The sequence below is a fragment of the Chelonia mydas genome, chromosome 14, assembly GCF_015237465.2.
Source record: "Chelonia mydas isolate rCheMyd1 chromosome 14, rCheMyd1.pri.v2, whole genome shotgun sequence".
NCBI lineage: Eukaryota > Metazoa > Chordata > Testudines > Cheloniidae > Chelonia > Chelonia mydas.
The window spans coordinates 33761649-33832920 of NC_051254.2; the positions used below are offsets into that span (position 1 = coordinate 33761649).

Here is a 71272-nt window from a genome sequence, read left to right on the forward strand (position 1 = left end):
GGAATAAAGACAAAAGACTGATTCCGTACATGACAGGAGAAAGAGCCTGCACTCGTTCACTGAGGAGGTACCTGGCCGAGCAGGGGTGCTTTATGAAAGACCAGGTCCTAGCTCCGTGGGGCCAGCAATCCCTGTGACAGACTGAACTTTGGGGTGAGAATCTACTTTATTAGATAGGAAAGGTGACCATGAGTAAGCTTAGGCCCTAGTTTGTGCTTTATGATTTTGTTTTGTATGTAGCCGTTTGCTTCTGTCACTCACTCTTGTTTCTGTGTGAATCTCTGTTCTTTCTTAAATAAATTCCCTTTTGTTTTACTGTGACTGAACTCAAGTGCTGTGTGACAGAGGACCGGGGGCGGAAAGGTGAAACTAAGGAATCCAGCGATTGGGGTGGATGCCAGAAGGGGACACTTTGAAGGGACTCAGGAGCTGGGGCGCATCGACTGTGAGGCTGCAGGGCCGGTGGAGACCAAAGGAGAGCGTCTGAGCGGCCAGTTGTGTCCGGAGCTCTCACTCAGCCAGCACAGGCAGGACTCCCTCGTGCTGGAGGCAGGGGGTGACAAGGTGACTCCCAGCCCTGGGCACCCCGAGAAGCATCATAGTTGTAAAAGTCTGGTTACATTTTACAGGGCCTGGCTCAGCACTGAGGGCCAGGCAGCTGTAGATCATAGAATCATAGAATCATAGAATATCAGGGTTGGAAGGGACCTCAGAAGGTCATCTAGTCCAACCCCCTGCTCGAAGCAGGACCAATTCCCAGTTAAATCATCCCAGCCAGGGCTTTGTCAAGCCTGACCTTAAAAACCTCTAAGGAAGGAGATTCTACCACCTCCCTAGGTAACGCATTCCAGTGTTTCACCACCCTCTTAGTGAAAAAGTTTTTCCTAATATCCAATCTAAACCTCCCCCATTGCAACTTGAGACCATTACTCCTCGTTCTGTCATCTGCTACCATTGAGAACAGTCTAGAGCCATCCTCTTTGGAATCCCCTTTCAGGTAGTTGAAAGCAGCTATCAAATCCCCCCTCATTCTTCTCTTCTGCAGACTAAACAATCCCAGCTCCCTCAGCCTCTCCTCATAACTCATGTGCTCTAGACCCCTAATCATTTTTGTTGCCCTTCGCTGGACTCTCTCCAATTTATCCACATCCTTCTTGTAGTGTGGGGCCCAAAACTGGACACAGTACTCCAGATGAGGCCTCACCAGTGTCGAATAGAGGGGAACGATCACGTCCCTCGATCTGCTCGCTATGCCCCTACTTATACATCCCAAAATGCCATTGGCCTTCTTGGCAACAAGGGCACACTGCTGACTCATATCCAGCTTCTCGTCCACTGTCACCCCTAGGTCCTTTTCCGCAGAACTGCTGCCTAGCCATTCGGTCCCTAGTCTGTAGCAGTGCATTGGATTCTTCCATCCTAAGTGTAGGACCCTGCACTTATCCTTATTGAACCTCATCAGATTTCTTTTGGCCCAATCCTCCAATTTGTCTAGGTCCTTCTGTATCCTATCCCTCCCCTCCAGCGTATCTACCACTCCTCCCAGTTTAGTATCATCCGCAAATTTGCTGAGAGTGCAATCCACACCATCCTCCAGATCATTTATGAAGATATTGAACAAAACCGGCCCCAGGACCGACCCCTGGGGCACTCCACTTGACACCGGCTGCCAACTAGACATGGAGCCATTGATCACTACCCGTTGAGCCCGACAATCTAGCCAACTTTCTACCCACCTTATAGTGCATTCATCCAGCCCATACTTCCTTAACTTGCTGACAAGAATGCTGTGGGAGACCGTGTCAAAAGCTTTGCTAAAGTCAAGAAACAATACATCCACTGCTTTCCCTTCATCCACAGAACCAGTAATCTCATCATAAAAGGCGATTAGATTAGTCAGGCATGACCTTCCCTTGGTGAATCCATGCTGACTGTTCCTGGTCACTTTCCTCTCCTCTAAGTGCTTCAGAATTGATTCCTTGAGGACCTGCTCCATGATTCTTCCAGGGACTGAGGTGAGGCTGACTGGCCTGTAGTTCCCAGGATCCTCCTTCTTCCCTTTTTTAAAGATTGGCACTACATTAGCCTTTTTCCAGTCATCCGGGACTTCCCCCGTTCGCCATGAGTTTTCAAAGATAATGGCCAAGGGCTCTGCAATCACAGCCGCCAATTCCTTCAGCACTCTCGGATGCAACTCGTCCGGCCCCATGGACTTGTGCACGTCCAGCTTTTCTAAATAGTCCCTAACCACCTCTATCTCCACAGAGGGCTGGCCATCTCTTCCCCATTCTGTGATGCCCAGCGCAGCAGTCTGGGAGCTGACCTTGTTAGTGAAGACAGAGGCAAAAAAAGCATTGAGTACATTAGCTTTTTCCACATCCTCTGTCACTAGGTTGCCTCTCTCATTCAGTAAGGGGCCCACACTTTCCTTGGCTTTCTTCTTGTTGCCAACATACCTGAAGAAACCCTTCTTGTTACTCTTGACATCTCTTGCTAGCTGCAGCTCCAGGTGCGATTTGGCCCTCCTGATATCTTTCCTACATGCCCGAGCAATATTTTTATACTCTTCCCTGGTCATATGTCCAACCTTCCACTTCTTGTAAGCTTCTTTTTTATGTTTAAGATCCGCTAGGATTTCACCGTTAAGCCAAGCTGGTCGCCTGCCATATTTACTATTCTTTCGACTCATCGGGATGGTTTGTCCCTGTAACCTCAACAGGGATTCCTTGAAATACAGCCAGCTCTCCTGGACTCCCTTCCCCTTCATGTTAGTCCCCCAGGGGATCCTGGCCATCTGTTCCCTGAGGGAGTCGAAGTCTGCTTTCCTGAAGTCCAGGGTCCGTATCCTGCTGCTTACCTTTCTTCCCTGCGTCAGGATCCTGAACTCAACCAACTCATGGTCACTGCCTCCCAGATTCCCATCCACTTTTGTTTCCCCCACTAATTCTACCCGGTTTGTGAGCAGCAGGTCAAGAAAAGCGCCCCCCCTAGTTGGCTCCCCTAGCACTTGCGCCAGGAAATTGGCCCCTACGCTTTCCAAAAACTTCCTTGATTGTCTATGCACCGCTGTATTGCTCTCCCAGCAGATATCAGGAAAATTAAAGTCACCCATGAGAATCAGGGCATGCGATCTAGTAGCTTCCGTGAGTTGCCGGAAGAAAGCCTCATCCACCTCATCCCCCTGGTCCGGTGGTCTATAGCAGACTCCCACCATGACATCACCCTTGTTGCACACACTTCTAAACTTAATCCAGAGACACTCAGGTTTTTCCACAGTTTCGTACCGGAGCTCTGAGCAGTCATACTGCTCCCTTACATACAGTGCTACTCCCCCACCTTTTCTGCCCTGCCTGTCCTTCCTGAACGGTTTATAACCATCCATGACTGTACTCCAGTCATGTGAGTTATCCCACCAAGTCTCTGTTATTCCAATCACGTCATAGTTCCTTGACATCACCAGGACCTCCAGTTCTTCCTGCTTGTTTCCAAGGCTTTTGTGCATTTGTATATAAGCACTTGAGATAACCTGTTGATCGCCCCTCATTCCCAGTATGAGGCAGGAGCCCTCCCCTCACAGACATTCCTGCATGTGCTTCCTCCTGGTATCCCGCTTTCTCACTTACCTCAGGGCTTTGGTCTCCTTCCCCCGGTGAACCTAGTTTAAAGCCCTCCTCACTAGGTTAGCCAGCCTGCTGGCAAAGATGCTCTTCCCTCTCTTCGTAAGATGGAGCCCGTCTCTGCCCAGCACTCCTCCTTCATGGAACACCATCCCATGGTCAAAGAATCCAAAGCCTTCTCTCCGACACCACCTGCATAGCCATTCGTTGACTTCCACGATTCGACGGTCCCTACCCAGGCCTTTTCCTTCCACGGGGAGGATGGACGAGAACACCACTTGCGCCTCCAACTCCTTTATCCTTCTTCCCAGAGCCACGTAGTCCGCAGTGATCCGCTCAAGGTCATTCTTGGCAGTATCATTGGTGCCCACGTGAAGAAGCAGGAAGGGGTAGCGATCCGAGGGCTTGATGAGTCTCGGCAGTCTCTCCGTCACATCGCGAATCTTAGCCCCTGGCAAGCAGCAGACTTCTCGGTTTTCCCGGTCAGGGCGGCAGATAGATGACTCAGTCCCCCGGAGGAGAGAGTCCCCGACCACCACCACCCGCCTTCTCCTCTTGGGAGTGGTGGTTGTGGAACCCCCAACCTCAGGACATCGCATCTCATGCCTTCCAACCAGCGGAGTCTCCTTCTGCTTTCTCCCCCCAGACATATCATCTGGTCCACTCTCCGCAATGGTACCTGTGGAGAGAACATGAAAGCGGTTAGTTACCTGTGTCTATGTTACTGGAACCCGGACATTCCGCTTACCTCTTCTGGAGGTCACGTGTTGCCAAGCTTCTTCACTGGCCTCTTGGCTCCTCTGTGCAACCTGCTCTATATCTTTAGAGCTTTGTGCCCCTAGAAGCCTATCCTGAGTTTTGTCCAGAAAATCCTCAGTTTCTCGTATACAACGCAGGGTCGTTATCTGTTGCTCCAGACCTTCAATCTTCTCTTCCAATATGGAGACCAGCTTGCACTTTGTACAGACAAAGTCGCTTCTGTCCTGTGGAAGAAAGACAAACATGGCACATCCAGTGCAGGTCACAACAGCTGAACCCCCCCCTTCCATATCACCTACCTACTATGAGCTTCCTCAGAGACGTTTGCAAGATGTAAGCCTCACTGGGCTCACTCCAGGCGAACTCCCAGGCAAACTCCTGCTGTGAGCTGCTCTGCTGTCCTCGCTGCTCAGCTGGTTCGCTGCCGCTCAGCTGGTTCGCGAGGCTCTGGCTATTTTAAAATGGATATACCCGTCCATTGCCCTGACAAGGCAGAGAGGCAGTGTGTGTATTATGGTCATGGGGGCAGGGAAGCACGCACTGAGGGCAGAGTTAAGGTGACTCGGGCTTTTACCTTACCCGAAGTTTGAGTTTTGCTGAAAGCAATGGAAAGGAAGGGCACGAACTTTCCCTTCAGCCACACGGTTGCTCTGTGATTCCACAGTGTTCCTCCCCATACTTTGGTTATAGTGAAGTGGCTTTCAACCTTTATTCATTGCAGACCCCTAAAAAATTTCCAAGGAAGGTATGCACCCTGTGGAAATCTTAGGCAGACTACGGACCCCAAAGGGGTCTGTGGGCCACAGGCTGAAAACCACTGGTTTAGTGCAATAGCAGTGCCTCGCAATGTTTGCAGTTGCTACCAGGACTGCTATGGCAAGTTTTAAGACAATCTGCATAAGTATGTGAATTTTAGAGCACTTGGAGTCATCCACTTAACAAGAAGGGCTTCCAACCTTGGCTAGGGCGGAGCTGCCCTGGCTCTCCATTACTGTATGAAGCAGAAGGAGAATGAAGGGAGGGGATCCACCCAACTATCTGCAGCAGATTGGGCTCAGAGAGGTGGGAAGTGGCCCACTCATCTCCCTGAGAGGTTCTCAGCTGAAAGAGAACACCCAGGAGGGCTCAATACAGCCTGAAAGCACAGCTCTGAGGCACGTGAACTGCCCCCGTTCACTTTCGTGGGGGTTCCCTTCCCCAGGGCTGGAGGGTTTCTGGTGTGTCAAACACCCCCCCTTCTCAGCAGTGTGTCCTTTGTGCATGCTCCAGGCCTGCCTGTTCTCCGCTTCCCCATCCAGAGGGGCAAGGGCTCCCCAGATCCTGGCCCACAGAAAGGCAAGCTCCACCTGAACCTGATTCAGGTAAGAGGAGACTAGAAGAAGGGATCAGACCCCCATAGGCAGGCAGGCAGGCAGGCAGGCAGGCAGGGCCCCCCTCCCCCCCCCCCAAAAAAAAAAAAAAACTACCGCAGAGCTGTGTGGGGACCATTAATTGGAGTGACCAGGACATCTCTGTAAATGCGCATGAGCTAGCCCTGACCTTAGTACAGACACACACAGACTTTCACTGCCATTCAGCTGGTTGTGGACATCCAAATCCCCTCAGCACTTTTGAAGTCTCAGCCTGATCTCCCTGGGAAGGGAGTGACTCACCCCAGGCACACCTCCTCTTAGCTGGGTCTGGGAATCAGTTCTCACCCCATCTGGTGTCCTCTTCCATTAGTTGCTCACATTGTTACCCCTCCCTATAACTCAGGGTGCTCCCTTCTTGTGACTCAGCCCTCCAGCCAAATCACTATGTGGCACCCCAGGGTAACGCAGTCCCAGCCGACAAGCTGTCCATTTGCCTTCTCAGGCAGTTTCTGTCCCAACACCAGGTCCTGGGCCACTTTGCCGGTGGGGGGACCCAGGTACCATCTGACTAGCACGCGAGGCCTGCTCAGTCTCAGACCCGGTTGTTGCAGCCCAGCGCTCTATCTCCTTGCCTTCCTCTGGGTTCACCCCTGGAGCTTCCTCCACGCCCCTTCGCTACTTCACTCCTCTAGATCTCTCATCAGACTCCCTGGCTCAGCACACAAGTCCGGGGCTTCTTTATCCCCCTGGATCTCCTCCTTATCCCAGACCAACTCCCTTTCTCTTCAAGGAACAACTGCAGACATCCTGCCTCCCAGCAGCTCATTCCTGCATGGGCTTCCTGGCTTGATAATGCTCGCCCAGCTCCTCCCACAGCTGGGCTTCACCTGCCATTAGGCCCTATCAAGCCCTGGTTTCCCTCCAGGTGGAGCATCGAAGGTTAATTGGCCCCTCCCAGCCCACATTAACCCACTCAGGGCTTATGTGGGGTGGACATCCCATCACACCCACATACCCAGTGCAATTTTCTTGAGCTCAAAGTCCTTACAAAGAAAGAGAAGCCTGGCTAACCCCCTTTTGCAGATGGGGAAACCGAGGCATGGAGGAGTCATGTGATTTGCTCAGGGTCACCCAGTTGGTCAGTGGTAGGCATGGAAATAGACAGCAGTCTCCCAGCTCCCCAGCCACTGCCTCCCATGATATAAACACCAATTTAGTGAAGAAAATGATAGAGCCCAGGATTGTCAAAGAGGCTCACGAGGGCCAGCTGAAATTCCAGGGGAGCTGGGCCTCTAAATCCCTCTCAAAGCCCTTTGAAAATTCAACCCTAATAGAGGGGATATTATGTCAATGTTTTTTTTTTTTTGCATGTGTTTATTCTCCTTGGCATGAGACAGGAGAGATTCTCTTGCCGTGAGCACCCTGACAGTGCTATGAACTAAGGTGAATGGAGCGTTAACTCACAGAGATACATGACTCCTATCTGGCTATTTGCTACCCATTGCACTATAGCACCATCATGAACAGCACCTCTTGTCTGCTCAGCTGGCCCTTGGCTCCTGGGTGTGTAGTTTCCTGGCTATTTCTATCCCAGAATCTCTGATAGTTAGGTTGTCCTGTGGCACTAATGTCATTACTCGTTTCTTCTGCAGCATAGATTCCTTAATCATTCTCTCCTGCCCAGACACCTATGTGATTGAGATGGCAGCTTTTATCATCTCGATCATCGTCATCCTGGGATTATGTTCAATAACTCTGGTCTCCTACATTTACACCCTCTCCACCATACTGAGCACCCCGTCAGCCCAAGGCCGGCAAAAGGCCTTTTCCACTTGCTCGCCCATCTCACTCTTGTGATTATATGGTACAGCTCCACCATCTTCCTGTATGTCAGGCCTTCCAAACAGAATGCCTTGGACATGAACAAGACTGTCAACACTTTGAATACTATTATAACTCCGCTGTTAAACCTCTTCATTGACAGTCTGAGAAACAAAGAGGTGAAGGTGGCTTTACAGAAGGTATTCAGTGGGACGTGAAGTTGTTTTTGAATGGCTTAGATGTTACTGGGTCTGATTCTCAGCCTGTGCTCATGTTCCCTTTGGTAGTAACCGTCCTTGTTGTTGTTCTTTTAATCCTGGTTCCAGTTTTACATTTACAACTTTTGTATTTGGGTAAAATGTTCAGAAGTGCCTAAGGGCCAGATTTGCAAAGGAATTTAGGCACCTAAAGATTCAGATAGGCCCCTAAATACAATTAATTCAATTAATACCATTTTTATTGAAAATCTACTGGACGTGAGCTCCTAAGGGGCATATTATCGAAGATATTTAGGTGTCTAAAGATGCAGATAGTTGTTTAGTGGGCTTTTCCAAAGCACTTCAGCAGATGTGGCACCAAAATCCCATTGATTTCAGTGGTAGCTACAAATACTTTTGAAAATCTGTCCCTTAAAATCTCTCGAGAGGTCTCATCAACAGCCCATTGGCATCAATGAACATCTTTCAACTGAATTAAATGGCCTTTAGATCAGGCCCTATGTGGACATTACTTTTAGCAATTCACATTTCGGCCCCCATCCTGAGATCCTTACTCAAGTGCTAAATTATATTATTTTGAATCGTCCACTTGACTCTAATGGGACTACTCACACTAGGAAAGAAAGCTTGTGCATAAAGCGTGTGCAGGATCAAGACCTTAGTGACTCAGAAGTTTGTTCTAAGTTTAAATTTGTAGCAACTCCAGAGTTTTCATTATCTGTGATGTATGACTGGTTGGCCAACTCACACGACATTGTGTCTGTTCCCTGATTCAATAGCTGAAAAATTACTAAACAGCAGACTAAAGAACAACATGCAGGAAATACAGAATGATGAACAATGATGGTGGATTTTTTTTTTTTTAATTAGTGAAGAATTTCAAAAAATCAAACTTTTTTCCCTTTTTAAGGGTTCTAAGTTTGGGGGTCCTACATGTTGGTAAATGGAAACAAGTCAATAATGTTTTTTATAAAGTTTTCCATTTAAATGTTGCCAAAAATTGAAATGAAAAATTTAATTAAAAAAAGAAAACAAAAATTCACTAAATCAACAGTTCTTTACAAAAATGTTCATTTTTGAAAATGGTCATTTTTCAACAAAAAGGAATTACAAGGGAGAAAGAAGTTCAATTAATGGTGATCAATATGTTTTCACAGAAAGCATATTTATCAAATGAACTTGATTTAACTGTGACATTTCTGATTGATAAAGGCAATGGTGTTGATGTAATAGACTTGGATTTTTCTAAAGGTTTGATTCAGGGTAACATCACACTATTTGAAAAAAATAACACTACACAAAAACAACAGTAAATTGATTAAAAACTGGCTAACTGAAAGTTCTCAAAACATAACTCTTGATGGGAACTGTTGATTTTAATGGGTAATAGACACCTAGATGCTTTTGAGAATCCCACCAGGTTCCTAAATACCTTTACATATCTTGCCCTTGATGCCTGACTTATTTGTATTTTTGTATATTTGTATCTAGACTAGTCTTATCATCAAAGTGTAAATAAACTTTAACTTTTACGTTTGTATCCCCCTACCTTTTGGAAAGCGTTTTACTTATTAAGGCTGGGGATTTCAAAGGAGTGTAAAGACATAGGCTGGGTTTACCAAAGGAACCTGAGAGAGTTTCAGTAGAATTTTTGCACCTATGTCCCTTTGGCATCTTTGGAAGTCCCAGCCCTAATTAGAGCTGGTTGGAATTTTCATTGTAGAGGAAATTCCAATACTTTGAAATTGGTTTTTATCCCAAATCTGGATGAAAATTTAAAACGTGCTTATACAGACTAACACGGCTACCACTCTGAAACTTGTATTTAGCTGTGACACCTTCCCCAGACCCGAAGAAGAGCTCTGTGTAAGCTTGGAAATTTGAGTCTTTTAACAACAGAAATTGGGCCAATGCAAGATGTTACTTCACCCATTGCTCGGAAAACCCCATCAAGGAGATGACATACGGGCACGCCCAATAAATGAGAAAACACTGACAACACTGTCTATCCAAACACTCAGCATCTCCCCAGGCAGGGGCACCAGAACGGAGGTGGGGGGGCAGGGGGCCATGGCCCCATCACTTTTAAAAGTGGGAGGGCTGTGTGCTCTCACTTTTTACTGGCCTTAAGGGTGAGAGATGGTGGGGAGGGGGCAGAGAGGAGCAAGCATGGGGAAGGGCCGTGGGGGGAAGAGGCGGCACTAGGGCGGGGCCTCGGGGGAAGAGGCCGTGTGGGGTGGGGCCTTGGTTCAGGTGTTGGTGGCCCCCTCACTTCTAGGGAGCTTCCGGTGCTCCTGTGCCCAGGCACTCCCACCTCATAAAGAAACAAATCAATCCACCAGTAAAAAAAAACAAACCCTAAAATAAAATAAAAACATCTGAGAAAGAAGCAAGAACCAAACAACTGCACTGATACCACAATCATATTTTTGACCCTGAGGGGAAGAACAAAAAAAGGAATGGAGTCTCTGGCTCCTCAGGGTCTACTAGGGGCTTTGCTATGGCTCCTGATTTTAGGTGGAAGGTGCTCAGATAGCATGGTGTTGGGTACAGTGTGGAATCCTACGATAGATAGATAGATTAGATTAGATAGAACGAACTCCTGCAAGTCCTTCTTACATGGGATTATGGTTGGCACCTGTCAGAGGGTAGGACTCTGCACTTAAATAGGTCCCATCTCTTTGTCATGTGCTAAAATTAAGACTTCCAGACCCACCAGCCAGGGCCCCGCCCTCCCAAGCATCACTTCCAGACTCCCTATACAGCAAAAAATTTGTTCCATGCAGCAGGGCCTGTAGGTGAAAGGTAACAAAAGTCAAAGGCCCCAGACTTCAGTCTTGATTTCTCTGAGTGATTTCTCTTCTTTCTTCAGCAAAGTAACATGCACCTTTCTCAGGTAGGAGAGCTGCCATGAACAAAGAGCGATAGACGGCTATTGAGCAAGCCCAGGCTTCTGAAGTCACCATGTCAATATTTACCCAGATAGCAAAACACAGAGTTCATGATCTGATGCTGCCATATCCCACTCTGTCACATCAGCAAACAGAAACCCAAAAGCCATCATACCCCAAGCAAGGTTTTGACCCCAAAAAAGGAGAAGAACCAGAGACTCCATGAAGTCCACTGGGTACTTCCTAATGGCTACTGATTTTATGTGGAAGGTACTCAGATAACATGGTGAGGGATGGCGGTATAAAAGCATGAGATCGATAGATTTTCATCTTACTTATACTGGTATAAACCGAGAAGAACTCCACTGACTTAGTGGAGTTAGTGTGGATTTACCACTCTACATACAGCATTTTGCATAAAAAAATCACACACCATATTCTTATGGGGACAGTAAGGTCATCAGTTGATTGTATTTGTAAAAAAAACAGATAAAACCATGTTCATCAGAGAAATGCAGACATTTTATTCTTGTTGAATAACCTTCACCCAGTCAGTTTCCTCAGGGAAGCTTTGATTTCCTTGTTCCTCATGCTGTAGATGATCGGATTCATCACTGGCGGCAGCACGGAATAGAGAACAGCCACCACGAGATCCAGAGCTGACGGAGAGCTGGAGATGGGTTTCATGTAGGCAAAGACAGCAGTGGAAAGAAACATGGAAATTACAATGAGGTGAGGAAGGCATGTGGAGAAGGTTTTATGTCGGCCCTGCTCAGAGGGGATTCTCAATACCGTGGTCAAGATCTGAACATATGTCGCAATTATAAAAACAAAACAACTTAGGGTTAAACACACACCAAATCCAATAACCCCAACTTCATTGAAGTACGAGTTAGAGCAGGCAAGCTTGAGTAGCTGGGGGATTTCACAGAAGAACTGATCCACCATGTTGCTTCGACAGAAGGTGATCGAAAACGTGTTTCCGGTGTACAATGAAGAATAGAGAATTACACTGATCCAGGCACTGGCTGCCATTTGGACACAAGCTCTCCTGTTCATTATAGTCTCATAGTGCAGTGGTTTGCAGATGGCGACGTATCGATCGTACGCCATGATGGTGAGTAAGACAAAGTCGGTTTCAGCAAAGAAGATGAAGAAAAAGACTTGGGCGACACATCCAGAATAGGAAATGGACCTGGTGTTCATAAGGGAATTGGCCATGGATTTGGGGATGGTGACAGAGATGGAGCCGAGGTCTAGGATGGACAAACTAATCAGGAAGAAGTACATGGGGGTGTGAAGGTGGTGGTCAAGAGCTATGGCTATGATGATGAGAAGATTCTCTGTCAGGGCTGCCAGGTAAAGCACCAGAAACACCATGAAGTGCAAAATCTGCAGCTCTCGAACATCAGAGAATCCCAGGAGAAGGAACTCGGTCACGGTGGTTCGGTTGGACATTTTCATTCCTAGTTCATCGTGTGATGGCTGTGGAGGGAAGGACAAGAGCAATGGTCAGGGTTATAGTGAGAGAGGGAATGACTCTGATTCCCCTCTCCATGATGTCTCATGATGTGAATGTCAAAGGTGCACAGCACTTGTCACTTCCATTGACTGGAGTAGTGAGGGCTCCTCACCGCTCACAACCAGAGCTCTACTCTGGTGCGTTATCACAGGAGTGTAAATTGGCATCGCTCCCTTAAAGTCACTGGAGCTGGGTCAGTTTACACCATCTGAGGATGTGGCTTGATCAAATGCAGGATGAAAGATGGAACAAAGTACAACCCAAATCCAACAATTTTAGCCAAAATTATGCCCCTATTGCTACAGACAGCAGGCTCACAACTTGGCCAACTCAATTAAAATACTAAAATGCTAGCACAGTCTGATTCCCACTTAACTGAGAAATACAGCACAGAATCACCCAGCTTCCCGCATGGCAGCTTTTCTGTGATGATTCCACCCCAACATCACACATACCGCCTGATGCCTACTTACACGTTGATTTATGGCACCAGATCCCAGCTGCACTCCCACTGCTGGGTGATGATGGGCTGGTCGCATCGCTCAGTTACTGCTCGGTTGTGTGGTTCCCCTCTGTGACTTTATTTCTGTGCTGTGTGAGTCAGAAGACTTCGGTTCTAGTCTTGCCTCTGTCACTTTGAGACCATGGAGCAGTCACTGCTGCCTCTCTTTCCTCCCCTTCCCTTTGTCTGTCTCGTGTACTTTGAATGTGAACTCTTTTGGGGATAGATTGTGTCTTCCTATGTGCATGTTCTGTGCACAAGTTGACAGTATTTTTGTTTAGCAGGCAGCAGTGTGGGACAGAGGCTATGATGGTAGAAGTGGAGATCTGGGTTCTAGTTCCATCAGCCTCCTGTATGTCCTTGGGTAGGATAAACAGAGACAGGCTTTGTCTGGGAGCTTTGACTCTCAGGGCTTTAGTTTAGAGAGGTTAGTATGTTTAAAACACATTCTCTGGGCGACCAACTTTGCTACTTACTCATTTTTACCATCCTGCAGCTACCCTTTTGAAACAGACAAACACGGTTGCAATAGAGGGAATGGGGTTGGAAATTATGGTGTTATTGGACAATATTCATGTTCCCCACCCTAGCTTAAAGCTAAGTTTCCAGATAGGAGTAGTCAGACAATTTCTACTTTATTTCAAAGGAAAATTCAGTTTTCAGTTGAATATATATTCATGGAAAATTTCTGATATCCATAACAATGAAAACTTGTTTTCATTATGCCTAAAAATTTTCAGGTTCCAACAGTTTTTGGCTGAAACTGTTTGGTTCTCACAACCTCAATGAAAAGTCATTTTTTTCTGGTGGAAAAAAAATCTGATCATCTCTAGATATCTGCATAATTTGATAGTAAAAGTATTAAAGAGTTCTAATTGCAATTCATATTTCTGATATTAAATTTGCCCCATATATTAATACTCTAACATATTTAATTGAAATAGAAAACTTACTTTGTTGGTCTTTATTCCAATTTGCGATGCATTTGCTCCTACTGTGTTAGGAATCATTGGTCATTATCTATCTATCTATCTATCTATCTATCTATCTATCTATCTATTCACCCACTGCCAGGATTGTTTGGTTCTGTCTCTCTCTCTCATGCCCCCATCACTGTATTATCCACCAGCTGTTGTCGCATCCCTTTGCTGGATGTCCTGAGTTGCGGGGGTCTCTCTGCAGTTCCTAGCACAGATGGGTGCTCCCTGCTTCCCTCCTAGGGCAGGCTTGGGTGAAAGGCGATGGACTAAATGGGATCAGGAACTGAAAGACACTCCCAGCTCTCGAGCTGATCCTGGTTTGTGCCGGCTTCAAACAAGGTCACAGCCCAAGATATCCCTTCTCTGGGGCTAAATAGCTGAATCTGGTCTCCAGGGCTGTGAGCCCAGCTCTGCTCTCACCTCAGGAGCAAACCATCCTGACAACCTGCCCTAGTTGACCCTCACCCCCCAGAGGGGGAACAGCACCTGCCCTGCGTCTCACATGATGATAGCATCTCTTGAAGGACCTTTAGCTAAAAACAAGGCAGGGCTGGATCTCAAAGAGGGTCCCCACAGGATGGCAAAATAAAACATATATTTGTAGCACAGACATGGGATCTACAATAGCTAAGAGCCTCTTGGCACCAGTCTCAGTTGGCCTGGAATAGCCTGTTCCTTCATTAACTCCACATAGTCTCCTCTAGGGGAACAGAGATGTTTTTCTCCTGCATTGCACCAGCAGCTCTTGGGATGCAGCCACCAGAGGAACCCACAGCTCAGGCTGCCCTGGCTGCTTGAAGTTCCTCACTAAGAGACAAACACTAAAAACTAAGGACCAGGTCCTGAGCTGGTGTAAATTGACACACTTCCACTGACTTCAGAGTTGCGAGAGCTATTTACACCACTTGGGGATCTGACTCATTGACTTCCAGGGAGCTACATCCGTTTACACCAGCTGAGGATCTGGTCCATGACGCAGTTTCCAACCCATATCCTTTGCCTGTGAAACTGAACCAAAGAAGAGTCAAACATTCGTAATCAGTCTCCTCTTTCCTAGCTCTTTGTCCACTGGGATTAATTACAAGTATAACTTGTAAGGGTGACAGAGCGATTCATTCCCACTTGGGAGAGAACTGGGGACAGTGTTGTGGAGATTTTCTGCATCTGATCTTCAACTTTTATTGGGATGAATAGCCCAGGTCTTTTCCTTTCTTTCTTCCTTTCTTTCTTTCTTTCTTTCTTTCTTTCTTTCTTTCTTTCTTTCTTTCTTTCTTTCTTTCTTCCTTTCTTTCTTTCTTTCTTTCTTTCTCAATAGCAACATTGTTTTCCTTTCAGCAGACAACATTAAAATAAAAGGCTCCTTTGGCTGCAGATGCACTGTTTAAAAATGTGTAATTTACACAAGACATACATGTCAGAGAAACTGATGAAATACAAAGAGCCAGAGAGTAGAAATCAGCCCGAGACCTATTGGAATCAATGGTTCCGATCCTCAGCAAGTTCAAATCAGGGTAGCTCCACTGGAGTGAATGGGTCAGTGCCCCAGTTTCTGTAAATCACCTCTAGCTGCCTTGGACTCAAAGGGTCCAGATCCCCAAACAGCTGTTGTGTAAATCAGCCCAGCCCAGCCAGCCCAGCCACTGAAGTCAATTAGAGCAGTTCCTCAGCCAATGTAAATTGACAGAGTGCTATGGAACTCGGCCAGGTGACATGAGCTAAATATCTGTGCCGTGATGTCTAGTTTTTTATTTGTTCCTGTATCTGAGATTCTAATTGCTGAACATCAAAATCCCATCTCAATGCTCCTGGAATATTCCAATAGCAGGGTTCATAGAAACCTGGAAGATGGGTACCCAACCAGTAAATGGACTGATGAATGTTATTACCATCACAGCAACGCCCTTCTAGTTAAGGTTGCATCATGACTTCTGTTTAAAGGTCCTCCTTTCTTAAAAAAAAAAAAAAAGGAAAAAAAGAAGAAATGCTTAGTCAGATTCTTTTGAAATTTAATGTGTCTTAGGAGGGTGCAGGGTAGGATTAGTGACCTAAATGTGGGGTCATTTGAGCTAAGGTTGTGGAGATATGAGCCCAGTTACAAGTTTCTAGGTTTTGTTTATTTTGCTCAAAGCTAGAGATCAACCTATTGATGTGATGCAGGTCAAAATGGTCTCAATCTGTCTCATTTTACCCAAGGTAGTGCATGGCCCCCACTAAATCTTCGGGGACCCAAAATGAGAATGGAATTTAAGAAAGTCTGCATGTTTTATTGTGCGCTTGTGCCAATACAGAAGGAGGGCTAGAGGATTTCCATTTCTGCCATTTCATATGGTTTAAAGCTCAGTTTTTGTAAGTGCACTAGAAACTGAATGGTTACTCGGATAGCTTTGAAATTTGGGTGCCTCAGGCATGCCCGGGGTAGCATTAGAGTTCCAAATTTGTTGTCATGTGACCAAGGGCTTCCGGAGTTATAAGCCCCTCCATAACTTCCAGTTTCCTTCTGCTGCCTTGTATTGTTAAACTGTGAGGTACTAATGATGGGATCAATCACAGACCTCATTGAGATTGATGGCTGTGAATTCTTCCTTCAATTAACATACCTAACAATAAGTTAACCAAAAGCTCCCACCTTAAGCTTTGTCTACACTACCAATTTTGTCGGACGGGATGTGAAAAAACCACCCCGACCGACAAAAGTTTTACCGACACAAGCGGTAAAGGTAGTAAGATCCGAAGGGTAGACACAGCGGTAAAGGTAAAAGCTGTAAGGTCCAGAGTGTCGAAATGGCCTAACTCTGTTGAGTCACTCACTGGGTGAGTAAGAGGAGAAAAAGCTCCATTTCCTCGACTAGAGTTACTCTTTATTTACACCAGGCTGAGGGCGAGAAGAATGAGTCTCACTGAATCCAGTGGAATCACTCCTGGTTTGCATGGGGGGAGCATATCAGCACCAATGACCAGTGTGGGAATACACAGGGATGCCATTAACGTCTCTCTGTTTGAACTGGGGTAAGTCAGCTTGGAAGCCCCAGCCCATGTTTGTAGCTCTCTCCGTTCCTAACTGTGCAACACTGGACTAGGTCACTTCATTTCCTTCCCCACGTACATTTCCATCCATGTAAATGTCCTTTGCTTGATGTGGCCACCTCTCTATGGAATGGGGGAAAATGAAACAAAAAACTTGTGAAATGAAGAAATTTCCTTGGAGAAATTTGCTCTAATGAACACACGGCGTGCATCTCTATGATCAAACCCTGGAACTGCTGAAGTCAGTGGGAGCATGGCTAGTGACGGCAGTGGGATCAGGACCGGGGCCTTCCCTGCTATGTCAGAGCTGAGGGTTGTGTGGCTGACAGAAGAAGACTATTTCTATCAGGAAATTGCAAATTAATTAGAGATGGGCCCAGCTCAGACACTGGGCTCTTTCTTGGGATCCTCACTTCCCCAAAGTTCGGGCGAGGGGGCTTAGGATCTGAGGTTCTGGTTCCACACTAAAGCCCATCCCTACAGAACCCACCTTTACTTTGACTGGCAACAATTGGCTCCTTTGATGGCTATCGCAATCTCCATGGAGAGACCATGTAGTGTAGGGGACTGGGAGCCTGATCTACCCTCTCCCATTTTGAGATGATCTCTTCAGGTCCGCGCTGGTCCATGGTCTCTGCTGAGGCTGCTCACAGGGGATTAACGTGTCCTAGTATGGATGGATGAGATGTTTGGTGGGTGCTTTCATGACATGTCCAAGGAGATGAGGCACAAAATTCAATTCTTCACAGAGCTCAGAAGGGGAGGACACTGGGGCACTGCTCACTGGGGCTGTGTTGAATAGGTGACCTAGACATGAAAGCAGCCGCTTCATCTGTTATCTCCCAAGCCAGCATGTCCCATCCAGCGCCGAGATGGCTATAGCATTCATGTGGACATGGGGTGTGAACTGAGACCTCCTCTCCTTTCATATGTCCAGTGCTGGAAGCGAAGACCAGGGACTGTCCTGCTCTCTAAAGATGGTTTTTCGGGGAACAGAGAGACAAGGTGGGTGAGCTAATATCTTTTATTGACCCAACCAATTTCTGTTGATGAGAGAGACAAGCTTTCCAGCTACACAGAGCTCTTTCTCAGGTGTGGAAAGGAATTCAGAGTGTCACAACTAAATACCAGGTCGAACAAATAGTTTGGCATAAGTAGTTGGCACGTATTCAAGGGACCATCTGAGGTGAATTGTCCCTTTCACACCCCTGTAGTCAAAGGAAAAAATATCAGGGTAGTGAGTAGAAAACAGCTCAACAGAATGGGCACCATGTATCCTGGGTACTAATTGCTGATTTCTATGGAGAGGTCCCAGGAATGGGCTTGGCCCTCTGGCGGGGGACCTGTAACCGACTCTGCAGCATCCTGTGTAATTAGAGCAGAACCAAGGAGGTGTGGGTGCTGCGGACAGTGGACACTTGCTCCAAGGTGTGGGATATGACAGGGATTTTCAGAGTGGTTTCAGGGAAACAGGTGCCCAATGCCCATTGTCTGCACAATGGGAGTTAGATGCTTAACTCTCTCAGGGTATGTCTACACTACGAAATTAGGTCGATTTTATCGAAGTCAATTTTTAGAAACCAATTTTATACAGTTGATCGCATATGTCCACATGAAGTGCATGAATTCGGTGGAGTGCGTCCTCAGTACCGTGGCTTGCGTCGACTTACAGAGCGGTGCACTGTGAGTAGCTATCCCACAGTTCCCGCAGTTTCCGCTGCCCATTGGAATTCTGGGTTAAGCCCCCAATGCCTGATAGGGCAAAAACATTGTTACGGGTGATTTTGGGTACAAGTCATCAGGCCCCCCCTCCCTCCCTCCTTCCCTCCCTCTGTGAAAGCAACGGTAGACAATTGTTTCTTGCCTTTTTTCCTGGGTTATCTGTGCAGACGCCATACCATGGCAAGCATGGAGCCCTCTCAGCTCACCGTACGTCTCCTGGGTGCTGCTGGCAGACGTGGTACTGAATTGCTACACAGCAGCAGCTCCTTGCCTTCACGGCAGACGGTGCAGTAGGACTGATAGCCGGCATATGTCTCCTGGGTGCTCCTGGCAGACCTCAGTGAGGTCGATCGGGGCAGCTGGACAGACATGGCGCTCCTCCTCTTAGAGCACCAAATGAGAGCCAGAGACTCCAGGTCATTCTCTTCTTTAAGTTTCGTCTCATGGAGATTCAGTCCTGCCTGGAATATCATGAGAGCTGGAGGCTTCTGCCTCAGGCTTCTCTCCCAGCCGGCAGCACCGCGCGGTTGCACCTACCCAGCTATAATGATTTAGACCAACTGAGAACCTGCCCCTTCACTTTTAAGAAACCTGTGTAACCCTTCTGCCAGTTGGAGCTGGCAGCAACAAGGGCTGGGTTCAATATCTAGGGGTTCCTTTTCAATAATACAACACAAAACCGGCTTGAGCCCCCAACTAGTAACCTGGGAAAATTACACATCCCCCATTGGGCGTCTCTAGAGGTAACAATTCCCCTGTCACAAGCACAGAGTCTGAGTGTAGAAAAGAAGGCACAAACTTTGATGCTTATGCCAACATAGTCACTAGCGGCCTAGCGGGGGAATGGTCCCTGTGCACCCCTAGGAAGTGATGAAGGCAAGGCTGGATGTTGAACACTGCAAAGCTCAGGGATGGATGTTTCTGTTTGGCCAATGATGAAGAGAGGGGTCATTTGTAAAATCTGACAATAGATAATTTTCCACTTGACAAAGCCCTCAGCTGGCATTTTCAAAGAGGCCTCATTTTCAAAGATGCCCAGCTACCACTGACTGTCAGCTATCCAATGAATATCAGCCTTTCTCGTGTACCCTGCTGGGACCAGATTGTTCTGCATGATCTAGAGGTGAGGTGGTCCCTATCTCAGCTGAGATGGGAGCAGCCTTATATTTTAAAAGCTCAAACTCATGAGTCTTTGGTCCTGGGGTCTGTGTCTGGCTCATTTTAAAGGGACAGGACTATTTGTAGAACCCATGTCTGGATATGGCTGCAGTTTACAAAGCCCTTCAGTGTCAGGAAGGGCTCAAAAATATTGTTTTTGGATCTGTCTTCAGTCTTCTGGGATGATCTTGTTAAAGCCTCTTAGGGGATATCAGACATTCAGGGCTAGATTCACAGACGGAATTAGGACCTGATTTTTTAAGGTATTTAAGTGTCTAGTAGGACTTTCAAAACACCCTTTGATTTCAATTGGATTTAGGTACCTAAATGCTTTTGCAAATCCCACCAGGCACCTAAATACCTTTAAATATCTTGTCTTTAGGTATTCTAACGATGAGCTTTGCAGCACCTAACATTTAGGCACTTAGAAAATCCCCATGATTCCTAAAGCCTGTGTTCGGAGCCCAGTCTCCCTGTTCAATGAATGGGGAGAGGTAAACACCTAAATGGGATCCACAGTTGCCAGCATGCGGTGGGGAGGTTCCTACCTGACCACTGGGAGATGATGACTAGACACGGGTGTGCCAAGCTCCGCCCCTCACAGAGATAGTTGCCTATGTCGAACTATTGGGTGGTGCCTATCCCTGCTTGTGATGCACACCTGGGAACCCTCTCCTTGGGTCAGGCACCTCTGGTGTTTTGTGTGAGAAGGAGAAGGCCCTCCTGTTTAACTTTTAGCCCAGTGGTTAGGGTACTTACCTGGCCATGGGGAAACCCCCAGTTCAAGTCCCCCCTCTGCCTGAGGAGGAGAAGGGATTTGAAGGGGGATCTGCCACCTTTTGGGTGAGTGTCCTAATCACTGGGCTGTGGGATATTCCGATGTGGGGCTCCCTCAACCTCTCCTGTTCAAGCTGTTCCACTTTGGATTAAATCATTAAAGAATCATTGGTCAGAGAGGGAGAGAGAGCACATGAGAATTACCCTGTAGCCTGGAGGTCAAAGCACTCATCTGGGAGACCCCGTGTCCAGACCGCCTGCTCCAATAACCCTTTAATTATTTTTCCAGACTGGAACAGCTTCAACTGGAGTGACTGTGGGAGCCTCACATCAGAATACCCCTAACACTGATGACATGGACAGTGGCACAGCATCCTTTCTCTGTGCAAGTCCTTGTCAATGTTGCTCTCTCTCTCTCTACTCCATTCATCAGTGTGGTGCTGAAAGTCACTGACACGTCAGGTCCCAGAATCCTAATGTTTGAAAGAAGCCAGATGGGGAGAGTAATTCCAATGCACCAATTGCAGGGCTTTATTTGACTGGGAAAGGAGAGAAATGGAAAGAGTGTCAGAGTCTGGCACTGGTTTGGTGTTAGCCTTAAGCCCTATCCCTAGCCCTAACCCATATTCAACAGAGACTTTAACATGAGTTTACCTTTAAACCTTCAATGGGGCCACTCATATGAACGTGATGAAGTGGCTGCGAAATCAGGATCATTGTACAGAATATTCAAAGGACATGTGTTTTAAATTCATAATCATGAGTGTTTGGAGCAGATCCCCAGCTAGTGTAAATTCTCAGAGATCTATTGACTTCAATAAAGCTATGACAAATTTAAATCAGCTGAGTATTGGCCTAAGCCCCGGCTTGACTAAGCCTTGTCTGGGATGATTTAGTTGGTGTTGGTCCTGCTTTGAGCAGGGGATTGGACTAGATGGCCTCCTGAGGTCTCTTCTAACCCGTCTGTGATACTTCCATTTGTTCAGAGAAGCAAACCAGAGCATGTTAAAAATGTATCCGGTCAAAACAGCTCAAAGTTCAAACACTAAGTGCGTTAGGATGAGCTCTTTGTAAATGAGCGATAGAGTAAGATATCGTCATACAAACTCTTTGCTAAATAATGTGTAATAAGGAGTACTTATAAGAAAATCATGATCTGGACATAGACAATCATTAACAGGAAAAGCAGCACAATAATTTGCACAATAATTTCCATAGATTATTCATTATCTAGTGTGACAGGGTCGGGCCAGATGGCTACAGGAGAGTAGTTTTTTTGAAGCAGAAAAGAATTTTATTTGTGTAACACTAACAAAGAATCACCAATGAGGATAAAGCAAAACTATGCAACAAAACAAGAGCAAACAGAAGGTATAACACAGCAGCCTTCAGGAGGGAGAAGTGTTCAGGTTAGCCTGGGCCCAGAGCCGGGGGGCTTCCTCAACACTCGTGGTCTTCCACCCTCCTGAGTTACCTGGTGGCCTAGAATGGGGGGGCTTCCTCGACACTCGTGGTCTTCCACCCCGTCGTGTTACCTAGTGCCATGCCCAGTGTCACCGATTATTCCTCTCCTGAGAGTGCCCGACAAGATGGGCACGGCTGCGGGGTGGGCAGTTTGGGGTGGGGGGGGTTACACCCACATATTATAGGACCCCTCCTAGGTGACAATGATGATGGTATCCACAGCGGCAACGGCTGGGGCTGGGGTCTCTCTCTCTTCCCCTCAATCAAAGGGTCAGACGGAGGGAACCGGACGGGGTCACAGAGCAGAGAACCTCGGACAGCGCCCACCGCTCCTCGAAGGTGTCAAGGGAGTCGGTGGACGCCGCCCAGAGGAACTCTGCCCAGATACGTGAATGTACTGAGGATCGGAAAAAGGCCCTACAATCGCAGGACGCTTCATTAGCCAACCTCCCCTCTCTGGTTTTATAAATGGCTGTTTTAGCTAGGGCCAGGAGGAGGTTAACCAGGAGATCTCGCGATTTTGTGGGGCCACGGATGGGGAGTGTATAGATAAAAAGGTGAGGGGAAAAGTGTAGCCAAAAGCGTAATAAAATATTCATGAGGAGCCGGAAAAGGGGCTGCAATCTGGCACACTCTAAATATACGTGCGCCAGGGTTTCCCTCACGTTGCAAAAAGGGCAAGTATCCGGGATGGGGGTAAACCGTGTCAAAAACACGCCCGTGCTCACAGCTCCGTGAAGGAGCCGCCAACTAATGTCCCCGACGGGCCTCGGGATCAAGGTGGAATACAGGCTGGTCCACCGAGGTTGCTCACCCTCCAAAGGTGGCAGGAGGTCCCCCCACTTTGTATCGGTGCTCGACACCAGGGTGTGGGGGTGAATGGTGTGAAGCGTGAGTGTGTATAAATATTTCCGTGGCACGATTTGGAAGCTGATCATGCAGTTCATGCAGCCGGCTCGCAGTGAAAGGGTGAGGGGTTTGTTGGGATCTACGGGGTAGGGGCCCAATTGAAAGGTCCGGCAGGCCTGGGGTAGAGGGTGGGCGGGGTGCGCCCTCACGCAGGGCTCGAGTAAGATAAGCCTGAGCAGCGGGCGTCAAGGCGGCCTTCACCTCCTGAAGTACACTCGGGGGGTACGAGGTCTGGAGAGCCCCATGCGCCGGGCGAGCGTCAGGGGATCCAGCCAGTCTCCCCGGTCGTAGTCCAGGAGGTCTCCGACTCTCATGACTTCCGCCAGAACCAAACTCTGGCGCGCCGAGCGGGACTCCGCCACCTGCACACGGAGCTGGGGGTTGTGTAGCAGGGGCTCCATGAGGAGATCTGCTCCCACGGTGGCCGCCACGGACCTGGTCGTTAAAAACAGTTTCCAGGTCCGGAGGAGGTCCTGGTAGAAGACCGGCAGCCCGGAGAGGTCTCGCGGAAAACCTCTCGGACAAAGATAAAAGAGCTGCCGGAACTCCAGAATCGATGTCAAGGCAAGGGAGGGGGCTCCGAGTGATGCTAGGTGCCGGCTCCGGGGTGGTCGTGGCAGCCATGGCATCAGGTGGTAAACCACTTTCTGCAGGGTGCTCACCCAGGAAGGCAGTCATGGGGAGAGAGCATGGGGAAAGGGGGCCTGGGGTGAGGTTGCCCAAATCGAGGCCAGCCGGCAGTAGATCATCCCCTCCCTGGGTGACCAGGAGTAAATCTAGGGCCTCAATCTCTGCATACACAGAGGAGAGGCCGACTCCTACTACCCCGGGGGCCTCTCCTCTCAGGCCCGCCTCAACGGTCACTTCGGGGTTTGCGGGGGGTTCAGGTGGTATACGGTCAAAAGGGGATTCCTCAGGGGTCTCAGAGGGGAGGGTCTCCCACGGAGGGGGGATTCTGCCCTCCAATGCCAGTCTATCCTCCCCTCCCGACACCAGCGGATGGATCTCACTCGTGGCCAAAGCGGGAGGCTCAAAGTCAGTGCCTCCCTTCCTGGTCTTCCGGGGGGCTTCCGCGTCGGATGAATGCAGCGGAGCTCGAGCCTTCCGCTTTCCTCGCTTCCCCTGGACTAGAGTCCAGCCCTCCATAGCGTCGTCTGGGGGTTGGTGAGCAGGGGTCGTATCGGGGGGCGGAGGCGATGGTTCAGGGGTTCGGGGGGGGGGCGGTGAGGCAGCATGAGGGGCGGGGGGTTCTCCTTGGGGCGGGCCCTCTCCTGTACCCGGTAATATCTTTGCCACACCCTCCTCCATAGGCTCTGCAGAGTTGGCTATAGCAAGGGCGGGACTCCCTTGCTCGCCCGTGCGTTTTAGGGAAGGTGCCTCTTGGGCCCAGACGGGGGCAGAGTTGGGTCGATTAGGAGGAGGGGTGGTTTCAGGTGCCGGGTGGCCAGGGGCGTCAGCAACGACGGGGCCGATGTCCTGCCGGGTCTCGGGGGTCTCGGGTGCCCCTCCCCCCCGGGCCAAATGGCAGTCTCTGCGGACATGCCCCGCCGAGTGGCAGAGGTAGCACCGGGCCTCTCCGGTGGAGTAAAAAACCAGAGAGCGGGCTCCCTGGTAGGGAACTAGGAAGGACCCCTCGAGCGCCTCTCCGTCACGTGCCCCCACCGGGGGTGAAATCTGCACTTGCTGGCGGAAAGAAAGGACGTGACGGAGGGTGGGGTCCTTGCAGCCCAACGGGAGAGGGCTGATGACAGAAACAAGTTTCCCCAGGGCAGAGAGAGCGGGTAACAGGGCAGCGTTGGGTAAAAAGGGAGGAACGGAGGTGAGGACGAGGTGAACGCCCAGGTCTTCTAGCGGCTCTAGGGGGACAAAAACCCCGCCCACCGCCAGGCCCTTCTCCACCGCCTCCTGGGCGGCATCCTCCGAAGCTAAGAAAAAAACGACCTTCCCATACATCTTGGAGGCCACCACGATAGCCGTGGGTCCTACCACCTTCGCCAATGCCTGCACGTACGTCTCCACGTTGGGCGAGGTGGGCACCAGGAGGCAACGGACACCGTGCTTCCTGGTCAGGGTGGGGAAAGGGTCCCGGCCACTGGTGATGGTAGCGGAGGCAGTGGGTGGGTGAGATGACGAGGCGGCAGGCAGGGGGGAGCCTGCCGCCGCCATGGCATACGTCCTGGGGGCCGGGGGAGGGACATTCGCAGAGCTGGTGGAGGGAACAGCTGGGAGGGATGCCATGGTCAAGGACGAGGCCACAGCGGTGGGGGCAGCCTCTGCCATGGAGGGCCTAGCGGCATTAGCGGGGCCCTTCCCTTTCCTCCCGCCCTGACCTTTCCGTCTAACTGGGGGGGGGGGGGTTCCTAGAATCTAATGGGGTAGCAGTAATTACCCCGGTTCCTCATCTAAAGTAATCTAATGGTAGCAGTAGCAGTAATTGCCCCGGTTCCTCCCACTGCCGGTGCCCCAGCGGGGGCGGTGGCAGGGGTTCTAACAGTAGAGGTGGTGGGGAGGTCTTGGGGGATGGGCAGGGGGGTAGATGGGGAAGGGACAACTGATTCCATTAGAGGGGCCTTGTGTCTCTCATTCCCTGCCATTGTGAGCAGGGAGAGACAGGGAGACACCAGAAGGAGGAGGGGGGAGGGGGAATGGGGGGGAGGGGGAAAAACAAAAATCGGGGTCCGTTAATAGGGGTAGGCTGTGGGGTAAACAATCCGGGGGGGGGGGACCCACGCATGTTTGTCCAAAGAATCTCGTTTGGTCGGCTGTTATGCCCGGTCCGAAAGGCAAAGTTCAAAGCAAACAGATGGATCCGAAGACAGATGGCGGGTTGCCAGCAGGGACGGATGGCGGGGGGGCCGTGACAGTTGTAGTAGTATTGGGGGGGGGTTGGGGGCACCGATGGATCTGGGGGTAGCTCCCTGCTACACCCCTGTGCTGCCACAAATGCAGTTAAAACACAGTCAACTCCCCCCCACGAGAGTATAATTCAGAAAATTACTCAGTCTCACGGCCCCCGTCACGATGATTGGTAGCTTCCCTGGCTGGAATCTTCTTCTCCGGCTTGTTGGCTGTGTACCAAGGCTTCCGGAGGGCCGAGATAAGATTGGAATGTCCAAATAAACAGCGAAACGGCTGGGTCTGGGGGCTTCCACTCCCCCCTCTGGGTGGCGGGTCGGCAATCTTCCCCCCTCTCCTCCGGGGGTTGCAGCTGAGGCAAATAGCTGGGCCCGAAAACAGGCGAGGGGGAGGGGTGGTGCTGGCAACAAGCTGGCAGCCGACCAGCATTCAAAAAAAAGCAAGAAGCGGCAAAAGATCAAAACGAAACTAAAAAATGTCTGGCCCGGTTCCGGGGGGGAACTAAGGCAAATTCAAAAAGTAAGAAAAATCCAGGCCAGGGGGCTTTAGGAAAGAAAAGAAAGCAGATAGCTCAGGAGTGAGCGAAGGACGATTCCGTCTCCCAACAGGGGAGGTTTTTTTTGTTTGTTTTTTGAAACAGAAAGGAATTTTATTTGTAACAGTTACAGAGGTTACCAAAGAAAATAAACAAACTTGCAACAAAACAACGCAATCAGAAGGTATAACACAACAGCTTTCAGGAGGGAGAAGTGTTCAGGTTAGCCCAGGCCCAGAGCGGGGGGGCTTCCTCGACACTCGTGGTCTTCCACCCTCCTGAGTTACCTGGTGGCCTAGAGCGGGGGCGCTTCCTCGACACTCATGGTCTTCCACCCCCTCGAGTTACCTAGTGCCGCGCCCAGGGTCACCGACCCTCCCTCTCCTGAGAGTGCCCGACAAGATGGGCACGGCTGCGGGGTGGGTGGTTGGGGGGGAGGGGGGTACACCCATGTATTATAAGACCCCTCCTAGATGACAATAATGATGGTATTCACAGCAGCTAACGGCTGTGGCTGGCGTCTCCCGCTCTTTCCCTCAATCAGAGGGTCAGACGGAGGGAACCGGACGGGGTCACCGAGCAGAGAACCCCGGACAGCGCCCACCGCTCCTCGAAGGTGTCAAGGGAGTCGGTGGACGCCGCCCAGAAGAACTCCGCCCGTATGCGTGAATGTACTGAGGATCGGAAAATGGCCCTAGAATTGCAGGACGCCTCATGAGCCAACCTCCGCTCTCTGGTCTTATGAATGGCTGTTTTAGCCAAGGCTAGGAGGAGGTTAACCAGGAGATCCCGCGATTTGGTGGGGCCACAGATGGGGAGTGTATAGATAAAGAGGTGAGGGGAGAAATGAAGCCAAAAGCGCAAAAGAATATTTGTGAGGAGCCGAAAAAGAGGCTGCAATCTGGCACCCTCTAAATAGACGTGTGCCAGGGTTTCCCTCACATTACAAAAAGGGCAAGTCTCCGGGATGGAGGTAAAACGTGTCAAAAACACGCCCGTGCTCACAGCCCCGTGAAGGAGCCGCCAACTGATGTCCCCGACGGGCCTCGGGACCAAGGTGGAGTACAGGCTGGCCCACCGAGGTTGCTCACCCTCCAAAGGTGGTAGGAGATCTCGCCACTTTGTATCGGGGCGGGACACCAGGGTGCGGGCGTGAAGGGTATGAAGCGTGAGTGCATATAAATGTTGCCGTGGTGCAACTTGAAAACTGACGGGCTGCAGTACATGCAGCCGGCTTGCAGTGAAAGGATGAGGGGTGTGTTGGGATCGGCAGGGTAGGGGCCCGATGGAAAGGTCCGGCGGGCCTGGGGTAGAGGATGGGCGGGGTGCGCCCTCGCGCAAGGCTCGGCTAACATAAGCCCGAGCGGCGGGGGTCAAAGCGGCCTCCACCTCCTGAAGCACGCGCCGGGGGGTGCGAAGGCTGGAGAGCCCCATGCGTCGAGCGAGCGTCGGGGGATCCAGCCAGTCTCCCCGGTCGTAGTCCAGGAGGTCCCCGACCCTCGTAACTCCCGCCAGGACCAACCTCTGGCGCACCGTGCGGGACTCCGCCGCCTGCACACGGAGTTGGGGGTTGTGTAGCAGGGGCTCCGTGAGGAGATCTGCCCCCACGATGGCCGCCACGGACCTGGTCGTTGAAAACAGTTTCCAGGTCCGGAGGAGGTCCTGGTAGAAATCCGGCAGCCCGGAGAGGTCTCGCGGAAAACCTCTCGGACAAAGATAAAAGAGCTGCCGGTCATATCGGAGCCCATGGAAGCGGCGTAGGAAGGCACGCGCCAATATGCTCCACGTCGAACTACCTGCACTATAAAGGAGCCTCTGCAGGGCCTGGAGGCGGAAAACACGGACCTGAGTGTACAGACACTTCAGGCCCTGCCCTCCTTCCTTCAGGGGCAAATGAAGAACTCCAACAGGGGTCCAGTGCAATCCTGACCAAAAGAACTCCAGAATCAATCTCCGGAGGTGGGACAGGAAACCCGGGGCCGGGGCTAGGGTGTTGAGCCGGTACCAGAGCGTGGACAGGACTAGTTGGTTAAGCACCAGTGCTCTCCCCCGAAGGGAGAGACATCGGAGTAGCCTCGTCCATTTCCTGATCCGCTCTATCACCCCGCCCTCCAAATTTTGCCAGTTCTCCGGCGGAGAAGGGTGCGTGGCAGAAAGGTAAACGCCGAGATAGAGCAGAGGGCCGGCACTCCACCGGATGGTCTGAAGCGCGAGTGGGAGGGAGCTTACCTGCCGCCAGCCCCCCACTGCCAAGCCAGAGCTCTTGACCCAGTTGACTCGGGCGGAGGAGGCTGCTGAATAGATGGCTTGGCATGCCTCCACTCGCGCCAAGTCGCCCGGGTCCTGGACCATGAGGAGTACGTCATCGGGGTACGCCGACAGGACCAGCCGCAGCTCCGGCTCCCGCAGCACCAACCCCGTCAACCTCCTGCGGAGGAGACAGAGGAAAGGCTCGATCGCAAGACCGTACAGCTGGCCCGAGAGGGGGCACCCCTGCCGCACCCCTCGCCCGAAGCTGACCGGTTCGGTCAGGGTCCAGTTGAGCCTAACCAAATACTCCGCGGAGGCGTACAGCACCCGGAGAAAACTCACAAACTGAGGTCCGAATCCAAACGCTCGCAGGGTGCTCAGGAGGTACCCATGATCTACTCTATCGAAAGCTTTCTCCTGATCGAGAGACAGGAGGGCGAACGACAGACCGTCTCTCCGCCCGAGTTCCAAAAGGTCTCGGACTAGAAAGAGGTTGTCAAAAATGCTGCGACCAGGGACAGTATAGGTCTGGTCTGGGTGAATCACGTCCGCCATCACGGACCCTAGCCGCAGCGAGATTGCTTTCGCTACGATTTTGTAATCCGTGCTAAGGAGTGAGAGGGGACGCCAGTTTCGTAGATCGCGGAGGTCCCCCTTCTTCGGCAGCAAGGCGAGCACCGCTCGTCTGCACGAGAGAGGGAGGACCCCGCCCTGCAAGGACTCAGCCCAGACAGTGACTAGGTCTGGGCCGAGGATGTCCCAGAACGCGCGGTAAAACTCCACGGTCAGCCCGTCCATGCCCGGAGATTTATTGGTGGGCATGCGACGGAGGGCTTCCGAGAACTCGGCCTGGGTGAGAGGCAGCTCTAGCCGGTCTCGGTTGCCCACGCTGACCGTGGGGAGTTCCTCCCAGAGCACCCCGCAAGCGCCAGGATCGGTCGGATCCGGGGAGAAAAGGCTTGCGTAGAAGTCACGGGCCCTCCCACACATCTCCTCCGGATCCGTGAGGGGGGTGCCGTCTTCCGCTAGAAGGCAGGTGACGTGTTTTTTGCCCCCCTCGTTTTCTCCAGGGCATAGAAGAAGCGGGAGCCGCGATCCATCTCCCGAAGGAGGCGGATGCGGGACCGGACAAAGGCACCTCGGGCCCGGTGGTCCTCGAGGGCTCGAAGTTCCTCCCGCCTCTCCCGGCACGCTCCGCAGAGGGACGGGTCCCTGGGGCTGGCGGCCAGGCGCCTCTCCAGCTCTAAACCTCCCGTTCCAACTGCTCTATCGCCGCATTTCTCCGTCGGCTGGTGCCCCGAGTGTAGTTGCGGCAGAAGAGCTTGGCGCGTACCTTCCCTCGATCCCACCAGCGCCGCACCGAGGGAAAGGCACGCCACTGCTCCCGCCAGGCCAGCCAAAATTCCCGGAAGGACATCACAAAGCTCTCGTCCTCCAACAGGCTGTTATTAAAGTGCCAATAAGCCGGCCCCGGTCCCTCTGCACGGAGGGAGACCGTGACGGTAACTAAATGATGGTCGGAAAAGGGGGCCGGCCGAACGGTGGAGGAGTGGGCCTGTGAAAGATGGAAACGGGATAGGTAAATACGGTCCAACCGAGAGCGGTGTGACCGATGGGCCTCCACCCGGACAAAGGTAAACGTGGAAGTGTCATCTGGGTGATGGTCACGCCAGATGTCCACTAGGGAGTGATAATCAACTATGCCTCGGAGAATGGTCGCGGCAGCCGGGCTCGGCTCGGCCCCCGAGCGGTCCCGTTCCTCGAGGGTGGTGTTAAAGTCCCCTCCCAGGATCAGGCACTCGTGCGAATCCAGGGTGCCGAGAAAATCGGACACCTGCTGGTAGAATTGTGGCCGCTGTGAACTCACTTGCGGGGCATAAATATTAACAAGATTGACCACGAGCCCCTCCAGACGAACTCGGAGGTGCAGCAGGTGGCCCGGCACGACCTCAGTGACTGCTAGCACCTCGGGCCGCAGGGTGGGGGAGAACAGGGTCGCCACTCCAGCTTGCAAGAGTCGAGCAGTGGCTGAAGTATACCCCGTCCCCCCCGTCCAGCCGCCACCTATCCTCGGCGGTTGGGTCCGTGTGGGTCTCCTGCAGGAAAACCACAGAGTACCCCCCCACCCGAAGGTAGGAGAGCACCTGGGACCTGCGGAGAGCCATCCTACAGCCCCTGGTATTCAGGGTTACAATAATAAGAGGTGTCATGCGAAGGGCTGGGGGGGTGGGGAGTTCTCATTGGTGGGGGTACTCATGGCCCCCGGCGGGTTCCGTAGCAACCCGTGTCCCATCCTGTAAGTAAGTAGATCTCTCCGGAAGCTGCGGGCCCGCTCGTAGGCCGCAGCACCGCGCTTCCCTTGCCCTCTGCCCTCCTTCATAAGGGCCCTTGTGGCCTGAAAAAGTTGATCAAAGTCCCCCCATAGCTGGAGAGCCAGCTGTGCCCTATCGCGGGCTCCACGGGTTTGTTCTAAGAACTCCCGTAGTGCATGCTGCAGCTCATGGGGGGTGGGGTTACGATTCCCAGAGTATTCCCTGGTGGGGCTCTTAATACAGCCTTGTGGTCCGCTAAGGCGGGTAGGCAGGGTGCGGACCACCGACGGGGCGTCTGACAGGCTGGGGTTATTAAATCCATCTCATGCCTTGGGGTGGACGGGGATGGCAGGGGGAAAAGTGCAACTCCTGATGAGTCGCAGCTAGAAAACGTAAAGACTGCTCCCTGGGGGGAATCTGCAAAAGGCGGAAAAGAAATAACCCCAGGGGCGGCAGTAGCCTTGCAGGAGGAGGGAGATTGAACAGGGACAGGGGTGGGGGCAGGGGCAGAGGTAGGGCTCTGGGCTTCAGGAGGCGAGCAGCGAAGAGAAGGTGCCTCCTGAGCAGGGTCGGGGGTTAAGGGGCAAGGGAGGGGGCTCCGAGTGATGCTAGGTGCCGGCTCCGGGGTGGTCGTGGCAGCCATGGCAGCAGGTGGTAAACCACTTTCCATGGGGTGCTCACCCGGAAAGGCAGTCAGGGGGAGAGAACATGGGGAAAGGGGGCCTGGGGTGAGGTTGCCCAAATTGAGGCCGGCCGGCAGTAAATCATCCCCTCCCTGGGTGACCGGGGTCAAATCCAGGGTCTCAATCTCTGCATACACAGGGGAGAGGCCGACTCCCACTACCCCGGGGGCCTCTCCGCTAGGGCCCGCCTCAACGGTCACTTCGGGGTTCGTAGGGAGTTCAAGTGGTATCCGGTCAGAAGGGGCTTCCTCTGGGGCTTTGGAGGGGAGGGTCCCCCGCGGAGGGGGGATTCCGCCCTCCAAAGCCAGTCTATCTTCCCCTCCCGACACCAGCGAATGGATCTCACTCGTGGCCGAAGCGGGAGGCTCAAGGTCAGTGCCTCCCTTCCTGGTCTTCCGGGGGGCTTCCGCGTCAGATGAATGCAGCGGAGCTCGAGCCTTCCGCTTGCCTCGCTTCCCCTGGACTACAGTCCAGCTCTCCATAGCATCATCTTGGGGTTGGTTAGCAGGGGGCGTAGCGGGGCGCGGAGGCAAAGGTTCAGGGGTTCGGGGGGATAGCAGTGAGGCAGTATGAGGGGCGGGGGGTTCTCCTTGGGGCGAGCCCTCTCCTGCACCCGGTAATATCTTTGCCACACCCTCCTCCATAGGCTCTGCCAAGGTGGTTACAGCAAGAGCGGGACTCCCGTGTTCGCCCGGGCGTTGTTGGGAAGGTGCCTCTTGGGCCCGGACGGGGGCAGCGTTGGATCGGGTGGAAGGAGGGGTGGTTTCAGGTGCCGGGTGGCCAGGGGCGTCGGCAACAACGGGGCCGATGTCCTGCCGGGTCTCGGGTGCCCCTCCCCCCCGGGCCAAAGGGCAGTCCCTGCGGACATGCCCCGCCGAGCGGCAGAGGTAGCACCGGGCCTCTCCGGTGGAGTAAAAGACCCGATAGCGGGCTCCCTGGTAGGGGACTAGGAAGGACCCCTCGAGCGCCTCTCCATCACGCGCCCCCGCCGGCAGTGAAATCTGCACTTGCCGGCGGAACGAAAGGACGTGACGGAGGGCGGGGTCCTTGCAGCGCAACGGGAGAGGGCTGATGACAGAGACGAGTTTCCCCAGGGCAGAAAGAGCGGGTAACAGGGCAACGTTAGGTAAAAAGGGAGGAACGGAGGTGAGGACGAGGCGAACGCCCAGATCTTCTAGCGGTTCTAGGGGGATAAACACACCCCCCACCACCAGGCCCTTCTCCACCGCCTCCTGGGCGGCATCCTCCAAAGCCAGAAAAAAAACGACCTTCCCATACATCTTGGAGGCCGCCACAATGGCCATGGGTCCTACCACCTTCGCCAATGCCTGCACGTATGTCTCCACGTGGGGCGAGGCGGGCACCAGGAGGCAACGGACACCGTGCTTCCTGGTCAGGGCGGGAAGAGGGCCCCGGTCGCTGGTGATGGTAGCGGAGGCAGTGGGTGGGTGAGATGACGAGGCGGCAGGCAGGGGGAAGCCTGCCGCCGCCCGGCCATACGTCCTGGGGGCCGGGGGAGGGACGGTCGCAGAGCTGGTGGAGGGAACAGCTGGGAGGGATGCCACGATCGATGACGAGGCCACAGTGGTGGGGGCGGCCTCTGCCATGGAGGGCCCAGCGGCATTAGCGGGGCCCTTCCCTTTCGGCCCGCCCCGACCTTTCTTTCTAACTGGGGGGGGGATTCCTAGAATCTAATGGGGCAAGAAACATAGCAGCAGCAGTAAGTGCCCCGGTGCCTCCCACTGCCGGTGCCCCAGCGGGGGCGGTGGAAGGGGTTCCAACAATAGAGGTGGTGGGGAGGTCTTGAGGGGTGGGCAGGGGGGTAGATGGGGAAGGGACAACTGATTTCATTGGAGGGGCCTTGCGTCTCTCCTTCCCTGCCATTGTAAGCAGGGAGAGACAGGGAGACACCGGAAGGAGGGGGGGAGGAGGGGGGAGCAAAAATCGGGGTCCGGTAGTAGGGGTAGGCTGTGGGATAAACAATCTGGCGGGGAGGGGTGGAGGGAGGACGACCCACCACAATTGTCCAAAGAGTCTCGTTTGGTTGGCTGTTATGCCCGGTCCGAAAGGCAAAGTTCAAAGCAAACAGCTGGATCCGAAGGCAGATGGCAGGTTGCCAACAGGGACGGACGGCGGAGGCCTTTACAGTTGTAGTAGTATTGGGGGGGGTTGGGGGCACCGATGGATCTGGGGGTAGCTCCCTGCTACACCCCCTGTGCCGCCACAGACGCAGCTGAAATGCAGTCAAACCCCCCCCCCGAGAGTATAATTCAAAAAAAATCTCTCAGTCTCACGACCTCTCTCCACGATGATTCATAGCTGCCCGGGCGAGTTCTCTGGCTTCTGGCGTCTGCTGCAGCTGTTGGCTCTGTCCCAAGGCTCTCGGCAGCTAGGAATGTTGTAATGATAAGGAAAAAGTCCAGGCAAAAAACAAAACGGCTGGGTCTGGGGGCGTCCACTCCCCTCTCCGGACAGCGGGTCGGCAGTCCTCCCCCCCTCCTCCGGGTGTTTCAATTAAGCAAAAAGCAAAGTCCAAAAGCAGGCACTGTGGGGGGTGCTGGCGGCCGGCCAGCACACTGACGCAGCTCAGAAAAACGGGAAAAAACGAAACCAAAAAAACAAAGCGTCCGGCCCAAACGCGGGGCAGGGGGAACTAAGCGAAAGTAAAAGTGTGAAAAATCCGGGCCAGGGGGCTTTAGGAAAGAAAGGAAAGCAGATAGCTCAGGAGCGAGCGAAGAACGATTCCGCCTCCTAACAGGGGAGGTTCCAGAACAATTAGGAACCTTCTGTAGACAATTAAGAGAGACAGGCTGATTGGCTGCAGGTGTTCTAATCAAGAAGCTGCTAGAATCAATTAAGGCAGGCTAATCAGGGCTAATCAGGGTTTAAAAAGGAGCTCACTTCAGTTTGTGGTGCACGTGTAAGGAGCTGGAAGCAAGCGGCGCTAGGAGTGAGAACGTGGACTGTTGAAGGACTGAGGAGTACAAGCATTATCAGACACCAGGAGGAAGATCCTATGGTGAGGATAAAGAAGGTGTTGGGAGGAGGCCATGGGGAAGTAGCCCAGGGAGTTGTAGCTGTCGCACAGCTGTCCCAGGAGACACTCTAGACAGCTACATTCCACAGGGCCCTGGGCTGGAACCTGGAGTAGAGGGCGGGCCCGGGTTCCCCCCGAAACCTCCCAACTCCTGGTCAGACACAGGAGGAGTTGACCTGGACTGTGGTTTCACAAAAATGGCCAAACTGAGGGCTGCCGTGAAGCTCCAAGGCGAGCAAGTCCGCCAATAAGCGCAAGACCCACCAAGGTAGAGGAGAAACTTTGTCACACTAGCTGGCTAGCTCATGTAATTCACAATCAAATAGAAATCGATCATTCTCACTAAATGAGGTTGTGGGTTAGGACAAGGAATGGTCCTGTCTGTCTGTCTCTCTAGCTAATCACATACTCTGCTTTTGTCTGTCATATATGAAGTGTACACAACCATGCACAAAGATGATATTCTAATACTACTAACAGGCCAACTTCTGAGATCCTTTTTCAGCTTGGGTGTGAGTATATCTACACAGGAAGGCGTATGGAAAACCAGATCAGTGCATGTGATGGCACTTGTCCACTTACACCAGGGCTAGAACAAAAGGACCCCAGACAAGAAACTTACACCAGTGTTCATGTCACTACTGAGTGTAGCCCAGAGACTTTGGGCCAAAACCTCATCAGTAGTCAACTTGTGATGTCATTGAGTCTACTCTGCATTGGTGCTGATCTAGCTGAGTTGGGAAATCTAACCCTTACCTCTCTGTCACACTCACTTTCTCCAGGGTGCTGTCAGCCAAATCTGGAGCCTTGTGTAGATAGTCTATTGGACAAATCCTGATCTCCTTGAAGTGGAGAGCTAAACCCAATCACTTTTACGGCATCCAGATTTGGCCTCCTTAGTCCAAGTCAGATTTTCTTTAGGAAACTCTGGAAAAGTTTTTCTTTAAAACAGTCTTTCCACCATAGCAAGAATGACACTGTTTTTACATCCCCACAACAGAACAGATGTGGACAAATTGGAGAGAGTCCAGTGGAGAGCAACGAAAATGATTAGTGGGCTGGGGCACATGACTTATGAGGAGCGACTGAGGGAACTGGGGTTATTTAGTCTGCAGAAGAGAAGAGTGAGGGGGGATTTGATAGCAGCCTTCAACGACCTGAAGGGGGGTTTCAAAGAGGATGGACCTAGGCTGTTCTCAGTGGTGGCAGATGACAGAACAAGGAGTAGTGGGGGAGGTCTAGGTTGGATATTAGGAAACACTATTTCACTAGGAGGGTTACCTAGGGAGGTGGTGGAATCTCCATCCTTAGAGGTTTTTAAGGCCCGGCTTGACAAAGCCTTGACTGGGATGATTTAGTCGGCATTGGTCCTGCTCTGAGCAGGGGATTGGACTAGATGACCTCCTGAGGTCTCTTCCAACCCCAATATTCTATGATGCTATACTCATTTAGGTTAAAATAATAAAAAAAATGACTAACATATTGTCAAGGTTCCTTCCCCACTCTGAACTCTAGGGTACAGATGTGGGGACCTGCATGAAAGACCCCCTCAGCTTATTCTTACCAGCTTAGGTTAAAAACTTCCTCATGGTACAAACTTTGCCTTGTCCTTGAACGCTATGCTGCCACCACCAAGCGTGTTACACAAAGAACAGGGAAAGAGCCCACTTGGAGACGTCTTCTCCCAAAATATCCCCCCAAACCCTACACCCCCTTTCCTGGGGAAGGCTTGACAAAAATCCTCAGCAATTTGTACAGGTGAACACAGATCCAAACCGTTGGATCTTAAGAACAATGAAAAAGCAATCCGGTTCTTAAAAGAAGAATTTTAATTAAAGAAAAAATAAAAGAATCACCTCTGTAAAAATCAGGATGGTAAATACCTTACAGGGTAATCAGATTCAAAACATAGAGAATCCCTCTAGGCAAAACCTTAAGTTACAAAAAGACACAAAAACAGGAATATCCATTCCATTCAGCACAACTTATTTTCTCAGCCATTTAAACAAAACAGAATCTAATGCTTATCTAGCTAGATTACTTACTAAGTTCTAAGACTCCATTCCTTTTCTGTTCCCGGAAAAAGCATCACACAGACAGAGAGAACCTTTGTTTCTCCTCCCCCCTCCAGCTTTGAAGGTATCTTGTCTCCTCACTGGTCATTTTGGTCAGGTGCCAGCGAGGTTATCCTAACTTCTTAACCCTTTACAGGTGAAAGGGTTTGTCCTCTAGCCAGGAGGGGTTTAAAAGGTGTTTACCCTTCCCTTTATATTTATGACAGAGACCATGTCAAAAACTTTGCTAATGTCAAGGAATAACATGTCCACTGCTTTCCCCTCATCCACAGAGCCAGTTATCTCATCATAGAAGGCAATTAGATTAGTCAGCCATGACTTGCCCTTGGTGAATCCATGCTGACTGTTTCTGATCACTTTCCTCTCCTCTAAGTGCTTTAGAATTGATTCCTTGAGAACCTGCTCCACGATTTTTCCAGGGACTGAGGTGAGGCTGACTGGCCTGTAGTTCTCCGGATCCTCCTTCTTCCCTTTTTTAAAGATGGGAATGTAGGCGTTGTGTGTGTTTTTATAATGTAGGTGTTGTATGTGTCTGGGTGTATCTCTCACCCTACAAGGGATGGATGCTCAGCATTCCAACTGCATCCATTTACCCTGCACCCTCTCCCTGAGCACAATCTCCCCCCATTGTCTGAACTTCGATCAGTCACCAGTTCAAGTTTCCCACCAGCCCAGTAGTACCCACCAATGGCATCTGATATTGGTCTGAAAAAGAACAGGGTCATGGGTTTTTAAAAGGTCTATGCACCTCCATTTCTCCCAGGGCTGTGACTCTGCAAAAGCATGACAAGAAACCAATGGAAGCGAATAGAAACGTGACCTTGTACTTTAGTAGGCTTTGATACTGACCCCAAATCACCCCATGTTATGTCAATTTCATTGTAACCTAAGGAAACAGATCAGCTAACATTGTCAAAAGCTGCATTTCCTCCAAGTTTTCATCAGGGCCACCTTGACCTCTTTATTTCTCAGGCTGTAGATGATGGGATTGACCAGGGGAGTCAGGACAGTGTAGAAGACAGAGATAACTTTCTTGAAGTCACTCAGTGTGTTGGTCGTTGGGAACATATAGACAGTTATCAGAGTTCCATAAAAAATGGTCACCACAATGAGGTGGGAAGAGCAGGTGGAAAAGGCCTTTTGCCTCCCGGTGGTGGAAGGGATTCTCAGGATGGTCGCAATGATGCAGATGTAGGACATCAAGGTAAATAGGAATGGGAGCAGTGAGAAAATCAAGATGAGTGTGAAAGCCAACATTTCCATCAGGTGAGGATCATTACAGGAGAGATTTATCAGGGGGATAAGATCGCAAAAGAAATGGTTAATATCATTGAGGCCACAGAAAGTTAACTGTGATACTGAGAACGTTGTTATGCCATTACCTAGGAAGCCACCTATCCAAGAAGCACCTGCGAGCTGGATCCAGGCCCTGCCACTCATACGGGCTGCATAGTGCATTGGATTGCATATCGCTAAATACCGATCATAAGACATCACCGATAAGAGAAGGCATTCTGTACCTGCCAGAGAACCAAAGAAATAATATTGTGTGAGACACCCACTAAATGAAACAGTCCTGTCCTCAGTCAGGAGACTGGCCAGCATCCTGGGCAGGAGGGTCGAAGTGTAGAAGGTCTCCAAGCAGGACAAGTTTCCCAGGAAGAAGTACATGGGGGTGTGAAGGTGCTGATGAGTCACAACTAAGGTCACGATGAGGATGTTCCCGGCCATGGTTGCAATGTAGATCACGAGAAATAGCAGGAAAAGAAGGATTTGCAGTTCAGGGAGAGTCCCAAATCCCAAGAGGATGAATTCTGTGATGGACGTTTGATTTCCCTGTTCCGGGCTCACCATGAGGCATGAGGAAGAAATTAACTCTGTGATATAAATGAACAACATTCACTCAATAAATGTCAGCATTGTTTTTGTCTCCCTCTTCTGGCTACCGAAAAAATAGCTGAGTTAAGAATAGAAGACGGGTGGGGAAATGCCATCTCTCTTGATCCCTGGGACAGATTTCAGATCTGAGCAGACTGCCGGTTAAACAAAATGTGAATCTCTCTGGAAACCTGTGTAGTACCTTGACAGATGGTACCAAGCACTCAGGTGCTATGGTGTTGGGGCTCAGACACCACCGCACAGAAACACAGATAGAGGAAACAGATTAGGTAGGTATCGGTCCAAGTAGTAACAGATATCACTGCCTGATGTCTAAAAGCAGAAAAAGTAGGCTGGAGTTCCACGGCTGAAATGGGTCAGAATTTTATATTTGAGGGGAAGCCGCAACACAGAAAGAAACCAAGCAAATAGGGCTGGGAGTTGCAATGGGTGGGCAGCCAACTGCAAGTTAATTGCAGGGAAAATTGGCAGCCTAACTCTATTAGCGCCCTTTGAAAAGGTTCTGCTAAACAGACAGAAACACCTGTCCTTCGCTAGGACAATAGTTCATAGTCCTGCAGTAGGACGCTCCACATACGGAGACTCAGACAGGTGACCATCTTGTGCAAGGAAGAATGAAATTTGAAAAACCCTGCAGTGAGCCCCCAGGGTTGGAAATGTTCCTGCTGGTCATACAGTTACCCAATCTCCTTTTAAAGCGAGAATCCTCCCATTTTGCTAAAAAAATTACCCTCTCTTGCATAAATGATTTCTATTGGAAATTTTTAAGAAATGTTATATTGTCATATTAGTAGAGCAGGTTTCAGAGTAACAGCCGTGTTAGTCTGTATTCGTAAAAAGAAAAGGAGTACTTGTGGCACCTTAGAGACTAACCAATTTATTTGAGCATGAGCTTTCGTGAGCTACAGCTCACTTCATCGGATGCCTCCGATGGCATCCGATGAAGTGAGCTGTAGCTCACGAAAGCTCATGCTCAAATAAATTGGTTAGTCAAATAAATTGGTTAGTCTCTAAGGTGCCACAAGTACTCCTTTTCATATTAGTAGAGCAGTGAGGAACCCAAATTTCCATTTCATGGGTAATTCCATGATTTCAGATGATGGTTTTCATGCCAATTTTGACTTTTTTAAAATGCATTTATCATTAATTTTATTTCTAGATTATTTTTATTTTAGATTACTTGGTTTTTTATTGTTATTGCATTTTATTTGTACATTTTAAAATATTGAAATTTTATTTTATTTCATTTATAAAACAATATCTAACAACATTTTTTTCCCAAACAAAATTTTGTAGAAATAAATTGGTTTCCATGTAACATTTTGATCTTGATGAATTGGTATTTTCTGATGGAAAATATTCCAAGAGACATTTTTATTAGCTCTACATTTTATTCTTCTTTTCTTTACATTTGGTTAAAAATATTAATTCTCTCTCTCTTTCTGTGGCTGTCTTATCTGCCATTTTTTCAGATCTGCCAAATTGGAGACAATTGTTTATTTCAGAAGATGGAGAAAGCTACTAGGGGTGAGACTGTTGTAGATTTGATTTTGACAAATACAGAGGAACTGGTTGAGAATTTGAAAGCGGAAGGCAGCTGGGGTAAAAGTGATCATGAAATGACAGAGTTCATGATTCTAAGTAAAGGTAGGAGGGAAACAATACAAGAAAGATAATAGATCTCAAGAAAGGAGATGTTAGCGAACTCAGGGAGTGGGTAGGTAAGATCCCATGGGAAACAAGTTTAAGGGGAAAAACAGTTTAAGACAGTTGGCAATTTTTCAAAGATACATTATTAATGGCACAAGAGCAAACTATCCTACTATGTAGAAAAGATAGGAAGTCTGGCAAGAGACCACCCTGGCTTAACCACGAGAGCTTGAATGATCTGAAACTCAAAAAAGAGTCCTACCAAAAGTGGAAACTAGGTCAAATGACAAAGGATGAATATAAACAAATAACACAAGTATGTAGGGACAAAATGAGAAAGGCCAAAGAACAAAACGAGATTAAACTGTCTGGAGACATAAAAGGTAACAGGAAAACATTCTTCAAATACACTAGAAGTGAGAGGAAGACCAAGGACAGGGCAGGCCCGTTACTCACTGTGTGTGGCGGGGGAACAATAACAGAAAATGCGGAAATGGCAGAAGTGCTAAATGACGTTTTTGTTTCTGTTTTCACAAAAAAGTTTAGGAGCAACTGGACATCTAACATAGTGAACACTGGTGAAAATGAGGTAGGATCTGAGGCTAAAATAGGGAAAGAACAAGTGAAAAATTACTTAGACAAGTTAGATGTCTTCAGGTCACCAGGGTCTCATGAAATACATCCTAGCATATTCAAGGAGCTGACTGAGGAGATATCTGGGCCCTTAGCAATGAGATTTGAAAAGTCAAGGAAGACGGAAGAGATTCCGGAGGACTGGAAAAGGGAAAATATAGTGCCAACCTCTAAAAAGGGGAATAAGTACAAACTGGGGAACTACAGACCAGTCATCTTAACTTCAGTACCCGGAAACATATTGAAGCAAATAATTAAGCAACCAATTTGCAAACACCTAGAAGATAATGATGTGATAAGTAACAGTCAGCATGTATTTGTCAAGAACAAATCATGTCAAACCAACCTGATAGCTTTTGTTGACAGGATAACAAGCCTTGTGGATGGAGGGAAGGGGTAGATTTGGTATATGTTAACTTTTAAAAAGGCATCTTACAACTAGGAAAATACAACCTAGATGGAGCTACTATAAGGTGGATGCATAACTGGTTGGAAAACAGTTCCCAGAGAGTAGTTATGAGTGGTTCACAGTCAAGCTGGAAGGGCATCACAAGTGGGATGCTGCAGAGATTGGTTCAGGGTCTGGTTTTGTTCAATATCTTCATCAGTGATTTAGATAATGGCATAGAGAGTACACTTATAAAGTTTGCCGATGATACCAAGCTGGGAGGGGTTGCAAGTGCTTTGGAGGATAGAATTTAAATTCAAAATGATCTGGACAATCTGGAGAAATGGTCTGAAGTAAATAGGATGAAATTCAAGAAGGACAAATGCAAAGTACTCCACTTAGGAAGGAACAGTCAGTTGCACACATACACAATGGGAAAGGACTGCCTAGGAAGGAGCACAGTGGAAAGGGATCTGGGGTCATAGTGGATCACAAGCTAAATATGAGTCAACAGTGTAAGACTGTTGCAAAAAAAGCAAACATCATTCTGTGATATATTAGCAGGAGTGTTGTAAGCAAGACACGAGAAATAATTCTTCTGCTCTACTCCACGTTGATTAGGCCTCAGCTGGAGTATTGTGTCAGTTCTGGGCGCCACATATCAGAAAAGATGTGGACAAATTGGAGAAAGTCCAGGGAAGAGCAACAAATATGATGAAAGGTCAAGAAAGCATGACCTATGAGGGAAGACTGAAAAAAATGGGTTTGTTTAGTCTAGAGAAGAGAAGACTGAGAGGGGACATGATAACAGGTTTCAAGTACATAAAAGGTTGTTACAAGGAGGAGGGAGAAAAATTGTTCTTCTTAACCTCTGAGGATAGGACAAGCAGCAATAGGTTTAAATTGCAGCAAGGGCGTTTAGGTTGGACATCAGGAAAAACTTCCTAACTGTCAGGGTAGTTGAGCATTGGAATAAATTGCTAGGGAGGAAATTCCATCATTGGAGATTTTTAAGAACAGGTTAGACAAACATCTTTCAGGGATCGTCTAGATAATACTAAGTCCTCCCTTGAATGCAGGGGAGTAGACTAGAAGACCTCTTGAGGTCCCTTCCAGACCTATGATTCTATGATGACTGTCTCTCTTGCCATTACTGATCCTCATAAGGACAAGGTGGTTGAGGTCATATCTTTTATTAGACTCATTTATTAATCCTTATTAACTGCTAAGAAAGGACCTGATCCCTGCACAGAGTTATGCACAGAGTTAATTTTACACCTCAGGAATAATTCTGTTCAGTCTGAGCTTCTGTCACGGACATCAAAGATAAAATTTCCACTGACTTCAAAGATGGGACACTTTGATTTCAATGGAATTTGGACAGCTAATGCTCTGAGCCTTCTTTCAAATTTATAGCTCGACTCAGCAGGATTCGGTTTCAATTGATAGATGTGGGTAAATGTCTGAAACCAACAACAGAATATATCAGTGACAGGCGGCATTAGCACAGCCTCTCCTATGCCATGCTCCAGCAGGGATGGGTGTCACCGGCCCCTCAGACATGCAGGGAGCCTTGTGCCCCCAGCTCTCACAGCACGGTGACACCCATCCCTGCAGGTGCAAGGTGCAGGACAGGCTGTGGTCCTGGAGGGAAAGAACCCAGAGACACAGCCTGGTCTGCGAGGAGGAGGATGAGTCCCTGGCAGTGGGGAAGGCCACCCTGCTGCTGGATGGCTTCTACCCATACATGGAGCCTTTCAACTCGGGGGTGACCTCTGCTATGGCCCAGGGCTCATAGTTCTCCTCCTCCTCGCAGCCCTGGCCACAGATCTCTGCGCTGCTGGGTCAGAGCAGTCGCCTTCCCTGCACCTTACACCACAGTGTCTTGGACCCCTCGGCCATGTAGGTAGCCACCTGTACCTCTGTTGTCACTGCTGGGAGTCCCCCGCAACTCCATTGCCCTAACCCTGACCCCAACCCTAACCCACCACTGAATTTCCTGCCACCAAAATAGTTAAAAATACAAAGAAACTTAAAAATACAAAACAATGTTTGTTGAAATTGTACAAATAAAATCAAATTCTGCCAAGCCTGTATATAGCCAGTGTCTGCTCTCTTAGCACTGAGCACAGCAGCAAATATCAGCTCTGTTGTACCTACATCATCTCACTAACCCTTCCAATGCTCCAGCAAGGTCTGTGCCAGAAAGAAAAGTACAATCTTGTGTGTAGCATGGAGGAAAGCTTCAAGTGGAATGAAGGATGCTCCAGTGTTTGAAGAGCTCACTGTGGACTTGGCAGATGTTGCTTCAATTCCCTCCTTTGTCAAACGACTTCTGTGACTGTCAGGCCAAATTTCCAAAGGCCGGTAGTTACCTAAAAATGTGGATTGATGCCTGAGTAGGTGTGGTACCTAACGCCCACTAGGACTGTCTCTGTATCTTTAGGTGCCAAACCTCCTCTGTAAATCTGTCCCTCTGTGCATCAGGTCCCCATCCGGAAAGCAGGGATAACAGCACCTCACAGGGGTGGTGGGAGGATAGATACATTCAGTACAGTGAGGTGCCCAGATACCATGGTGATGGGGGCCAGATAAGGAGCTAAGATAGCAGTGACCTGGCAGGTCGTTTCTTTGTCCAAATTCAGTCATTTTGCTTTGGGTTGGGACTTTAAGAGAGATCATTGCCCAGTTCCCCTTGGATTCCCCTGGAATCAGTTATCTAACAAACTTATGTTTCTTCCAAAACCTTGAGCTGAAAGGAGTAGGAAGGAAAAGGTTGATTTACCTCTAAGGCGAGTCTATCAGCAGCTGGAGTCTCTGTTGTCACCTCCTCACTTAGCATATCAGGGACCAGGATCCAGGTTATTCAGTCCATCTTCTCTCCCCACCTCATTGATGTACTTCCATGTTCCCAGTAAATAGAATGTCATATCCCAGAACAGCTACTGAGGTGCCATTGTCATGTCAAGTAACGTGCCCTGTGCCTCATACTCTCTGCCAAGTGGGGAAGGTCTTTTCTGATTCATTATATATCCTTCTGTGGGAAGGTGCTGTCTCCCAAGGCACATCTGTTCTGGGGAACATAACAAGCAAGGAAAAGTTTGTCTAAAAATAAACCAAACACTATGTCAGTAGAGACAAACTTCTAATCTCAAAGGCAAAGTCCTGGAGAGGGAAGAAACTTCTAATGCTAAAACAAATCTCTCTCTTTATTGGGTGAATGCTACGCTGACTGTCAAGAAATAACGCATTAACCCTAGAAATAAAATTTACACCTGAGATTTACAGAGCCACTTAAGTGATTTAGACACTGAGTTCCCATCCAGTTCCCTTAGAAAGTTTTTAAAATCTCAGCAGAGCATTAGCTGATCTTTCATTTTCTGCAATAAAACCTCCTGTTGCCCTTCATTGCAAGCACACGTGTACCCAGTCCCCATCCAATAAGCTCATTCAATCTGTTTAGGTAACAGTTTAAAAGGAGTCTAAGTGATTTAGGAGCCTACATCCCATTTTCCAAAGTGTCTTAGTTACGAAGGCTTACCAGCCTAAATCTCACTGAAAGGCAATGGGATTTAGGCTCCTATGTCACTTTTCAAGTTTGCTGAAGATTTTTTGAAAATGTTACCCTTATCTCAATGGCTACTGGTCAGTCATTTCTAAAATGAGACATGCTGGCTGCTACTCAAATAAAATGCAGATGCAACAAGGTGTTTTACACATTTAGGTTGAGATTTTCAAAGGCTGGTAACGTACACAATAAACACCCAAATCCCACAGAATTGCTATGAGAGTTTGGCACCTAACTACATTAAGCTTCTTCAAAAAGCCCAGACCATGGAAGCATGGAGGTTACAGACCCGGGATTATAAAGTGCAAATAGTTTGTTCCCAAAACCCTGACAAGTTTCAGGGTTACACTGATCTTCAGTGCCACAGCAGTTGTACAAATTAGATCATCTTGTACCAGAACTGTAGGCCTCTAATTGGTCTGTTGGAATGTTTGATAAGCAACTGAACAGTACAGATTCCGTCCTATAGAAGACAGTGTTATATGTTGACACTAGCTGTCAAGGTTCCTTCCCCACTCTGAACTCTAGGGTACAGATGTGGGGACCTGCATGAAAACCTCCTAAGCTTACTTTTACCAGCTTAGGTTAAAACTTCCCCAAGGTACAAACTATTTTACCCTTTGCCCTTGGACTTCCACTGCCACCACCAAACTTTATCTGGGTTCCCGAGAAAATGTCGTTTGGAAACGTCTTTCCCCCCAAAATCCTCCCAACCCTTGCACCTCACTTCCTGGGGAAGGTGTGGTAAAAATCCTCACCAATTTGCATAGGTGACCACAGAACCCAAACCCTTGGATCTTAGAACAATGAAAAAAGCATTCAGTTCTTGCAAAGAAACATTTTAATAGAAGAACCAGTAAAAAGAATCACCTCTGTAAAATCAGGATGGTAGATACCTTACAGGGTAATTTCATTCAAAACATAGAGAATCCCTCTAGGCAAAACCTTAAGTGACAAAAAAGACACACAGACAGAAATATTCATTCTATTCAGCACAGCTATTTTCTCAGCCATTTAAAGAAATCATAATCTAACACATACCCAGCTAGATTACTTACTAAATTCTAAGACTCCATTCCTGTTCTGTCCCCGGCAAAAGCATCACCCAGACAGACCCAGACCCTTTGTTTTTCTCCCTCCTCCCAGCTTTTGAAAGTATCTTGTCTCCTCATTGGTCATTTTGGTCAGGTGCCAGCGAGGTTACCTTTAGCTTCTTAACCCTTTCCAGGTGAAAGGATTTTTCCTCTGGACAGGAGGGATTTTAAAGGTGATTACCCTTCCCTTTATATTTATGACACTAGCCAATTCATGGTCCTATCTGGGTACAGTCAATATAATCATTTCAGTTATGTGTATTGCAATATACTCTGCAACTTGACTACAAAACTTTGCTTCTTGTCCTGAAGGAAAGGTTTGTTCCAGCCTTTACAGAAGAATACAAATATGCACTTATTTCTGAAAGCAAAACAAACTAGCAGATTGTTATTCCCAGTCCTCTCCTAGCATAATTTGCTCCCTAACCATGTCATAAGGTCTCAGTCCAATGTATCACCAGTGTGAATAATTGTGTGTCCACAAAGCTTTGTTGTTCATAATGCCCAAATGTGGAACATTTGTGGCTCACATCATTGTATTTTGGAAAAAAGAGGTTTCTTTTTTTGTTTTGTTTTTTAAATAATCTCCGGCAAAACTATTGCAGACAGCGAGGAAATCCCATTGCCTAACACTTTGAAGGATACATGTCTAAACGGAAAATTGGCTCTAACACAGGGATGGACCAGAATCTTCACACACTGTGGCTTAAATTTTTAATTCCAAGATTATTGACTCTAAATGACTTAAGCAATATTTTTAACTGAAGTCATGGATTTAACAATTACTGACTATTTGCCATTCCATATGAACAGCTGCCATCTAGAGATCATTAGAAAGGATGCATAAAACATGTGTCACATTAACCTTGACTTTCCCTAATGCCCATTTTCCAGTATAGCCACCCCTTTCCCAGCCTTCACCCTCTGCTATCCCTAGTATCCATGATACAGCAGAGCTGCCCCTTTCCCATCCCTCACTCTCTGCTGCCCGCAGTGCCCCTTTGCCCAGGGTATATTCTGCTTGTGCAGCTGGCACTGAAGCCGATACCACCATTTTCTCGCTTCTATTTTTAGCGAGCTAGCTAGAGTACAGCTAGAGTGGCTACGTCTACAGAAGTTGCCATTCACCACCACCCCCCCACCCCCGGCTGCAGCGTAGATGCACCGCAAGTGTCTAAACTGTGAATTAGTCACTCTGGCCTCTCTTTCCATCAGTCGGCTGCTTTTAACTTGGTAGATTAGAACAGATTATCAGCATTCCATTGTAATGCAGAAACAAACTAGGGAAATATAGGCTAGATGGAGGTACTGTAAGGTGGGTGCATAACTGGTTGGAAAACCTTTCCCAGAGAGTAATCATCAAGGGAGTACCCCCAGATCTCTTTCCACAGTACTTCTTCCTAGGCAGTCATTTCCCATTTTGCATGTGTGCAAATGATTGTTCCTTCCTAAGTGGAGTACTTTGCATTTGTCTTTATTGAATTTCATCCTATTTACTTCAGACCATTTCTCCAGTTTGTCCAGATCATTTTAATCCTATCCTCCAAAGCACTTGCAACCCCTCCCAGCTTGGTATTGTCCACAAACTTTATAAGTGTACTCTCTATGCCATTATCTAAATCATTGATGAAGATATTGAACAGAACGGGACCCAGAACCGATCCTTGTGGGACCCCCACCCGTTATCCCCTTTCCAGCATGACTGTGGACCACTGATAACTACTCTTTGAGAATGGTTTTCCAACCAGTTATGCACCCACCTTATAGTATCTCCATCTAGGTTTCAGAGTAGCAGCCGTGTTAGTCTGTATTAGCAAAAAGAAAAGGAGTTCTTGTGGCACCTTAGAGACTAAAAAATTTATTTGAGCGTAAGCTTTCGTGAGCTAAGGCTCACTTCCATCTAGGTTGTCTTTCCCTAGTTTGTTTATGAAAAGGTCATGTGAAATGATACCAAAAGCCTTACTAAAGTCAAAATATACCACATCTACCACTTCCCCCCATCCACAAGGCTTGTTACCCTGTCAACAAAAGCTATCAGGTTGGTTTGACATGATTTGTACTTGACAAATCCATGCTGTCTGTTACTTATCACCTTATTATCTTCTAGATGTTTGCAAATTGGTTGCTTAATTATTTGCTCCATTATGTTTCCGGGTACTGAAGTTAAGCTGACTGGTCTGCAATTCCCCAGTTGTCCTTATTTCCCTTTTTATAGATGGGCACTATATGGGCATCCTGTGTTCTGTGGCACAGGTTAGAGGGTTTCCTTTTGCTTTTCTACTCTTTTTGAAGGAATCCTGGGGCTAAAATACACTGTAAGGAACACAATTTAATTATACAATTTCCTAACATTAGCATTCCATGGTGATGTTTCAACTTCATATTTGTATAATGAAGGAATCATGTAGTTTTATGTGTTTGTGTGTTTATATAAGTCTCTCACCGTACAAGGAATGGATGCTCAGCATTCCAAGTGAGGCCATTATCTCTGCACCCTCTCACTGAGCACAATCGCCCCTTATTGCCTGAACTTAGAGCAGCCACAAGTTCCAATCTCCCACCAGCTCGGTAGTACTCACCTGTGGTATCTTACATAGACCTCTTAAAACCTGTGACCCCATTTTTTTAGGACCTATCTGTCTCCACTTTCTCCTATGGCTGTGACTCTGTAAGAGTATGACAGGAAGCCTAATGAGCTAATGGAAACACGAACTTGAACTATACCAGGCTTCAGTTCAGGCCGTAAACCAGCCTATGGTATGTCTATTTTATTTTAACCTATGGAAATTGATGGGTTAGTGTCGTCCAAACATGAATTTACTACTAGCTTTCCTCAGGGCATCCTTGACCTCTTTGTTTCTCAGGCTGTAGATGAGGGGATTGACCAGGGGAGTCAGGATAGTGTAGACGACAGAGACAACTTTCTTGAAGTCTCTCAGTGTGTTGATTGTTGGGAACATATAGGCAAACAGTAGAGTTCCATAATACATGGTCACCACAATGAGGTGGGAGGAGCAGGTGGAAAATGCCTTTTGCCTCCCATTGGTGGAAGGGATTCTCAGGATGGTCACAATGATGCAGATGTAGGACATCAAGGTAATTAAGAATGAGAATAAGAATGACCAGTGAGAAAATCAAGCTGAGTGTGAAAGCCAACATTTCCATCAGGTGAGGATCATTACAGGAGAGATTTATCAGGGGGATAGGATCACAAAAGAAATGGTCAATACCATTGGGGCCACAGAAAGATAACTGGGATATCGGCACTGTTATTATGCCAATACATAGGAAGCCACCTATCCAAGAGCCACCTACAAACTGGAGGCAAGACCTGCCACTCATATGGGCTGCATAGTGCATTGGATTGCATATTGCTAAATACCGATCATATGACTTCACCGATAAGAGAAGGCATTCTGTAGCAACCAGAGAAGAAAAAAAATAATATTGTGTGAGACACCGACTATATGAAATAGTTTTGTTCCCACTCAAGAGACCGTCCAGCATGCTGGGCAGGATGGTTGAAGTGTAGCAGGTCTCCAGGCAGGACAAGTTCCCAAGGAAGAAGTACATGGGATTGTGAAGGTGACGATAAACCACAATAAGCACCACAATGAGGATGTTCCCAGCCATGGTTGCAATGTAGATCACTAGAAACAGCAGGAAAAGAAGGATTTGCAGTTCAGGGAGAGTGCCGAATCCCAGGAGGATGAATTCTGCAATGGACGTTTGATTTCCCTGTTCTGGATTCATCATAGGTTGTGTCTACAGGAAAGAAATTCACTCTGGGATATAAATGAAGAACATTCACTCAATAAAACGTTAGCATTGTTTTCCCTGTAAAGCAATCTGGCAAGTGTTCCTGACAGCTCATTGCTAAGATTTCTGCCAAAACACTAGAGTTTTCAGGTGCCCCTGGACTCACGGTGAAATTATCCTCCCCGCCACCACCAAAATTGGAAATGGTGCCCCTGAGTGCACAGTTCCCTACCGTGCTCCCCCATAAGAGCTGCATTAACAGGCAACTCTGCAAGTGACCCCCATGCCACTCTAAGTGACCCCCAGGCCTCTCTATTTCCTTGGCCACATGTATCCTGTCCCTATTCTGGCGTCTAATCCAGAAAAGGAGGGAAAGAGCTCACCACTGCGACCACCTGAGGGATGTGTTGGGTTGAGATCAGCTGGTCAAAGCAGGCAATAGTGACAGAATCTGAGACTTGAAGCTCCTCGAGTGACCTCTGACCTTTCTAGACCTGCCCTTCAATCATACACATCATTTGTAAAGTTGAATGTGATTGTAACTCGACCCATTTTAACCCCTTCACCACACAAGACAAAGCCCGTAGGATTCATCATGAACTATTTATTGCTCCACCCCTGGCTCCCTACAGCCACCAGCTGCTTTCGAGCTTTCCCTCTTCTCTCCCAGGCTGTGCTCTCTTGATTGCAGGAGCTCAGTGGATTCTCCAGCTTTGCTCTTTCGCTTCCATTCTTCACATCTTTGGATGGCTGCTTTTGCAACTGAGTGGCGTGATGGAAATACTGAGTCCTCTGTCTCGGCAGGCAGGCCCAGCAGCTAAAGCCAAAGACTCATTGAGAACAGGGAGAGGTTCGCCTGAACTGTCAGGAGTGGAGGCTTGGCCCATAGGGTAGGGTTACCATATTTGAACTTTCAAAAAAGAGGACACTCCATGGGATGGGGGGGGGGAGTGGTAGCCCTGCCCCCTATCCACTCCTTCGCACTTCTCGCCCCCTGACTGCCCCCCACAGAACCTCCAACCCATCCGACCCCCCCTGCTCCTTGTCCACTGGTCGCCCCTCCCAGGACCCCTGCCCCTAACCGCCTCCCGGGACCACACCCCCTATCTAAACCTTCCTTCTCCTTGTCTCCAACTGCCCCCTCCTTAGACCCCCCCCCCACTAACTGCCCCCCTAGAACTCCACCCCCTACCTCTCCCCTGACGGCCCTGTCTCCTGACTGCCCCACCCCCTGTCCACAGCCCTGCCCCCTGACAAACCCCCGGGTCTCCCACACCTATCCAACCTCTCCCTGTCCCCTGACTGCTCCCACCCAGAGCCCCTGACACATCTAACCCCTATGCTCCCTGCCCCTGACTACCCTCCCAAACCTCCACCCCATCCAACCCCCCCGCTCCCTGTTCCTTGACTGCCCTGACCCCTCTCCGCATCCCCACCCCCTGACAGCCCCCTCCAGAACCCCTGACCCATCCAACCCCTCCTGCTCCTGTCCATCTCTTGGGACCCCATGCCCCTTCCCCAACCCCCCGGCCCTCTTACCATGCTGCTCAGAGCAGTGTGTCTGGTGTGTGAAGCCAGAAACAGTACCATGCTCCCCTGCGGAGTGCGCAGCTCCGCCCCCCAGGGCACTGCTGGCACTGCTCGCTGAGGCTGCAGGGGAGGGGGCAGCAGGGGAGGGGCTCTGCCTGCTGGAGGCCCCGATGTTAGCGGCTCAATCCGGCCCGGCCGCCCTGTCAGCAGCGCCGCGCTCTGCGCAGCGAGGGAAATCCCGGACCTTTTGAGAGTTTTACTAATTCCTCCCCAACGACTATTTAAAACCCCAAAAGCCGCACATGTCCGGGAAAACCCGGATGCATGGTAACCCTGCCAAAGGGACTCCAGGATCTGCAACTGCTGCCACCTATATGGTGAATCCTCCGACTCATCACCAAACAGCTCTTCCCCATTCTTCCACCTGGCCTCACTGTCTGACAATGCAAGAGAACAGAAACCATTTGTGACAGGAGGAGAGTGTCTTCAATGCTGCACTCTTTGCATGGCTTTCTGAGGTCACCGTGAAACACAACTACCCTGCCCCCAGGAGTCTCTCAAGGATCTGCCGGCGCAGTCACTGGGCACCCACTCGTAATGGTCTTGGGAAGTGGCATTGCAGAGGGTGCTGAGCAGACCGTCCCTTCTATGACTTCCTAAATTGCTGCCAGGACTGATTCTCCTCTGCGTTCCGGAGATTCCCCTAGGAAAAGCAGCTGTGGTGGGGGAGGGGGCAATACAAGCACTACCCCTGAGCCCTTGAATAGCAGGCAAGCAGGTGTCAAAGTCAGATTCAAGACTCACTGAATTTGTCAGACCACTCTGTTTATTTGCAAAGCGCTTTGCCAATGCACCCAGATCTATGTGAGCCCTCTGCAAAAAGCTCAAGCTAACTTATTTATACAGACAAGCCAAAGCCAATTTAACATAAGAGACAAAAGGAAGCAGAAACTGACAAATTTACATACATATCTTATTTGCATACTAACGTTTACCAATCTCCTAGCTCAGTTGGAGCTCTAAGTTAATTAGTTTGAGGACCCATTGTCTCACACTCCTTAATGTTTCTCTTCCTGACAACTATATTTCAACAAATCTTTCAAGCAGCATTTCTTTAATGAATTAAATTTCAATATAATTCATTCTACTTTCACAATCCCTCCTTTTGGTCAAGCTACGCAATGACCAACAATGACTGGGTTCCACATATCAATCGTTCTTTATCTCTTTTTTCATCAGTGATATTTAAAATCATCAAATTAGCACTCTGGTTTGGGGCAGCTATCTGTGTAGCATGCCTGACACAATTTTGGATACAACAGGAAAGTAACTGAAAACATACAAAAATTATTCGGATTCCAAACAGGAGAGTTAGGGCTCCCTGAAACAACCAGTTTTCTATGCCAGAGAAATTGAAAAGGTTACTTAGCCACTTCCATAAAGAACTTGGCTCTTCGTGGGGAAGATATGTGATTTGTTCTAAGTGGCTAGCACGATCTATTACCTCATTGGTGTTGTCTGGTATATACACACAGCAGTCTTTTCCAATGCTGCCAGCACTACGTCCAATGCCTGACGGTTTTGGAGGGCCATCTGTCGGATTGCCCCTGTTTCTTTGGCCAGGGCTCTTAAACTTTCTCCGGTTTCATTTGTCATTATTTCAACTACTGCTTGTAACCTTAGGAGCCTTTTTGCATGGTGTATTACCTCCCCTAATGGTATTAAGGAACTGCCAGTGGCCTCTTCCCAGGTTAAGGGACTTATGTTATTTACATACCATTGGGCATCTGGTAAGTCCCTTCTTTTTAGCCTGAAATTGCGGAGGCGTTCTCGAGGGAAGGTTCCTAGCACTCGGAATTGTGGGAAGAGTCGGGCGGGATAACAGATTCCTGACCAATTAGCTGGTAGTGCGGTATAAGCTCTGGTCTCACACACCCAGTGATGGCCTATTAAGGCCGAGAAGGGTCAGTTGCGCCCATTTGTCATATGGTGTTTGCAAAGGAGGAGTAGTATCCCCCAAAGGGTACAGGGTAATTCTCCTTACGAGGAGTGCTATTATTTGCATGACATTGAAAGATTGTATTGTTCTAAGGTTACTGTAGGGGGAACATGAGATTGATTTCTCTGTTTGATCCCAGGTTGAGAAAAAATTCATATCTCCATACACGGCCCCCCACTTTTTAGTTTTGTTTGAATAATCCCATACGCCATTGGCCACAATATGCTGAAGGCAACGGCTTTTCCCCAGATCCAGCCCTATCCCATTACACACCCAACACCAATCACCTTTTCCCTCCACCACACTTATCCATTTAGATGCATTTATTCCCACTGCTTCCCAAGTGTCATTGCTGTTCCATATTTTGTTAAATGGACGAGGCCCTCCAGTGAGGTCTGGGGACTTGAGTGGGATAGCCAGGACAGGAACACCAGTTTGAGAGTGGGTTGGGATGTGGCTGCAGACCCAGCAATTAGAAATATTAAGGGTCTGAGCTATCCACCCCTGCTGCTGGATAAAAGAATTGTCATCGTGGTCTCTACAGACCGTAAGATACCAGCAGCCGAGGAACAGGCAGAGGCGCATGTTGGAGGCAAGGCTCTTCTGGGTCTGACAACCTCAACTGAGGGAACCGCAGTCACGGTTTTACGCCCTCCAGGCAGTAGGCGCTAGGCTTGCTATTGCTTTTTTTTGTTCGTCGTCTACGCTCTCGTAAGGGTTGCCAGAAGCAGATTGTAAGGTATTGAAGACTGTTCCTCTGTGTCTTCTTCTGGAATCAAAACTGACTCTGCGTTGTCCTGAGGTGATGATTGGTTCTCTGGGGATGGTGCCTTCTTACACTGTGAAGCATGTATCCATGCTGCGATGCCAGATAGTTTAACAGCCGTCTGTGTAGTAAGCAGTACCTGATGAGGACCCTTCCACCGGGGCTCCAAGGTGTGCTTTCAATGATGGCGCCGTACGTAGACCCAATCACCTGGCTCGAGGTTGTGGCAAGCGTCGGAGGTGGGTTCCATGGGCCAGGCGGCTCGAACCTCTGAATGGAAGTGACTTACAGCTTGCGTTAGTCCCTTGCAATACTGAAGGAGCGCACTGTGAGTCAAGTTCAAATCTGGAATGGGAGTAATGGTAGTCATAGCTCGCATAGGGTGTCCCATAAGAATTTCTAAGGGACTTAATTTATGCCTTTGGGATGGAGTGGATCTCATGTCCATAAGGGCTAATGGTAAGGCTACTGTCCTGCTTAATCCTGTAGAGATACAAATTTTAGCAAGCTTATTCTTAAGTACACCATTTCATCTTTCAACTGCACCTGCACTCTGTGGGTGGTAGGGACAGTGCAACAGGTGTTTGATATGCAATATACGGTCCAGGTGTTGAACAAGTTGTCCAGTAAAATGTGTACCCCGATCACTGGACAGAGTAGCAGGAATTCTCTTGGCAGGCATAATATGATTTAACAAACATTTGGCAACAGACAGTGAATCAGCCTTACGACAAGGAAAGGCTTCAATCCAGCCAGAGAATAAACATACCATAACAATATAAATTCATATTGTTGACACTTAGGCATTTGTACAAAATCAAGTTGCCAATGCAAGAACGGTGCTTGAGGCAGGCCCCGGAACCCCTGGGCCACTTTTACAGATTTACCAATATTATGGCTTTGGCAAATGGTACAAGCTGCACAGTGGCGGGCTGCAAAAGAGCTAAAATGGGGGGCCCACCATCCTTTCTTAGTTACAGCAGAGACCATCCCCTCCTTTCCGACATGCGAAACACCGTGTAGCAGGGCGGCCAGAGATGGGTAGAGTGAAAAGGGGGCTACAAAGGTGCCAGTAGGCGAGCACCAAAGAGAATCAGGATGTAGACAGCAACCCTGGGCAACCCAGGATTCTTTCTCAGTTTCTGGGGCAGAGTCTTGGAGCAGGGTGAGGTCAGTGAGGGACGGCAGCAGTATAGAAACAGAAAGGGAACCTAGAAATGCATCTGGGGAAGGTTCTATGGCAGCAGCATGTTTAGCAGAGGCGTCAGCAAATGCGTTACCCTTAGCAACATCAGTATCCGCCATTGAGTGGCCAGGGAACTTAACAATAGCTAGGGCAGATGGAAGTAAAACTGCATACAGGAGGGCAGCGATTTAGGGCCCATTTTTAATAGGGGTACCGGCAGAGGTAAGGAAAGCCCGAGTATGCCAGAGGGTACCAAAGTCATGTACAACCCCAAAAGTGTAGCGGGAGTCAGTGTAAATGGTGGCAGAGTGTCCCTCCGCCAAAAAGCAGGCACGGGTGAGGGAAACTAATTCAGCGACTTGTGCTGAGGTTACAGAAGGTAAAGGCGCAGCTTCCAGGGTTTCAGAGAGTGAAACTACAACGTATCCTGCAAGGAGACGACCTTGGTTGTCTCGAAAACAGGAACCATCAGTAAATAAAACAATGTCAGAGTTAGGGAGAGGGACATCAGAAAGGTCAGAGTGCGGGATGCTGACAGCAGAGACAGTTGCAAGGCAGTTTTGGGGATCGCTGTCATTAGACAAAGGAAGGAGAGTGGCAGGGTTTAACTGAGAACAACGCTTTATGGTGATATATGAAGCTGATAGTAGTAAAAGTTCGTACCTGGTAAGGCGGGCAGAGGAGAGGTGGCCTGTGTTACGTAGTAGCAGGAGAGTTTCTACAGAGTGAGGGACCAGGAGGGTAAGAGGAGAGCGGAGAACAAGGGAATCAGACATTTCGACCAGGCGCACTGCAGCAGCCAAAGCACGCAGGCGGGGGTAAGCCTTGGACAACAGGGTCTAAAGTGGCAGAGAAATAAGCCACTGGGCGGTTCTTTTCTCCGTGCATCTGAATGAGAACTCCAAGTGCACACCCAGATTGTTCGTGGCAGAAAAGGGTAAAAGGCTTAGAATAGTCAGGCAGCCCTAAGGCAGGGGCAGAAGCCAAACCCTGTTTGAGGGAAACAAAGGCAGAATTGGCCTCAGGGGGTCATGGCATGGGGTCAGGCACAGAGAATCGAGTGAGTTCCTGGAGAGGTTTTGCAAGGGAGGCCTATTGGGGAATCCACTGTCTGCAAAATCCAGCCATCTGGACCTGGCATGGGGAGCGGGGTAGGGAAAGCTAAGGATAGCTTGGACGTGGGTGGGAAACCTGGGAGAGGAGAAAGCCAAGGTATGTGACAGAAGCTTGACAGAGTTGTAGTTTAGAGTGAGAAGCTTTGTGACCCTTATTTGCTAGGGCAGTAAGGAGCACTAAAGAGTCAGTTTCAGAGGCAGACAATGAAGGGGAACAGAGGAGTAGATCATCTACATATCGGACTAGTGTGGACCTGGATGGGAAAACAAGGTCAGCAAGGTCTTGGGCCAATGCTTGGGAAAAATATGACGGGTTTTCAGTATACCCCTGGGGCAGTGTGGTCCAGGTGTACTGTTGCCCCTTGTAAGAAAAGGCAAACAGGAACTGGGAGTCAGAGTGAACCGGGACAGAAAAGAAAGCAGAGCACAAATCAACAACAGTAAAACGAGTTGCATCTGGTGGGATAGAAGCCAGAATCGTCGCTGGGTTAGGGACAACGGGAAAGGCAGGTATGACAATGCGGTTAATGGCCCAAAGATCCTGAACAAACCGTCACGATTTACCATCAGCTTTTCGAACTGGGAGGATAAGGGTGTTACAGGGGCTGGAGCAGGGGATAATAATGCCTTGTTCCCGCAGGGCAGTCATGACTGGAGTAATTCCAGCCTCTGCTTCGGGGTTTAAAGGGGATTGAGACAGGCGAGGCAGAGGTTTGGAGGAATCAACAATAATGCAGACTGGGTCAGTATGTAAACAGCCCATTTCAGATGGGTGGGTTGGCCACAGAGAGGATGGGACCTGTGAAATTAGGTGTTCAAGGGACGGGACCAATGGGCAGCAGGGGACCGGAGTGGAAAGGGGAGTTTCAGACAGCAGGGAGGCTACAGAATCACTCAGAGAGGACTGGGGGATTTGTAAGTAGACACCATCCGGGGAACAGTAGATGGTACAGCCAAGTTTACATAACAGGTCCCGACCCAAAAGGTTCACCGGAGTGGAATCCGAGAGGAGGAATGCATGGTCCACAGAAAGGGGACCAACCTGGACTGGTAGAGGTTTTGAAAGGGGATAAGGGGTTGGGACTCCCGTAATGCCCACAGCGGATATGGTTTTTTCGGAGCGGCGAACCTCAGTCAGGTCGGCAGTACGAACTGCAGAGAGTGAAGCTCCCGTATCAAGAAGGAAAGGGAGAGAAAGATCATTAATAGTCAAAACACATTCACCTGTGGGAGTGAGAGGTAGTAAAGGAGCTAAAATTTCCTGAGGTTCCCTGGTGTTCTGTCATTGCTGTGGGACAAAGTAAGTCTGGGGACTGTCGGGCTGTGCCGACAGGGGGTCTAGCTGGTTGTTTACAGAGCTATTAGGCTGGCGTGGACACTCGTTTTTCCAATGTCCGGGTTGTTTACAGTAATTACAAACACCCCCAAAACCCGAAAATCCAGTTCCACGGCCCCTCCCGTGATCACGGCCCCCTCCCTGGTACTGTTTACCTTGCCCTGAATAATGCTGTATTTGCAGGGCCATTAACTTTTGGGAAGATTGTTTCTCCTTTCTCTTTAGAGTGTGATGGCAGTGTTCTGCCACTGATTGCAATTTATCCACGGTTTTCAGTTTCCCACCCAACACTTATTCGCTTTAGCACACTGCCAATAGCAGGTAGGAGGCCATTAACAAATGCATGAGCCAGGGCACCCTTCCCATTTTCACCCGGTTGCTGTATACCAGAATATTGCAGAAAAACATCAGTCAGTCGGGTGCGATAGTCACCCGGACTTTCTCCCTGTCGCTGTTTACAGCAATGTATGGCTGTCCAGTTTGGTTTTGGAGTCCATACTCGAGGGATGGCCTCATGTAGGTTTTTAGCTCGGTCTTTACACTTTTTCCGGTATTCAGCATCAGGACCGGTGTCTGGTAAAGTTGAATGGCGCTCACTGATGGGCCAATTGGCTGCTGTGAGCCATTTTCCATGCTCGCTAGGGGTTACAAGTAGCTTGCACAGCTGCAGGAGGTGTGCCTCAGAGGGTTCATAGGTGTCGCACACTAACAAAAATTCCTCTGCAAATGTGGTAGGATTTTCCAGGGGCTTTGGAAAGCCTTTTACAATTGAAAGGAGCTCTGTACGAGTCCAGGGTTTATAGCTCCAAGTGGGACCCTCTTGTTGACCCCCAGTGTGCAGGATTCGGAGGGGAGCCTGGACAGGTTTAGAGCCAGAGCGTAAGCGTTGGGCCCAATCAGTGTCTAGGCTATCTTCATATGTATGGGGAAAAACAGAGGAGTCAGGCAGACTGGAGGGTTTCGGGGGAACGGGGGTTTTTTCTTTACGGGTCTGAGTGGTACCGGAGGAATGGGCCTGGGCGGTATTGGACGATCCAGACTGGTCTGAACTGGAGACCCCTGGGAGTTATTGATCCAATGCAAGGATGCCAGGCCAATTAATGCATCTTCCTCATCGTCATCCCCAGAATTTAACAAGGGGTTTTCTTCGTCCTTTCCCACAATGAGATGGGAGTATGAAGGGGGATGGGATCGATCCTGATCTTCTTGGAGAACGGGATAAAGGGGAGCACTCAGTCTGGCAGTGGGAGAGGAGGCTTCTAATAAAGCTTTTAACTTATCATTTGAATCCTTGAGAGAGGCAAGTTTTGATTCTCTTCACCTATGATTTGCCTCTTCCCACCACTGCATGAAACAATCAACCTCTCCTTTGCCAATTTAGTTTTAGGTTGGCAGAGTTTGTCTTTTAAGACGTCTACTCAGTCTTTGTCCCAAGATCCTAACAGTGGCCACTGAAATTTGGGATTCTCCTAAGTTAGCCTAGACCATTTTTCCAGAAATTTACAGGAGTACGGACCCTTCCTAAAATACATAAACTGAGCCGGTGTTCCTTTAGGGAACTGTCCCGACTTAGACGTCTGGTTACCCATACAGGAGGATTTTAAACACCAATCACTCAAGAAAGAAAGTCAGGTTCGTCAGAGTGATGCCCGGTGCAACACACAAAAGGAGCCCACAGGCTACTGCCTCAATTGCCCTTGCTTTCACACCAAGGGTTTTACCCAAGGAGCAGTGCGGCTGCGATTGTGCAGATTTCACTCACTCAGACCGTGGGGACAGGAACCCTTTGGTCAGCCGATCCCTGGATGGAGATGGCGCCCAGACTCAAAAACACCACAGGGAGGATGGATAAACACAGAGACAAGACAGTCCTCAGTCCGGACAAAACACAGAAATAATTACCTGTCCAGATTCCTGATGTCAGATCCCGGGATTCCTACCAGAACAGAGTGGGAACCAACAGGTTCGATGGCGTAGACTTCACTGTGGTCATGCACACTTCCGTTCTGGCGGAGGACCACTCAGGCCAAATGCCCAGGTGCTGGCTTGCCACAGCCGTCCTAAGAATGGTCAGGAGTCACACGGCCCCAGTGAAGACGGTTGCCATCTCGGTGGGACCTCCAAATTGTCAAAGTCAGATTCAAGACTCACATAATTTGTCAGACCACTCTGTTTATTAGCAAAGCACTTTGCCAATGTACCCAGATATATGTGAGTCCTCTGCAAAAAGCTCAAGCTAACTTATTTATACAGCTAAGCCAAAGCCAATTTAACATAGGAGACAAAAGGAGGCAGAAACTGACAAATATACATACATATCTTATTTGCATACTAATGTTTACCAATCTCCTAGCTCAGTAGGAGCTCTAAGTTAATTAGTTTGAGGACCCATTGTCTCACACTCCTTAATGTTTCTCTTCCTGACAACTATATTTCAACAAATCTTTCAAGCAGCATTTCTTTAATGAATTATAATTTCAATATAATTAATTCTATTTTCACACAGGACTCTGGGGATCGGTGTGTCTTGCTGGGAGAGCAGAGCTGGAGAGCAGAAAAGGGCACTGGAGGAATTAGAGAAAAGTCTGTGTGATGGCTGGGTCATGGGCAGCCAGACCTAGTGGTTAGAGGCAGAGTCCACACTCACAAGACAGGAGCCAAGAGTCAGCTGGGTCAGGACACTGGAAGAGCAGAAGCAAAAGAGCAAATTGTATTCAGAACCTCAAATCAGATGAGTCACCCCGAGTCAGGATGCCAGGAAATCAAGCCTGGGGACTTGGAGCAGGAACAGCTAACACACGTTCCAGAGGGGGCAGGGGGGAGCTCGGGTGTTCAGACAGCTTCTTGTTCCTGCTGCTGGTTTAAGGAGGTCGTGGGAGCCGAATAGCTGCTCTGGGACTCTGCCAATAGGCCTCAGGGATGGAGCCTCAGACTGGGTCTGGACTTTCTTAGTCCTAGCTAAGCAGTTTTTCGTAGGCTTCCAGGTGGCGTGCTGGAGTGTGGCTGCTCCCAGGAACCCTGCAGACCTGGGTTAATGACCCATGGGTCATGACAGTGAGTGATCTCGCCCCGCTCAACCCTTCTGCAGGAAACCATCTCCAGGATCCCGGACGCATCCTCTGAGAATAAAAAACACAGTCATGATGACAAATAGGCTATGTAATAGGAGCCCCCTCTTTGTTGCAACAGACCCAAGCACCCAGAAAAGTGCACGGTTCTTACCTCCAGGAGATGCCTCGGCTCTTCCATGTAAGCCTCAATGGGATCCCTGTTGCTTGGTTTGACAGGATGAGATCATCTGTGCCCACTGCTCCCTTCACTGGGCTGGCTGCAGCACACATCTGTGTAAGAGGCTGGGCCAGAGACTGAAAGAGAGATGTTACAATCAGGGTCCAGGCACCCCAGAAGGAGAACAGAGGGTCTGAAACCAAAAGACGAAGCAAGCAAATCAGCAGATTCGACAGAGAAGTTTTGGACAGTACAGGGACATCAAAGAAGTTCTGTTAGGAAAGCTGAGATGTTAGTCTGGAAACTGCTAAGGCAAAGATTGTAACTTGTTAAGATTCAGTTTTAGTCACTGCAAAGTGTGTTGTGTTTTGTTTGTCTGTTTGAAATTTGTCTCTTTCTCTTGCTTAGTATCACTTAAATCTCTTCTTTGTTACTGTGCTTCCCAAACCAGCTCAGTGTTGTGTGTTTGAGTGAAGTGTGAGTCTCCAGCCTACCTAACATGCTGAGCAGTGCCCTGTCTCTTTGAAGGTAGTGAATAATTTCTGAGTGGTGCTGGGCCCAGAGTCCAAGGGCAGTTCACCAGACACTGACCCTTGGGAACTTCCCAGAGAAGAGGCTACACAGGGCTCCAGACACAGCCAGCAGGATCCCTCCCACAAGCTGGACCATGTCCTTCCGCTCCCAACCCAATAGCTTCCTCCCCACCCCAGCCTCAGGAACCCCTCCCATCTCCCTGCTCTCCCCACCCACTCTCCAATACCAGGCTCTTTCCAGAATGGAAGCAGGTTTGTACCAGAGTTCACTCACCGCTACATCCTGGCCAGGCCTCATGTCACAGCTTTCTAGCTGGGCTAGCAACCCCATTGAGACTCACTCTTGCAGTTTGTTGGCTGGAAACTCAGCCCTCCAACCAGGTGACTGTCCTTGAGTCCACTCCTTCCTGAGTCGTGCTCCTTCCAAACAAAGTCCCAAAATGTCTTGAACAGCAACAAGGCCTTCCACCCTCGTGGGGAGCTCTTCTTCCGCCTGATTTTGGCTTGGCCTCCCCTTCTTGGGTTTCTATGGTCTTCTATGTCCCCTTCCTTAGGGATGGTGAGAGAACCCAGTCCTACCCTGGACTCCAGGGTTTGGCCCAACGCCGTCTACTGAACAGCTCGATCTGCTTCTGTACTTTTGTTGATGTTTTCCCTTGTTTCCTCTCAGGTGGGGCTCACTTGGTCATCAATTTGGCCTAGCCCCAGGCTTGGCAGCCACAGGCCAAGCCACCCTGTTAGATACCCTCCTCCTTCAAATCCGGTCCAACCCGGCTGACAGGTTTGTTGAGGGGATGGTGAAACCCCATTGCTGATCAGAAGGTCAGAGTCCGTTCTCTAGGAGCTGAAGGTTCATTTATCCTGCTGCGGGAAGTGGAGCTGGAGAGCGGAGATGTTATGTGAATGAGACTGCATGATGCAGTTGGAGACCGAGGGACGGGAGCCTCCTCCCAGACACGCTCCCAGGAGAACAGATTTGAGGAGTTCTGTGGGGAGCCTCTTGCTAGGAAAAAAACAAGGGTGGCACATTGATGGAGATGTCTCTGTCCCAGGGATGGGGGAAGCTCCCAGCCAGGCTATGCAGCAGGGATCCCATTTCTCCACCAAGAAACCCATATGCCCAAAGAAGTAAATGGCTCTTACCTCTATGAGGGAGCGGGGTCTTCCCTCTCACCCTCTTTGAGAACTAGCACTGCTTAGTTTCCGAGGACAAGGTGACCTGTCCCCACTGCTCCCTGAGGTGGTTCACCTTCTGACTGCATCCATCTGGGAGGCTGTCACACAACCCAGGGCCTAGAAGACACCGGGGGAGGAGGCTCCTATTCATGTCACACTCTGAGAGCTGTCAAAGTCAGATTCAGGACTCACATAATTTGTCAGACCACTCTGTTTATTAGCAAAGCGCTTTGCCAATGTACCCAGATATGTGAGCCCCTCTCTGAGGCTCAAGCTAACTTATTTATACAGCTAAGCCAAAGCCAATTTAACATAAGAGACAAAAGGAAGCAGAAACTGACAAATATACATACATATCTTATTTGCATACTAACATTTACCAATCTCCTAGCTCAGTAGGAGCTCTAAGTTAATTAGTTTGAGGACCCATTGTCTCACACTCCTTAATGTTTCTCTTCCTGACAACTATATTTCAACAAATCTTTCAAGTAGCATTTCTTTAATGAATTATAATCTCAATATAATTCATTCTACTTTCACAGAGCCCAGAGAAGGGCCAAAGGAAGAATAAAGGGCAGGAGATGAAGCTAGCCCTGAGCCTCTGTCCCATCCTCACCTCCTCAAATGTGGAGCTTCCTGAGCTTCAGTTGGGCAGACAGTCTGAAGCCCTGACACAAAGGTCCTTCTGCCCCATATGGGGAAGGAAGATCTCTGCCTGGGAGCACGGGGAATGGGATGGGGGTCAGATCAAGGAAAGAGGGGAGGGGTATGGTTGTGAGGGAAAGAGCTCCTGCCCCAGATGAAGGAATTTGGGGGGCCGAGGGAAGGACCCGGCTCCACGGAGAGGGGAGAGAGTTTCTGTGAGTGCCAGGGGCCTCCATTTCCGCTTCCACTAGCCCCCCATTTACAGTGAGACAGAGCAGTACCTGCAGCAGGGAGCGGGACTTGCTGAACAGGGAGGGGAAGCTTTAAGAGCATCAGATGAGCCACAGCCCTTGCAGCACCTCGGGCATTTGGCGCAAGTGCCGGATGATGTGGAGCTGGCCCATGACCTTGGCTGTGACATCCTCGTGCTGCAGGGGAACGAGAACATGTCAGAGACTGAGACACTCCCCAGGAATCAGGGAGGATTAAGGGCACCTGGAACCTGCACCATTATTTCCACCCAGCAGCTGCTCATGTCTGAGTGGTAGATTCACCCTCCTGACCCCCAGGTTGGAGGCTTGCTGTCCTCTCTAGTGACCTCCAGTGCCAACCCCCCTCCTTGTTGGGTGAGCTCCTGCCACCTCCCCATCAGTGCCCCTGACAGCTGTTCCACTTCCAACCCACCTGGGGACACCGCTCAAGTTCGTAGAACCCTCTCCTCCACCCCTACCTCCATCCCCACCCAGGTAGGGCAGGGAGGGGGCTCTAGCAGGGCGGCGGGGGGCAGGAGGGATTCTGGAAGCAGTGAAGTCAGATGGGGAGAGCTTGAGACCTTTCCCCAAGTCATCCCAATGACAAAAGCTGAAGCCACAGGATGGCAGCCCCGGTGAAGGGGGCAAGTCAGCAGCCCCTGCTGACTGAATCCTCCCATTGTCTCTAGAGCAGTTCCAGCCCTACCAGCAGCAAGACCAGCTTCCCACACCCATGTCCCTCAGCCCTTCCTGGTCAGTCGCCATCACCAGTCAGTCCTTGGCCTCTCAGGCTGCCAGGGATGGGAGCAACTCCAGATGGTGGCTCGGGTGACATGGACATTAGGCCATGGGGAAATGGGTGCGGCTCTATGGGGCAGGAAAGGTTCACAGAGGGCACTTAGGGGACTCTCCTGCCATTCCCAGGAGTGATAGCAGAGCACCATATCCTAAGAACAGAAGTTCATGAAGTCCAGAAGTCCCCACTAGGCTCCTTGCTCTCAGGCCTGCGAATGACGATAGGATGGGAATGAGGCCCTGGGCCCCACCCCAAGCTCCTGAGTCTATTGAAGCTGCTTACTATGTCCCCCATCAGCTGCTGGGCTTCCCCCAGGACGGAGTAGACTAGCACCAGCCCAGCCTGGCTGATACGCAGCAGGGGGTCATGGATGGCCAGCACTACTTCCTCCAGACAGCATCTTCTCTGCCCCTCCAAGAAGAGCACTACTTCCTCCAGCCAGCCTCCAAGTCCTGGCCATGCAATGGCATCACCGTCTAGTGCCCCAAAGGGAGGGTAAGAGAGCTGCTGCAGCCAAGGCAGTTCATTCCCCAGGAGGCTTTCAGGGTCCCAGGGCTCAGAAAAGCCCCTTTATTTAAAGGTTGCGGATGCTTAGGGACCAAAGCCTCCAGTGGCTCTTTCTGGCGGGCACTTTATCACAGGGGCCACTCTAATGTGTGTGAGCAGGCCCACTCTACTCTGCAGTGCACAGAGATGACAGGGGACTCTGTGTTGCTTCCAGCAGAGAGATCTCCTGCACCTCAGTGTCTAGAGGAGAGTGCTTTTGTTTGGGCAAGTCTCTAAGGTGCCACAAGTATTCCTTTTCTTTCTACAAGGGAAGAGGCAATTCTTGATTTAGTCCCAAGTGGAGCACAAGATCTGGTCCAGGAGGGTGAATATAGATGAACTGCTCAGTAACAGTGACCATAATGTAATCAAATATAAACATCCTTGTCGGGGAAAACCCCCACAGTAGCATTTAACCTCAAAAAGGAGAACTACACAAAAATGAGGAGGCTAGTTAAATGAAGTTAAAAGGAACAGTCACAAGGGTGAAATGCCTGCAAACTGCATGGAGAGTATTTAAAAACACCATAATAGAGGCTCAAACTAAATTTACCCCCTGCCCCTCAAAGAAAAAGTAAAGAACACCATAAAAATGGCTAACAGCAAAGTAAAAAAGTCAGTTAGAGACAAAAAGATATCTTTTGACAAATTGGAAGTCAAATACTACTGAGGAAAATAGAAAAGAGCATAAACTCTGGCAAGTCAAGCATAGAAGTATAAGTAAGTGAGGCTAAGAAAGAATCTGAAGAACAACTAGCTAAGGACACAAAAACTAAAAGCAATTTTTTTAAGTACACCAGAAGCAGGAAGCCTGACAAACAGTCAGTGGGGCCAGTGGACAATCAAGGTGAGAAAGGAGCACTCAAGGAAAACAAGGCCATTGCGGAGAAGCTAAACGAATTCTTTGCATCAGTCTTTACTGCAGAGGGTGTGAGGGAGCTTCCCACACCTATGCTATTCTTTTTAGGTGACAAATCTGAGGAACTGTCCCAGATTGAGATGTCAATAGAGGAGGTTTTGGACCAAATTGATAAATTAAACAGTAATACGTCATCAGCACCAGATGGTATTCACCCAGGAATTCTGAAGGAACTTATATGAAATTGCAGAACTAGTAACTGTGGTATGTAACCTAGCACTTAAATCAATCTCTGTACCAGATGAATGGAGGGTAACTAATGTAACACCGATTTTTAAAAAAGGCTTCAGAGGCAATCCTGGCAATTACAGGCTGGGAAGCCTAACTTCAGTACCAGGCAAATTGGTTGAAACTATAGTCAAGAACAGAATGATCAGACACATAGATGAACACAACGTGTTGGGGGAAGAACCAACACAACTTTTGTAAAGGGAAATCATGCCCCCCCCATCTATTAGAATTCTTTGCGGGTGTCAACGAACATGTGGAAAAGGGTGATCCAGTGGATATAGTGTACTTGGACTGTCAGAAAGGCTTTGACAAGGTCCCTCACCAAAGGCTCTCAAACAAAGCAAGCAGAGAGGGGATAAGAGGGAAGGTCCTCCCATGGATCAGTAACTGATTAAAAAGATAGGAAACAATGGGTAGGAATAAAAGTCAATTTTCACAATGGGGAGACGTAAATTATGGCGTCTCCCAAAGATCTGTACTGGGACCAGTGTTGCTCAACATATTCATAAATGATCCGGGAAAAGGGGTAAATAGTGAAGCGGCAACATTTGCAGATGAGAGAAAATTACTCAAGAAAGTTAAGTCCAAAGCTAAGAAGGTGCATAGGAATCTGCCCCCAGAAAAGTCTGGAGAAGCAGCTGATAAGTAGTTGAGAAACTGAAGGGCAAGGTCCCTGAAAAAACAATGAGTTCTCAGAGAGAGAGAGAAAGAGAGAGAAAGACAGGAAGCGAGAAGGTGAGGGACAGACAGAGAGAGGATGAGTATCAAAGGAGATCTCACAAAACTGGGTGACTGGACAACAAAATGGCAGATGAAATTAATATTGATAAGTGCAAAGCAATGCACACTGGAAAACATAATCCCAATGATGCATACAAAGTGATGGGGTCTAAATTAGCTGGTACCACTGAAGAAAGATCTTGGAGTCATTGCGGATAGTTCCCTGAAAACATCTGCTCCACGTGCAGCGGCAGTCAAAAAAGCGAACAACGTTAGGAACCTTTAGGAAAATGGTAGATAATAGGCCAGTAAATATCTTACTGCCTCTCTATAAATCCATGGTACACCCACACCTTGAATACTGCGTGCAGATGTGGTCGCCCCCTCTCAAACAAGATATATTGGAATTGGAAAAGGTGCAGAGAAGGGCAACAAAAATGATGAGGGGCGTGGAACAGCTTCCGTATGAGGAGAGATTAAAAAGACTGGGACTGTTCAGCTTGGAAAAGAGACAACTAAGGGGGGATAGGAGAGAGGTCTATAAAATTATGACTGGTGTGGAGGAAGTGAGTAAGGAAGTGTTATTTATCCCTTCACATAAAACAAGAACCAGGGGTCACCCAATGAAATGAATAGGCAGCAGGTTTAACACACACATACGGAAGTTCTTCTTCACACAATGCACAGTCAAGCTGCAGAACTCATTGCCAGGGGATGCTGTGAAGGCCAAAAGTATAACTGGGTTCAAAAAAGAATTAGATCAGTTTATGGAGGACAGGTCTATCCATAGCTGTTAGCCAAGATGGTCAGGGACACAGCCCCATGCTCTTGGTGTTCCTAAACCTCTGACTGTCAGAAGCTGGGACTGGATGACAGGGGATGGATCAGTCAATAATTTCCCTGTTCTGTTCATTCCCTCTGAAGCATCTGACACCGGCCACTGCCAGAGACAGGACACTGGGCTAGATGGACCATCAGTCTGACTCAGAGTGGCCATTCTTGTGAGGTTACACTGTTTTAAAAAGTAACACAGCATCAATTCTCCTATGGAGGGAACCCAGAGGATCACCAGCAGCAGTCCCAAGGGAGATCCCAACAGCAGCGGCAAGGGCCAGGGGCTGGCTGCTTTCCCTGATAAATACTGCAAGAATCCAGAGCAGGAGATATTAAGGGTTTGTGTGATGCCAACAATCAACCCAGGCAGCGAGAGATGCCGATCCCAGCAGCCACAGGCAGGTGTCTGCCCACAGACTGGGACAAGAAGGCTGACTAACACCAGACCCAGTCACTGGTGATGGGGAGCTCGCTGCTTCATGCGAAGGTTTGAAGGTAAGTGTCACTAGCCTCGGGGCAAATCCTCAGGTCCTTGTTCATATGCAGCCCTTGCTCTGAGACACCCCCCTTGGACAGTGTCCTCACACGCTGGGAGCTCTGCCAGAGTAAGGACTTCAGAGTCAGTTTCTTTGTGGTTCACAACTAGAAAAACTGATGAATCAGAACAGAGACCCAGCTATCATCTCTGCCCTTACACATCCCTCTGTCTGTCCTCCCCTCACCCTCTTGCTTGCTGGCTGGCTGTCCCCATCTCTCTCTCCCTGACAGATCATTGTTTTCTCAGGGACCTTGGCCTTCAGTTTCTCAGCTACTTATCAGCTGCCTCTCCAGACTTTTCTGGGAGGCAGATACCTATGCCCATCCCAGCCCAATCCTCAGATGCTTTCTGTCTCATGCTGCGTATTTCCTCCCTGCATTTCTGTGGGACTTGAGGGCCCTCAGCATTTCTTGGGCAGCATTAAGCACCCCACCGAAAAAGGGTGTACATTAGAAATGAACTGAATGGAGACTGGATTCCTTACAGATTAGGAAACTTTGCCCAAGCATTTACTGCTCTACCTTAATTTTTTTCCAGAGGATGGGTACTACAGCGGTTAGGGCACCAGCCTGTGACTTAGAAGACCTGGGGTCTCTTCTCTGATCAGCCGCAGCCTCTTTGTATGATCTTGGATAGTCACTCAGTCAATAATTAATATTTAACATTAATCAATAATAGCTGGCAATTCATTATAAGCAGTTTCAAGTGTTTCTGGACTAGTCACTAATGGGATATGAATGAGAGGAATCTGAGTATGCATCTACTCCAAGGGGTGGTTTCATCTGTGCGTTGGGCATGGCCATTGGCAGAGTCATTTTCCCATCTGTGCTGTTGGTCATTGTCACTCCCTCATCGCAGGCACTGACCTGGTGCAATCTCATTCCTGCCCTTCTCTGGGGAAGCTCATGTGTCTGACCCTCACCCCCATCACATTGTTAAGCTGGAGCTCAGACTACAGTGGACAAGTAACTCATCTTCAGCTCCCAGCATGATGCTGTGGGGTAAGGGCTGATGTGATCCATGGCTGTATAAACAGGGGAGCAGGGAGGGCATTTCACCTCTGTAAAGAGCACTGGTGACACTGATTCTGGAATACCATGGGCAGCGCTGGGGTGCACATTTTAAAACGGATGTTGAAAGATTGGTGAGGGAGCCGAAAAGAGCCATAAAAACGATTTTCTCCAGCTCTCAAATATCTTCCAGTGAGAGAGAGACTTATAGAGCTCGATGTGTTCAGTTTATCAACGAGGAGACAGAGGTGATTTGATCACAGCGTATCAGCACCTTCCTGGGGAGAAAACACTGGTTATCAAAGGGCTCTTTTGTCGAACAGGGAAAGGCCCAGCTAGAACCAATGGCTGGAAACTAAAGCCAGACACATTTCAATGAGAAATAAGGCACAGTTTGTTGCCAACGTGTGTGATTATCCATTGGAACAAACTACCAAGGGAAATGATGGATTCTCATCTCCTGATATGTTCAAATCAAGACTGGCTGCCTTGCTGGAAGGTGCGTCTTAGCCAAACAAGTTACTGAGCTCAGTGCAGGGGTAACGGGGGAAATTCTGTGGTTATTGTTAGGCAGGAGCTCAGACTGGATGATCTAATGACTCATAGACTTTAAGGCCAGAAGGGCCCGTCATGATCATCTAGTCTGACCTCCTGCACATCACAGGACACAGAACCTCATCCACCCACTCCTGTAACAGACCCCAAACCTCTGGCTGAGTTACTGAAGTCCTCAAATCATAGTTTAAAGACTTCAAGTGACAGAGAATCCACCATTTACACTAGTTTAAACTGGCAAGTGACCTGTCCCCCATGCTGCAGAGGAAGGCAAAAACCCCCCAGGGTCTCTTCCACTCTGACCTGAGGAAAAATTCCTTCCCAACCCCAAATATAGCAATCAGTTAGACCCTGAGCATGTGGGCTAAACCCACCAAGCAGATACCTGTGAAAGAATTCTCTGTAGTAACTCAGAGCCCTCCCCATCTCATGCCCCATCACCAGCCACTGGAGATATTTGTTGCTATCAGTTGCAGATCGGCTACATGCTATTGTAGTCAATCTCATCATACCATTCCCTCCATAAACTTGTCAAGCTCAGTCTTGAAGCCAGTTAGGTTTTTTGCCACCACTGCTCCCCTTGGAAGGCTGTTCCAGAACTTCACTCTTGTGATGGTTAGAAACCTTCATCTAATTGCAAGCATAATCTTGTTGATGGCCAGTTTGTATCCATTTGTTCTTGTGTCCACATCGGTACTTAATTTAAATAACTCCTCTCCTTGGTGTTTATCTCTCTAATGTATTTGTAGAGAGCAATCATGTCTCCCCTCAGCGTTCTTTTGGTTAGGCTAAACAAGCTAAGCTCTTTGAGTCTCCTCTCATAAGACAGGTTTTCTATTTCTTGGATCATCCTAGTAGCCCATCTCTGCACCTGTTCCAGTTTGAATTCATCTTTCTTAAACATGGGAGACCAGAACTGCACACAGTATTCCTGATGAGGTCTCACCAGTGCCTTGTATGATGGTACTACCACTTCCCTCTCTCTACTGGAAATACCTCACCTGATGCATCCTAGGACTGCATTGGTCTTTTTCACGGCCGCATCACATTAGCAGCTCATGGTCATCCTGTGATCAACCAATACATCCAGGTCTTTCTCCTCCTCTGTCGCTTCCAACTGATATGTCCCCAGTTTATAGCAAAAATTCTTGTTGTTAGTTCCTAAATGCATGACCTTGCACTGTGCACTATTAAATTTCATCCCATTTCGAGTATCCAGTTTTCAAGGTCATCCAGATTTTCTTATTTGATATTCTGGTCTTCCTCTGCATTGGCAATACCTCCCAACTTTGTGTTATCCACAAATTTTATTAGCACACTCCCACTTTTTGTGCCAAGGTCAGGAATAAAAATGTTAAATAAGATTGGTCCCAAGACCGATCCTGGATGAACTCCACTAGTAACCTCCCTTCAGCCTGAGAGTTCACCTTTCAGTATGACCAATTGTAGTCTCCCCTTTAACCAGTTCCTTCTTCACCTTTCAATTCTCATATTAATCCTGATCTTCTCCAATTTAACTAATAGTTTCCCATGTGGAACTGTATCAAATGCTTTACTGAAATCCAGGTAGGTTAAATCTACTGCAATTCCTTTGTCTAGAAAATCAGTTATCTTGTCAAAGAAAGAGATCATGTTGGTCTGGCACAATTTACCTTTTGTAAAACCACGTTTATTTTATCCAAATTACTGTTTACCTCTATGTCCTTAAGTACTTTCTCTTTCAAAATTTGTTCTAAGACCTTGCATACAATTGAGGCCAAATTAACAAATCTGTAGTTTCCTGGCTCACTTTTTTCCCCTTTTTTAAATATAGGCAGTATATTTGCAATTCTCCAATCCTAGGTTATGATCCCCAAGTTTACAGATTCATTAAATGCTTGCTGTTGGGCTTGCAATTTTATGT

The 71272-nt window shown here is 49.0% G+C and overlaps 3 protein-coding genes and 1 pseudogene across 3 annotated transcripts; 1 reads left to right on the forward strand and 3 right to left on the reverse strand.

Moving 5' to 3' along the window:
* Positions 1-5222: 5222 nt before the first annotated feature.
* LOC122462927 lies at positions 5223-7767 on the forward strand (annotated as a pseudogene).
* A 3407-nt stretch (positions 7768-11174) lies between these two features.
* LOC119567635 (olfactory receptor 14A16-like) lies at positions 11175-12315 on the reverse strand. The gene has a single exon (XM_037914372.1). It carries the CDS (start codon positions 12120-12122, stop codon positions 11202-11204), a length of 921 nt encoding a protein of 306 aa, XP_037770300.1. The 5' UTR covers positions 12123-12315; the 3' UTR covers positions 11175-11201.
* A 25061-nt stretch (positions 12316-37376) lies between these two features.
* LOC119567663 (olfactory receptor 1020-like) lies at positions 37377-38438 on the reverse strand. Its single transcript, XM_037914453.1, has one exon. The coding sequence runs from the start codon at positions 38361-38363 to the stop codon at positions 37377-37379; it is 987 nt and encodes a 328-aa protein (XP_037770381.1). The 5' UTR covers positions 38364-38438.
* A 10053-nt stretch (positions 38439-48491) lies between these two features.
* Positions 48492-49452, reverse strand: LOC102929972 (olfactory receptor 6F1-like). Its single transcript, XM_027819535.3, is given in 2 exon segments — positions 48492-48806; positions 48808-49452. Coding segments are annotated over 2 exon segments (960 nt in total).
* Between the last annotated feature and the right edge of the window lie 21820 nt (positions 49453-71272).

Excerpts from the sequence above, each read along its gene's own strand:
- LOC119567635 (XM_037914372.1), bottom strand. The coding sequence starts at position 12,122 with ATGAAAATGTCCAACCGAACCACCGTGACCGAGTTCCTTCTCCTGGGA.
- LOC119567663 (XM_037914453.1), bottom strand. The coding sequence starts at position 38,363 with ATGTTGTTCATTTATATCACAGAGTTAATTTCTTCCTCATGCCTCATG.